Genomic DNA, 72,089 nt, shown 5'->3' with positions numbered 1-72,089 from the left:
TCCTACCTCTGACTGCTACTGGGTATTTGTGGTTTAGCAAATGTCTTTGTTCTTTCTTTTCACTGTATTTTTTGTAAAATCTAGAAAAGGAATATATTTTAGGAAAAAAAGACCTTATATCTTTCATAAAGCATGTGTATATATATTATTGTAAAGTAAAAGTAACAGTAAAAGGAGGAATTAAGAAGGAATACAGAGATATATATTCATGTTAACTTAACATTTTCTATCCCAGAAGGTAATATTTATTGTTTTGTTCTGATAAGTAAACTTTGTACATCATATGATTTAATTCTTTGCTATATTACATCATTTCAGACATAAACTGATAAAATCTAAGTAAGGTAACTTTTATTTAAATTATAGCTAAATTGTGACATGTCTGAGTATCATTTTCTTTAATTTATTTTAAGGTATAAAGAGGAGGCTGTGTTACTCTAATCTGTTTTATATTTTCACTTACATAACCACAAATTTCATTTTTTTCTGGGCCATTAAAGTTTCTTATGAATTATTTTTCCATCTTGACTCGTGTCCTCTTTTAGTCTATTTCCTGTATTACAGCAAAAGTGGCTTCATAAAATATAAACCATGCCACTCTTCTCTCTTAAAAATAGTTTTCCATTGCACTGAAAGAACTATTTACTTAAATCACATATATCTATTTGTGCTGTCTTTTAATCCAATTGTTGATTGAATGTTTTCCATTCTTTGTTTTCTTCTTTAAGACTCTCTAAAATGAAAGATTAACTTTGAATGACTTAATATGCTGGATCATTTACAAAGTTCTTCACCTATCCCGACATCCATTGTTACTCATTATAGTTCAACTCATATAAGTTTCATAAATTTATATATTCTCAGGTTTTATCAGTTTTAAAAATTCTTTTAAAATAGATTCATTTCCCCTGATACACATTATTATATTTCTTCAAAGCTTCATTAAAACCGAAATGACATGTTTACGTGTTACAATGTAATAATAACCTTAATTCCAGATACAAAAAAGAACATTTACAAATCAAGAACTGCCATTCCTTATTAATTGGCTCCACTCTTGTACTCTGTGAGCAGTTGTTTGTTAAACAAACAACTTGACTTTTTATTGTACATCATTTCCTATTGTAAATATTTTAAAATGATTAAAGCTCTGTAACTTAAATTTATTTATAATTGAGTTTTAGACATTTAATGGTCCCAGTACCAATCTCATCATCAGTGTTAATAATCTCTGTCAATATTCCCAGGTTCTTTCTCCTGATCATTCCTCCATTATGCCATTTTGACAGGCACCTAGTTTAAATTTGTTTGTTAAAGTTTGAGTCTCCAGGCCAGAGTGATGGTGCAGCGGTAGGGCGTTTGCCTTGTGTGACTGTCCCACGATGGACAGCGGCCAATCCCCCAGAGTCTCATATGGTCCCCCAATCTAAGAGTGAATTCTGAACATATAACCAGGAGTAACCCCTGAGCCCAAACTAAAAATAAATAAAGTTTGAGTCTTATGGTTTCAGTGTTGTTGACTCTATGGTTTGGGTATTAGGTTCTATTATTCCTTAAAATCATTAATGTACCTGAATTGCCTTGACTCTAATAATTTTATTTTAATAGGGGTATTTTTAAGAGTTGAATATATTGTTGGAAGTATAATTCCATTCACATGTATGTCTTGCATCATTCTGGAAATCATGTCCTTTCTTTTCTTAAATAAGGTTTTATGGCAGTACCTATTCTGTGATCTTTTATGTACTTAATAAGTCTTCATCTAGATGAATCCCAATGCAGGTCCATCAGTAAGTAGTACATCTAAAGGAATATAAAGCCTAGCTGAGAGGTGACAATTAATTAGATGCATCTTTGAACAGAGGTTATTTAACTTAAAACAAATAAGTAAACAAACAACAATAAAATATCATCACAACAGTAGCAATATTGGCAACAAAAAATGGCAATTAAAAGAATTGTGAGCATATATTTTCCAGAATATGGAGCAAACAGCAGAGAACAATGATAGGCAGAAAAATAAAACAATGGAACAGATGTTCAGAGAGGAACTGAGACAAACTTAGAAAAAGTCCCAGGTTCCTTATAACTTTCATCTCTCCTGATTCTGCTTCCTCTGTGAGGCTTGGCTGCCTGCCTGCCCTTGTGCTGGTTAGACCAGATAATTTTATTTCCATTATGAAGTTTTTCTCATTTCCACCTAAGTTGAGTTTTTTTTATGTACTCCTTGCAACAACAACAACAAATGCTAACAAAAAGAATATTTAAGATACTGAGAGACATAGAAGTCACTCTAAAAAGACAGCTGTTAATATAGTGCTATCTAAAGTACCACTGGCAAAATGGACTGTATTGGCTGACATTCATTGCATATTTCTCACTTGAGTGACATGTGAGCTTTTCAATGCAATATTTGAAATCTTTGTAAAATATGTATAAAGTGAATTGCTAAATGCTTTCATATTCTGTTAGATTATGTGTATTTTAGCATGAATAATCTGGTAAAGGAAGTCTCTGTCAGAGCCTTGAATAGCTCTTGATATATTAATATGCATGAAGTTCATGTTTGTTGAGTGAATAACTAAATGGCCTATGTAAGTTGTTAAATTCCACTGTCTTTTTTATTGTTAAATTATCTTTATTTAAACACCGTGATTATAAATATGATTGTAGTTGTATGATTACAGTCATGTAAAGAACACCCCCTTCACCAGTGCAGGATTCCCACCAACAATTTCCAAGATCTTTCTTCTCCCCAAAATTCCACTGTCTTAATTATTTTACTTTTAAGTTAATACTTACACCTGTCATATTGAATTGAAGTGAAAATCATATGAGAATAAGCAAGTTATCAAGAAATATAACAATGTGTTTCTCTTATCATTTGTAATACTTGAGTAATGCAGTGGAATTTTTCCTCATCTTACAGTGAAAACTTCAAAGGTAGAGAGGTCAAATATCAGGTCCAAAGTTAAAAATAATTAAATATTAAATAAGTCATTAAGAAATTCTATACTGTCTATAAATATATTTACTAAGGCTTTGACACAATAGAGCTAAAGAGGCAATTATTTTAGAAGAATAAAATTAGGGCCTGGAGAGATAGCACAGCGACGTTTGCCTTGCAAGCAGCCCATCTAGGACCAAAGGTGGTTGGTTCGAATCCCAGTGTCCTATATGGTCCCCCATGCCTGCCAGAAGCTATTTCTGAGTAGATAGCCAGGAGTAAACCTGAGCACCGCCTGTGTGGCCCAAAAACCAAAAAAAAAAAAAAAAAAGAAGAAGAAGAAGAAGAAGAAAATTAGAGGGTAACTTGATAAAATGAAATAGATCTGAAAAAGTGAGGTGATCTGAGTAAAGAGGAATTTAATCAGGAAAAGGCAAGCCAAATGAGACCCACACCCATATACTTTAATCATTTAACCTTGCAGAAAAATTAAGTCAGGAGCAGCTTCTAAGTTTGAGAAGAAGTCTTGAAAGAAATGGGGTGGAACTTTCACAAAGGAAAATAATAAGTCATGATTAAGAGAGAGTGAACTTGATTTGTTGAGTCTATAATATAAAAGTACCTGGCAATTTGACTTACTCAGTGACCCATCAGAGTATAAATAAGTAAGCATTGTTCTAGTAAAATCTTTGAGACACCTGTCTTTACCTCTCTAAAAGGTGAGATATCTTGTAGTATGTAAAAATTATATATTATTAATATGCACAAGAAATATCTATTTCTTATTTATTAATATTCCTCCAAAGAAAATAAAATTCCATTTTCATTGCTTTTCTCTCAGAATTGGCAACTAGCATTATAAAATCTTTAGTATTTGATGTAAATATCACCTCATTTTATTTCTCTCATTCCATAGTGAGTCCATTGGCAAATCTTATTGGCTTAATCTTTAAAATTTCACTTTTTAATAAATCATTGCTTGCTTCATGGCCTAACTTAACATCATCTCTGCTAAAAGCTCACTCAACCTACAGGCATCTTCCTTTGTCCCTTTTTAGTTTATTTAAAATATAGAAGTCATATGGATCTGAGAAAGTGTCTGGGACACTTATTTCCCAATATTAATGTTGGCAGGGATGTGGAGAGAAAGGAATTCTTATCTACTGCTGGTGGGAATGCCGTCTAGTTTAACCTTTATGGAAAGCAATATGGAAATTGCTCCCAAAACTGGAAATCGAGCTCCCATAAGACCCAGCTATACCACTCCTAGGAATATATCCTAAGAACATAAAAATACAATACAAAAGCCCCTTCCTTACACCTATATTCATTTCAGCACTATTTACCATAGCAAGACTCTGGAAACAGCCAAGATACACTTCAACAGATGAATGGCTAAAGAAACTGTGGTACATATACACAATGGAATATTATGCAGCTGTCAGGAGAGATGAAGTCATGAAATTTTCCTATACATGGATGTACACGGAATCTATTATGCTGAGTAAAATAAGTCTGAGAGAAAAAGACGCAGAATGGTCTCACACATCTATGGGTTTTAAGAAAAATGAAAGACATTCTTGCAATAATAACTTTCAGACACAAAAGAGAAAAGAGCTGAAAGTTCCAGCTCACCTCATGAAGCTCACCACAAACAGGGATGAGTTTAGTTAGAGAAATAACTACGTTTTGAACTATCCTAATAATGAGAATTTACGAGAAAAATAGAAAGACTGTCTAGCGTACAGGTGGGGGTTGGGTGGAGAGTACAGGCGGGGGTTAGGTGGGTAGGAGGGAGATTTGGGACATTGGTGATGGGAATGTTGCACTGGTGATGGGTGGTGTTCTTTACATGACTGAAACCCAAACACAATCATGTATGTAATAAAGTTGTTTAAATATAAAAAAGAAAGTCAAAATTTTTTATCAATGACTACTACAAAGTAAAGCCTGTTATTTTGGATAATTTTGTAAATTATATAAAAATATTAAACGTATTTGAATATTAAATTAATATAAATAATAGCTTCAATATTATTTTAATTTAAAAAATAAAATGAGAATAATAGTTTTATACATAAATAATGTGGGAAAAGTTTGTTTCACAATGTATTGTTTTTATTGTAAATGTATTGTAAAACCATTTGAAATGTTTCTTGGAATTGAATGGAAGAGAGAATGAAGCATCTCTTTTTTTGTTGAAGGGGTATTTTGGCCACACACAGTGGCACTCAGAAATTATTTCTGGCAGACTCAGGGGTCATATGGGATGCATTTCTTTTCTTTTTTATATAGTAGAGTTCATATAATTAGTATACTTTTCAAATGTACACTTTCATATGGAATGTTACTTCACCCACCACCATCATAATGCCTGTGATCCTACACCACTCTCCCTATGTCACCTTCTATCCCTTCCACATATATCTCCGGCACTACTTGTAATTATATTTGCAAATCAAAGTCAAGTTTTATTGTTATTGGTAGAAACTCTAAATAGTCTTGTTCTGACTCTATATGCTACAAATGAGTGAGATCATCTATTATTTGTTATTTCCCTGACTTTTTTTTTGGTTTTTCAGCCACACCCAGTGACACTCAGGGCTTACTCCTGACTATGTGCTCAGAACTTGCTCCTGGCTTTGGGGACCATGTGGGATGCTGGGGGGGATCGAACCACAGTCCATTCTAGGCTAGTGTGTGTAAGGCAGAGATGCCTTACCTCTTGTGCCACCTCTCCGTTCTGACTGACATTTTTTTCTTAAAAGCATATTATAATATAACTCTATACACATTGTTGGGGATTTAGGATTTCATCTTTCTTCAAGCTACATAGCAATTTATTTAATAATATAAATTACATACATAAATTCTTTCTAAAAATTGTAAGATGGAAAGGGAGATTAAGAAGGGTAATAGTACATTAAAGAAACAAATAAAAAATGCACTACTTAAACCAGGTAGTCAAATTTATCATCAACAGTGATAAGTTCAGTTTTTATTCTAAATATAAGGTTATATGGAATAACACTTTCCTTCTGTTATTATCCTCCACAAGAACTGTAATCCTAGGTCTCAAGCATCACTGGGAAGCACTGGTATGGTAGGGTCTGAGTAGCATCAGATCCATAAATTCTTGATCTGAACCAATTACTGATTTGACAGAGAATCAATGTGGCCTATGAATTTTAGAACATAGCTTAGTAAGTTTCTCCCCCCAATCCTCATCCTTTATTCTCTCCAATATTACTCTATGTGGAATAATATTATAATTCCCAATTAAAAAATACTGAACACTGGAGCCAGAGCATTAACAAAGTGGGTAGGGTTCTTGCCTTGCACACGGCTCCCCAGGTTTGACTCACAGCACTCCATATGGTCCCCTAAGGCTGACAAGAGTTATTTCTGACCACAGAGCCAGGAGTAACCCAGTGCTGCTGGGTGTGGCCCAAAATTAAAAAAAAAAACACAAAAAATCCCAACACTTCACAACATATACTATCATTATTCCTCCAAACTTCGTCAAGGTGTCTCAGAATTGAGAAATGCTATACTCAAGAGAGATTGAGAAATTCTATGCTCAAGAGAGATCTAATGAGAAAGGATTAGTAAATATAATGCATGTTGGACAGTCTGTATAAAACAGTCATTCATATAAGTCACACCAAATTTATCTGCATTTAATTTGAAGGTATGTAATAATTATATCTAAACTATTTAATGTGAAAATGCACCATTCTAAAATTACAATTTAATAAAAGAGAAAAATTTTAATTAAAATATCTTGAAATTATAGAATATAAAGAAAGTCATATTATCTTCAAAACTTACATGCTAATTTAAAACTACCCCAAACTAACAAAGTGTAAACTTAATGTGCAATGTAAAGTATTACTAATTATATAAGAGTATATGTATCTTTATATAAACAAGTATGTTTATATGAACTAATAAATTCCAAAATATGTTCCTGAAAATATTAACAATGTTTGAATTGTTAGCATTTTAGTGTGATTTAAAACAAATTTTCTTAAATTTTATTTACTGTCCTGTTTTTATTACACATGCATGTTTTCTATCTATCTATCTATCTATCTATCTATCTATCTATCTATCTATCTATCTATCTATCTATCTATCATCTATCTATCTATCTATCTATCTATCTATCTATCTACCTATCTATCTATCTATCTCTCTATCATCTATCTATCTATCTATCTATCATCTATCTATCTATCTATCTATCTATCTATCTATCTATCTATCTATCTATCTATCTATCTATCTATCTATCTCTCTCTCTCTCTCTCTATCTATCTATCTATCTATCTATCTATCTATCTATCTATCTATCTATCTATCTATCTATCTATCAATCATCTATTTATCTTCTTTTGAATGGACTGTCCCAAGCTATAAGCAGACCTAAGGATTTTTTCTTATTATTATTTGCCTACTGAACTATATATAAGGTATGAGATTTAATACCTAAGCTATATGCCTAGCTTCCTACTCAAAAGCATTTACTACTTTAATCCTAAAAGTATCTTTATTGTTATGTTATTGTTGTTGTTATTTTTGTTGAGGATTAAAATAATTATCCCCCACTTTGTCCAAAAATATTCTGGCATCTTTAGTGAACATTTGTTTTTTACTCATAAAATGTTCCAGTTTGAATTTTTTTTTTCTTTTGGTAGAGTTCCAAAGAGTATGAGGAAGTTAATCAATATAATTGTGAGTTTCGATCAGAAATTCACATGTCATTCATATTCTCCCAAACAGGATTATTTAGAGCTCAATGAAGCTTGGGATAAATATATAAAACCAAGTAATAAGTGGAGATTGGAGAATTTTCAGAAAATGTATTTCACTTGAAAGCATGAAATTACAAGTAGTACAGAAGAATAAAATCAAATCAATCAGCAGCTCTAAATTTCCCAAGCTCTACAATCAGCAGGAGCTCAGAAACCTTTAGTAGGGAAGATAACTGAGGTTTGATGGTAAAATACATGGCATCAGAATTCAGAGAGACCAAGTCCTTAGCCTCTAGGCTTTAGTGGTGATGAACCTTTACAATTGGAGAATATAGATTGATTAGAAGAAAGCTGGAGAGACTGACTGTCCTAATTCTCTACAGACTTTTCTATTCCTTTGTTCAGTATTAATCAATAATAACTCACCATTTTCTTTTGGATAACTTTTATACTACTTAAAAATGAATGTAGACTTACCTCTTTGCTATGCTTAGTTTTATTATTTCTTTTATTATACTTGAGTCAGCAATATCATCCATGTTCTTCAAGTAAATTGCTGAATGCCCAAATTATTTAGGCCTATATAGTCTTACCAGCTGGCTTAGAACACAGAATTAAACTACAATATCTTTGCTTTTTTTTTTTAGAACATTTACATTTTATTTATTTATTTATTTTTATTTAAACACCTTGATTACATACATGATTGTGTTTGGGTTTCAGTCATGTAAAGAACACCACCCATCACCAGTGCAACATTCCCATCACCAATGTCCCAAGTCTCCCTCCTCCCCACCTGACCCCCGCCTGTACTCTAAACAGGCTCTCCATTTCCCTCATACATTCTCATTATTAGGAAAGTTCAAAATGTAGTTATTTCTCTAACTAAACTCATCACTCTTTGTGGTGAGCTTCCTGTGGTGAGCTGGAACTTCCAGCTCTTTTCTCTTTTGTGTCTGAAAATTATTATTGCAAGAATGTCTTTCATTTTTCTTAAAACCCATAGATGAGTGAGACCATTCTGCGTCTTTTTCTCTCTGACTTATTTCACTCAGCATAATAGATTCCGTGTACATCCATGTATAGGAAAATTTCATGACTTCATCTCTCCTGACAGCTGCATAATATTCCATTGTGTATATGTACCACAGTTTCTTTAGCCATTCGTCTGTTGAAGGGCATCTTGGTTGTTTCCAGAGTCTTGCTATGGTAAATAGTGCTGCAATGAAATATCTTTGCTTTTCTAATACAATCTCAAAAAATGCCTTCATCCTAGGATGTTCCAGACCTATGATATTACATACCAATATCATTTTTCTTCTGGTTTTTCTTTCTGAAAGAATTTATAAATTTGGCCAATTACTTTTAGTAGAGTGTCCAGCACTTAATAGAAGCTAGCATTTGACAGTAGTTTCAGAGATATCTGTGAAATAAAAAATGGACAGATATCATGATCGTGAGAAAATGCTAAATTCTTAAATGTATTTAATATGAAAATAACTAAGTTAGAAGAGTTGAAAAACTTGGAAAATTTTGCTAAAGGCACCTGCAAAATTAAATAACACTGCTGAATGAAATTAATACAATTTTTAATCCAACAGGCAATATAAGAGATACTTCTAAAATAAAACTAATTACATAAAAATAACAGAAAATTTTTAGTTAAGAATTATTAAAAATTAACTGTCAGGCCGGAGAAATAGTACAGTGGTAAGGTGTTTGCCTTAGATGCAGAAGGACGGTTGTTCAAATCCCGGCATCCCATATGGTCCCCCAAGCCTACCAGGAGCAATTTCTGAGCATAGAGCAGGAGTAACCTCTTAGCACTGCCAGGTGTGACCAAAAAACCAAACCAAACCAAAACAAAACAAAACAAAAAACAAAAAACAAAAAAAGCAAAAAAAAAAAGTAACTGTTTCAAAATGAAATAAGAGAACATTCACAGACACTGTAAGTCAGCTCTACTCTTCTAGAACCAGATATCTGTCTCAGAAAATGTCTCTTGCAGTACATGAATAATTAGGGAGCTAATGGAAAATTACCAACCAACAAAATCTATGACCGTTCCGAGTACAATGGAATCACAGACTGAGTACCACAGGTTTATTAAGAACAAATCATGCCCTAACATTTTGATAGCTTTTTTGATAGTGGCTGCCCAATTTCAGCCACACTTGCTCCATTGGCTCTATATTGCCTTCTAAATCAATTTAAAATGCTTTCTTTTGAGTTAACCTTCAAGACTCTTCAATACTCAATTTTATTAGTTTATTACTTTTCATTTCACTCTCCTCATTTCTCTACTATGGTTCCCTTTTAGCTCTGTGTTAATTCTCAAGGTTTTATGGTCACCTGTTCTGACTTTGTAGATACTTTATGCTTAACTGTGACATTGTACATGTTTCTTGCTCTATTCTAAAATTCTGTCCCCTCTCCACACACCTATTGAAATTATATGCAACCAATTTCTTTCTTTTTTCATTTTCTGGAACAAATGCAGAGTGCTCAGGGTTTACTTCTAGCTTTGTGCTCAGGCACTCATTCCTGGCAGGGTTTAGGGGACCATATGGGACATCTGAACAGTACATACTAGAATACAAGTTTTGCTAGGCAATTGTCTGCTGTGCTCAATTATGTTGCTCATTAATATGTTTGCTGTAAAAACATTTTAATTTATTGGAGTGTCTTTAAATGGGCAAATATAAAATATTTCCTTTAAACTGCATAAAGCATTTTAGCCTAATGTAATTTCACTATTTTGCTTTTGCATTTATATCATGAATATTTTGCTATTTTACCAATAAATTTTATACATTGAATTACAGAATCAAAATATATAATCTATTTTAGTAACTTTTGAATTATTTTCTTTTTTAAGTAGCTTAACCTGAAGTTAATCCTTATTTCTTTTTTTAATTATTATTTTTTATACTTTAAGTAATTAGAATAGTGTTAGTTTGATGACATTGATATGCAAAATTCTATAGTCTTCCACTGACAAACTAGAATTTTCCACAATTATTCCTAAAATACTTTAATATTCTGATATTCTCCTCAACCCCGGAACCATTCTCCTGCCAACTGTTTGGTAATTGATTATTTAATCAAATGCCAATGGTCATTGCTAAGCACTGATTCTTCTATTTCTTTTAGTCTCTTTATTTGGACTCTGTACTTACCTCTCTAACTTATTTTGCTTAACATTATACCCTCCTGTTCTATACAAATCTCAACAGACTGCACAATTTCATCTACTCTTGCTGCAAATCTCACATATTCTTGATTTATTAAATTCATTCAGTGTTGGACATTTGGGTGGTTTCTCTGCCCTGACGAAGGTGCTAAGAGCTACAATAAACATGGTTTTGCTTATATCCAATTTTTTCTTTTATTTAAACACTATGATTAGAAAGGTATTCATGGCCACACCGCAAGCCCCTCCCCAGAAACCCCAAGCCCGAGTGGAGAACACATGGTGTGAGTGTGTTTCCCTGGCACTTTCCCACTCTCCACGTGGGTGCCTGAGACAGGAACCTCACTGCCAAACCTTACGCCCCTACCCAGGGACCGCAAGCCCAACCTGAGTGCAGACTGGATGAGGAGAACCCTGCACCTGACTCACTCTACGCCGCTGGGTTGACTAGGACCATTAGATTGGGTGAGCTTGGGCCTGCCACCTGGACATTTGGCTGACCTAGAGAAGCCTACACCCCTGAGCCCCGGAATGGACCTGAGGCTCCCCAAGGGCAGAGGGCAGCTACAGGGTGGCTTTGGCTGAGGGAATTTCTTCTGCTGAGGATCAGAGGGGCTGGAGCTCCATTGACTTCCAGATAGGGGAGGTAGGACAGAGAGCTAGGCTCAACAGCGCCCTCAACCATTGTGGCCAGTAGTGGAACTGCACTGGCTGGAAGGAATATGGAGAAGGGAATTGACCAGACTCACTGAAAGAAGTGGCAGGGCTGATTTCCAGGTTGGGGGGGCGGGGGTGGTGTCGCAAAGGAGCTAGGCTAAAGAGCGCCCTCCACCATTGTGGCCAGGAGAGGAACTACACTAGCGGCAACAAAAGGGAAAAGCAACGGATCAGGCCACATAGAGAGCACAGGAGGAACCAAACCTCAGCGAGCTCACCAACAGACCCCTCTAGAACCATGCTCAGGGAGGGGACCCATCCCCAAGCCACAGGGGATCAGAACAGGCTAAATTTGGAAGGCACTGCACCCCAGGCCACACCAATAAATGCAAAGAAATATGGGTAAATCAAAGAGAATTCTAACATCTGGAGATACGGAGACAAATCCTAGCAAGTTTCCAAGTCCACCAAAATGCACAGAGCCATGGGAAGGAGACCTAAAAGCAGACATGAGAAAGGAAATGCAAGAATTGATAAAGTAAATGAAAGAAACGATAGCCACCAAGTATAAGAAATCTATGGATGAACAAATTAGCCAAATTAAAGACGAAACGTTAAAGAACATAAGAGATTCCATACAAAAGGAGATGATGGAATTAAAAGACAACTTAACAAGCCTTATGAGCAGAAACACAGTTGGAGAAGAACATTGAAGAACTCTGGAAAGAAACTTCAGTGCAAATCCAGGAAGTGAAGAGAGTCTAATAAAATAGACCCTAATAAACCAACACCAAGATATATAGTAATCCAAATGGCAAAAAAAAAAAAAAAAGGAGAAAAAAAAAGAGAAAGATGAACTCCTTAAAGCAATTAGGGAGAAAAAAAACCTAACGTACAAAGGAAGGGGCATAAGAATCAAACCAGATCTCACATTTGAAATATTCAAGCAAGAAGACAGTGGAATGACATATTTAAACGACTGAATGAAAGAAATTTCCAACCTATGATCCAATACCCAACAAAACTATCATTCATATGGGAGGTCAGACTAAAAACATTCTCAAACAAAAACAAACTTGCATTATTTGTGCAAAAAAAAAAGACAAAAACAAAAAAAAACAATCTTAAACGACCTACTCAGAGACAAATTACACAATCCAAACCCCCAAGTGTAATTACAACCACCTTACACAATACAACTGCACAACGGTCATGTCTGTCAATAATCTCCCTAAATGTTAATGGACTAAACTCTTCCATTAAAAAGGCACAAAGTAGATAACTGGATTAGGAAAAATAAACTGGACTTCTGCTGTCTGCAAGAAACACACCTACAACTACAGGATAAGCACAGCCTTAGAATGAAAGGATGGAAAGTAATTATTAAGGCCAATAGAAAACAAAAAAGAGCATGGACAGCCATTTTTATATCAGACCATATTGCATTCAACCTTAAGAAAGTGATCAGAGACAAAGAGGGTCACTACTTACTGATCAGGGGAACATTAGATCAAGAAGTACTAACCTTGGTCAATATCTCTGTACCTAATGTAGAGCCAGCAAAATATGTGAGGCAACTGCTCACAAACCTGGAAAAACATATGAAGGGAAATGTGATAATAGTAGAAGACCTCAATACTTCACTATCACCACTGGACAGATCCACCAAACAGAAAAGTAGCAAAGAAATAAGAAAAATTAGAAGATCTGGGGCTAATAGACTTATATAGGACCCTCCATCCCCAGAATGCAGAATACACATTCTTCTCAAGCACACATGGAACCTTCTCCAGAATTGACCATGTCTTAGGATACAAAGCCTACCTATATAAGACCATAAATGTAAAGATCATTAGAAGCAACCTATCAGATCACTATGCAACAGAAGTCAAAATTGACTTCAAGAAGAAGCAATAGAGAAAAAAACTGGAGATTAAACAACATGCTGCTCAACAACAGCTGATCCAAAGAGCAATTCAAGGAAGAAATAAAAAGATTCCTTGAGAAATGATAATGAAGAGACAACTTGTCAAAATTTGTGGGACACAGCAAAAGCAGTAATTAGAGAGAAACTCATAGCAATACATGCCTATGTCAAGAAACAGGAAAATGAAAAAATCAACAGTTTAAAGGATCACCTCAAGGAATTGGAACAACAGCAGCAGAGAAATCCAAACACAACCAGAAGGCAAGAAATAATAAAAATCAGAGCAGAAATAAACAACATAGAAACTAAGAAAACTATACAAATAATCAATGAGACCAGGAGTTGGTTTTTTGAAAAAAAAAAAAAAAAAAAAAAAAAAACAAGATAGACAAACCATTGTCAAAACTCACCAAAAAAAAGGGAAAACACCAAAATCAGTAGGATCACAAATGAAAGGGGAGAGATTACTACAGAACCCCAAGAAATACAACATATCATGAGATCATATGATGAACAACTATACTCAAGCTAGAGAACCCAGTAGAAATCGACATATTCCTGGAAAAATACCATACTCAGAGACTAGAAAGCCTAAACAGACCAATAACCTCAGAGAAAATTGAAGATGTAATTAAGTAACTCCCTAAGAACAAAAGTCCAGGCCCAGATGGATTTACAGGTGAATTCTATCTAACATTTTGAGAAGACTTACTACCACTTTTCCATAGGCTCTTCCATACCATTGAAAAAACAGGAATCCTCCCAACTCCTTTTATGAGGCTAATATTACACTCATTCCCAAAGATGGCAAAGACGCCACCAAGAAAGAAAACTAAAGACCAATCTAACTAATGAACATAGATGCAAAGTTACTCAACAAAATCTTAGCAAACCGAATTCAGCACTTCATCAAAAAGATCATACATCATGACCAAGTGGGTTTTATCCCAGGAATGCAAGGTTGGCTCAACATATGCATAGCAATCAACATTGTACATCACATAAACAACGAGAAAGACAAAAACCACATGATCATATTAATCGATGCAGAGAAGGCGTTTGATAAAATCCAACACACTTTCAGGTTGAAGACACTCACAAAATAGGGTTAGAAGGAACCTTTCTCAAGATCGTTACAGCTATTTATGAAAATCCCATAGCCAACATTATACATAATGGCAAAAAACTAAAAGCTTTTCCACTAAGGTCAGGAACTAGGCAAGTCTGTCCATTCTCTCTACTCTTATTCAATATAACCTTTGAAGACCTACTAATAGCAATCCTACAAGGGAAGGGAATCAAAGGAATCCAAATGGGGAAAGAGGAACTCAAACTATCTCTATTTGCAGATTATATGATGATATACATCAAAAACCCTAGAGTCCACAGTAAAACTCCTAGAAAAAATTAAGCAATACAGCAAAGTGGCTGGATACAATGTCAATAAACACACACACACACACAAAAAACAAAAAACAGTAGCATTTTTCTATACAAATAACAAAGCTAAGTAGAGAGAGAGAGATTAAAAATACAATTCCATTTAAAATAGTATCAAAAAAATATCAGGTACCTAGGAATCAACCTTACAAGGGAAGTAAAGGAACTATACCAGAGAAACTTCAAAACACTTCAGAAAGAAATTGAAGAGGATCTAAAGAAATGGAAGGACATCCCATGCTCATGGGTAGGTAGAATTAACATAGTCAAAATGACTATCCTACCCAAGCTAATATATAGATTTAATGCAATCCCTATCCAAATGCAGACATCATTCTTTAAAGAATTAGAACAATCATCACAAAATTTATCTGGAACCACAAATGGCCCAGGATAACCAAACACATACTGAAAAACAAGAATCTGGGTGGCATTTACTTACCTAACCTGAAACTATACTATAAAGCCATAGTGATCAAAACAGCATGGAACTGGAACAATGACAGGACCTCAGACCAGTGGGTCAGAAAAGAATTCCCAGATATACACCCCCAGATATACAGCCAACTATTATTTGACAGAAGACACAAGAACTTGAAATGGACAAAGAAATTCTATTCAACAAATGGTGTTGGTAAATCTGAAAACAACATGTACAAAAGTGAAAATTGACCCATACCTCACTCTTTATACAAAAGTAAACTCAAAAATGGATCAAAGTCCTTGAAATAAGACCTGAATCTATAAAGTTTATTGAGAATAAAATAGGCAGAACACTCGAAGACCTATATATCAAAAAAGGTCTTCGAGGATGGAGCACCAATGGCAAGAACTTTAGCATCAAACATAAACAAATGGGACTACATCAAACTAAAAAGCTTCTGCGAAAGAAATTCTACTTAACACAAGAAAATAGTTAGCATAATGGGAAAAATCTTTACACTCCACACATCAAATAAAGGGCTGATATCTAGAACATACAAAGCACTCAGAAAGCTAAGCTCCCCATAACCAAATAAAGCCATAAAAAATGGGGAGATGAAATGAATAGACACTTCTCTGAGGAAGACAGAAGGACGGCCAACAAACACATGAAACATGCTCACTTTCACTCATAATCAGGGAGATCCAAATCAAGACACCAATGAGATACCACCTTACACCAGTGAGGATGGCTCATATAAAAAATAATGGGAACAATCTGTGCTGGTAGGGATGCGGTATGAAAGGTACTCTCATCCACTGCTGGTGGGAATGCCCCTAGTCCAACACCTATGGAGAACAATCTAGAGAGTGCTCAAAGAACTCAGAATTGAGCTTCCATTTGACTCAGAAATTGCTCTTCTAGGTATCTACCCCCAAGTTGGAAGGACATTCATTCCAAAGTACGTGTGCATCCCACTATTTATTGCAGCACTCAGTATAATAGCCAAGTCTTAGAACCAACCTTGATGTCCGACAAGAGATGAATGGATCATTAAGATATGGTATCTATGCACAATGGAATACTACATGGCATTCAAAAATGATACAATCACAGACTTTGCAGCAACGTGGATGGACCTAGAACATATTATGTTAAACGAAGTAAGCCAAAAGATGAAAGATAAACACAGAATGATAGCACTATTCTGAAGCACCTAGAACATACAGCTTATATACAACTAATACTCAACAATCAAATAACAGGGTTTAACAGGGTAGAAACTCCAAACACTGTAACAGTATATACTCGAAAGCAGTGTTTAAAACACATGAAATAGGAACAACATAAACTCTTGACAACACATTATACCACAAAGAAACCAGCAACAGCAAAAACAGCAGCATAAAGAGAACAGGTATGTAATCAGCCTTCTACTATAAAGGCCCATTATAATTCCTTAGTGATCTTTTACAGGATCACAGGTAAAGTATATCATGGGAAATCACTGACTCCAATGGAAACATCTTATAACAATATGTTTTAATGCCTTAATCTTACTATATTTTAAATAACCTCTCAGCTTTTCTGTCCACAGTCATTATTGGATACAAAGGGTGGACAAACTAAGATGGCATCTTGGGCTCAGTCACAGGAGATACCATACCCAGCTTGAACTACGAGAATGTCACGAGAAAACTCTTTAATGTACACTTTATCTCTAGGTTATACCTTCTTTTAGGATTTGAAGCCCGTAACCAGTCAGACCACCAAAGCAGCAATTGTGACCTACAGACTTATACTACAGGTCCTACTCATCAAACAAATTCAAGCAAACAAGCCATTCCCTTGCTTTTTTCTCCTCTCTTCTCACTACTTTCTCTTTTTTTCTTTTCTTTTTTCTTCTCCTTTGCTTTTTAATGTATTTTTTCTTCTTTCCTGCCCCTCCATATACTTTCCCCTTCCCACCCTTTGAAAATTCGACTATCCCTTCACCCTTCAATACCATCCAGAACTCCCACCTTATTAAAACTCTTTACCCTCAGTTCTTAATCCATTAGGCATCAGGACTGACTTCCTACCCCAACGAATCAGTACCCAGTACCTAAGCGAAGGAACATCCAGTCAAACCCACACCTCGTCCCCAGCAAGAAAAGGCAACCAACTCCACTGCTGACTCATGCTGCGTGGCCCTCCCTACCAACTCCCTTTAACGTGGACTGTAACTTGAAACGGGACTTAGCTATAAAAGTATCCCCAATGCAAAAACTCTTCCAAGACCTTCCTGCTGCAAATCTTTTGCCAATCTCAAGAAGGTCAGGGTATGTGATGAAAAGGTGCCCGAGAACCCACACACCACAATAAAATCTCAAAAGACAACGGGGAAACCTATACTTCCATCATAAGTATAAGACCTGTATTACTCCACCTCTTTACCTGCTTTTCCCCAAAGTAAGGTAGTCTCTTGCATCACTTTGTTCCTTTAATTACTTTGTTATTTCATTTTTTAAAAATGTTTGTTCTTCATATACATATGTGAGCACATATATTTTTATTTCTATTTTTATCTTTTTTGGGTGTGTGACCTATTTCTGTTTTCTTCTTTTTCCACCCCCAAATGCACCAGCAATATAATGTAGCACCATTTCTTCCTGCAAATCACACTAAAAAAAAGGGGGAATCTTACATATAAAAATGAGCTCTTATCTACTAGGGATAAGAACTCATACTTGTTTATAATACAGGGATGTCGCCCACTTTGAAAATATGTCACATGGACCCAACTTAGATCCCAGGAGATTAGACACCATCCATTCAGCCTTGAACCCTGGATCCCAAATATAGAAATGACACAGTTTTTCACAACAGCTACAGGAAACAAATCCCATCCGAGACATCCTTAATACTGCTGGGACACCAAGTGCCAGCTCTAATATGATATTCTAACAGTGAAGAAAATGGGAACAACTTGACCTAAGAACAGGTTATCCTACCTCACCAGTTAACAATAAGACAAAATCAGAAGACTTGTCACCCTTTGATCTTTCCAAAAGCCAAGATCGCGAGTTACAGATGACTGGCTGCTAGACTATGACCGGATTGTATGTATCCTGGGACCAATAAAAAAGTCTTAGTCGAGGGTTTGAGCTACAACCTGCACAACCACCATGATCTCCAGTTCCAAATGTCTGGTTGAGACAATTACAATGGAATGGGTCTCCTGGAAACACATCGAAAGATGCTATCCTAGGTTCCATCCTAGGATCAGTGCAAAGACTAAGACCACCAACCACAGAAGATGAATTAAAATGACACTGAGGCAACAGAACTTCTAGAACCACAAAGAAAGACTTCATCATAAGTCCCGCTCCTAGACCTGTGCAGATACTGAGATCTCTAGATACAGAGGTCTTATTTTATCACCCAGGATGGAGCAGAAGTCTTCCAAACACCACGAAAGCACCAAGGGAAAAGTAAATGAACCTGAATGGAGTCTATAGTTAATCCCATGACAATATACTCCAAGGGTGGAGAAACCCCGTATCTCTTAGGCCAAGAGAATTCCTTTTCGAATGACCCCAATATTTACTGTGCCTGTGCAGGAGGGGGAAAAAAAGGCAAAAAGCACAAAACATTTTTATTTTTATTTATTTATTTTTATTTACCTATCTACTTTTTGTTGATTTATTTGTTTTGGTGTGGTTATTGAAGTTGTTGTCTTCATTTATATTTATTTTTGTCTTATTTTCTTTTCTTTCTTTATGTGCTCTGCTATGTTTTTTTTATCTCAAGACCATGGCTTTTTTGTGGTGCTTATCTTTATTTTTGGAGTGCTAACTGGATATTTTATTTAACACTTCTTTTTTTTTTACTGTTGGGTTGTTTCACCTTCTTTTTCCCCTTCATCTCTCAAACCAATGCTGAGAGCCTCTAGAAGGATTTGCCCATTTTTGGTGCATTTTATTTTTACCCCAGTTTATTTCTTTTCTTTTCAAACAAAACCACATAACTTGAAGTATCTAGTCCTGCCTCCCAGTTAGAGGGGGAAATAAGGGAGATACCAAGACCAAACAAGTGCAAGACTACTAAGTAGTAAGCTAGGTACAGAGGAGACCACATATTCTAGCAGCCCCTGAGGGTGAGGGAGGAGGATATAGGAGGTAGGATTGAGAACGGAGGTGTATGGAGGACAAATTGGTGATGGGAATCCCCCTGATTTTATGTAAATATGTACCTAAAATATTACTGTCAATGATATGTAAGACACTATGATCAAAATAAAAATTATATTAAAAAAGAAAGGTATTCATGATTGGGTATAAGTTTTCATTGCACAAAATCTTTTACTTATTAACATTTTCCTCCAGCAATGCCTCCAGTTTCCCTCCCAATCTCCTCTCTGCCTACCTCTGGTGCAGGAATTTAACTCCTCTCTCTTTCTCTCTCATCCTTTTTGATGTTCATTTTAGACACCATAGATTGAACTATTGTTAATGAAGGGATTCTGTGCATATTACTTTATCTTCATTATATGCCCACTTATTGTTCAGAGTGATCAATTTGAAATGTCATCATCATAGTAGTCCCTTCTCTACCCTAACTGTCCTGGTCCTTACTATATACTGGTCAACACTCTCCTCACCTCTATTGTATTTAGATATTAACACAATACCATCTTTTAGATTTTATATAGCCCATTACTGATATTTTTCTGCCAATCCCACTCCCTATCACTGATTTTACTCAGCATAATAATCTCCATATCCATCCATGTACGGAAAAATTTCATGATTTCATTTTTCTAATAGCTTAATCAGATACACCACAATTTAAAATTAACCAGTCATCTCTTCTAAGGTAGTTGGGTTGTTTCTATATTATAGTTATTAGAAACATATAGTGCTGCAATAGAGTACTGCAACATAGGAGTACAGAGGGCTTTTCTATGTTGTGTTTTTGTGTTTGTAGGGTATATATTTAAAAGTTGTATTTATGGATTAAATGATAGTACAATTTCTCGTTTTTTGAGGAATATGCATAACGTTTTGTAAAAATTATGAACCAGTCTATATTGCCACCTACAGTAAATGAGAGTCCTTTCTCTCCACATCCGAATCAGCACTGGTTATTCTTGTACATTATGATATATACCAGTCTCTGTGATGTGAGGTGATACCTCATTCTTGTTTTGGTTTGCATCTCCCTGAAGACTAGTGATATAGAGAATTTGTTCATGTGCTTTTTAGCCAACTGTATTTTTTTCTTTGAGGAAATATCTATGCACTTTTCCCCATTTTTTTTGATGGGGTTAAATGTTTTTCTTGCCAAGTTCTACCAGTGCTTTGTATATGTTCGATATCAGTCTTTTATTAAATGGGTATTTGGTGAGGAATTTCTCCCATTCCTTGGGTAGTGTTTGTATCCTAGTCATCTTTTCTTTTGAGGTGCAGAAGGTTCTCAGTTTAAGTCATCTCATTTGTTTATCTTTGCTTTCACTTGCTTGTCCAATGGTGTTTCTTCCTTGAAGATAACATTAGTTTCAATGTCATGGATTGTTCTGCATACATTTGTCTCGATGTGTACCTTACAGTTACAAAACTGATATCAAGGTCTTTAATCCATTTAGATTTGATCTTTGTGCAAGGCCTTAAAGAAAGATCTGAGTTCTTATTTTTTTGCCTGTAGCTGACCAGTTTTTGCAATGCCACTTATTGAAGAGGATTTCCTTGCTACACTTTGTATTTCTTGCACCTTTATCAAATATTAATTAATCATATCTCTGCAGGTCAGTTTCAAAATTTCAAGTCTGTTCCACTGATCTAAGGTCAGGTTTTATTCCATTACCATGTTCTTTTAATGGTTGCTGCTTTATAGTAAAGTTTGAAGTTGGGAAAAGCAATGGCTTGCATCTTTTTTCCCCAAGGATTGCTTTAGCTATTTATGGACATTTATTGTTACATACAAATTTCAAAAGTATTTGATCCACTTTTTTGAAACATGTCATATGTCTTATAGAATTTCTTACAGAAATTTTCTTATAGAAAATGAATTCAGTATGTACAATGATTTGGGAAGTAATGCCATTTTAATGACATTAATCCTCTCAGTCCATTAGCAGGTTATAGTTTCCATTTCCTAGTGTCTTCTACTATTTTTGAAGCAGTGTTTTTTAGTTATCTTTGAATAGGTCCTTTACCTCTTTAGTTAAGTTAACTACAAGGTAATTGATTTTCTGGGCATTATTTTTAATATCTTTCTTTTCTCTTTCATTGTTTGTATATAAAAATACATGGATTATTGTGTATTAATTTTTGTAGCCTGCCACTTTACTATATAAATCAATAGTTTATAGAAGCTTTTTGTGAGGTCTTAAGTATTTTCTATACATATTTAGGGATTTTCATCCTCACAAAACTAAAGGTACATTATTCTCTAATGCATTTGGGACAATCTACAAGATAGACTATGTGATGAAAAATAAAACATATTTTAATTTAATCAAGAGGCTATAAATCATAACAATTATCTTCTGACCATTATGTATTAAAAATAAAAGTAAATTTCAAACAGAAATATAGAAATAAGTTTAATGCATAAAAATTAAATAGCTCATTACTGAACAACCTTTGGGTGAGGAATTAAGTCAAGAAGGACATCAAATTATTCCTGAAAAAAATGAGAATGAAGACACAAATTATCAGAATTTGTGAACACAGAAAAAGCAGTATTAAGGAAAATCTATAGATTTGCAAGCATTTGTAAGGAAGAATGAAAGGGCCTACAGAAATAACTTAATAGCACAACTGAAAAATTGGAAAATCAGCAGCAAAATGAGCCAAAAGAAGTAGGCAGAAATAAATAATAAATTGTAGAACAGAAATTAATAAATGGGATACTCAAAATAACACAAAAATGAATGAAAGCAAAATTTGGTTCTTAAAAAAATTAACAGGATTGATAAACTATTATCAATACTTACAAATAAAGGGAGAGAAAGAAACATAATAAACAGAATTAGAAATGAATATTAGAAAATTACTAGAGGTTTTATTAAATACAAAAAGATAATCAGAGATTACTTTGAAAATCTTGACAGAAAACAAGAAAACCTGGATGAAATGTATGTATAAATTCTTGGAATCTTCTAACCTCTCAAAGTTAATTCAAGATGGTTTAAAATAACTGAACAGGCATATTGAATTGAAGAAATTGAAGAGAATTCAAAGGATTTCTAAAAACAAAATCCCATCCACAGATGGACTCACTAGTGAATTCTTTCAAACTTTAAAGAAGAGCTACTGTCAATCCTCTAAGACTTTTTAGGATATTGAAGAAACAGAAACACTCCCAAAATATATACTATGAAGCTAATATCATGCTGATATAAAAAAAAGACAACACAGAAAAAGAGAGTTTTAGGTCAATTTTCTTGATGAACACTAATGCAAAGATAAAGATCTTCAACAAAATAGTAGCAAATAGAATCCAACAACTCATCAAAAAGTTTATATACATGACAAAGTAGAATTCATTCAAGGGATGCAAGGATTATTTATATACACAAGTAAATCAATATAACACACCATATCAATAAAAAACCAAAATTATATATCATATAGATGCAGAGAAAGCATTTGATAGCACTCATTTATTATAAAAACTCTCAAGACAGAAATTGAAGGAACTTTCCACTATATAGTCAAAACCATCTACCATAAACCTATCACAAACGTTATATTCAATGAGGAAAAACAAAAGACCATTTCTCTAATATCTGGCCCAATATGTTAAACAAGGCTGCCCCTATTGCCATTTATATTCAATATTGTATTGGAGGTACTCGCCATAGCAATTAGACAAGATAGTGTTATTAATGGTATCCAAATAGAAAAGAAAGAGATCAAGCTCTCACTGTTTGCACATAACATAATATTGTATTTAGAAAATCTTTATATTATTTTAAGTAAAATGTTTGTTTTGTTTTGAGGGTAGATACCAAAAGTATAATGGATGGGTCATATAGAATTTGTATTTTTACATTTTATTATTTTTGTTTGACTTGCGTCCATAGGTTTTTAAGTTTATTTCTAGGATATCAATTCTATTTCATTGGTCTTATTGTCATAATTGTTCAAGTTCTAAACTGTTTTTGTATATTATAATTTTTATATTATTGTTTAAAGTCAGTGAATGAGGGCCAGAGAGATAGAACAGTGGCATGGTAATGGTATTTGCCTACGTGCAGCCTATTCAAGACAGATGGTGGTTTGAGCCCCAGCATCCCATATAGGTGCCCAGGCCTCACAGAAGAAATTTCTTAGTGTAGAAACAGGAGTAACCCCTAAGTGCTGCTGGGTGTTACCCAAAAATCAAAAAAAAATATTAATAAAGTCAGTGAACATGATTTCCTTTATCTTCTTTCACAGTAAATAACTTTGTCTTTATTCTTAAGATATTTTATTGTGACAGGAGTTGTCATTCATTTCTTGTGTTTATAGTTTCAGTTTATTTCTGAAATCTATAAATTTATATGACAGAAAATTACAAGAAGTTTTAGCCATTTTATACCTGCCCCCAACCCCTTTTGTTAGTTTTTGGACCACACCGGGCTAGGGGTTACTCATGGCTATTGTCTCAGAAATCGCTCCTGGCTTGGGGGACCAAATGGAACTCTGAGAGATCAAACCTTGGTCTGTCCTAGGTTAGCACGTGCAAGGCATACATCCTACCTCTTGTGCCACTGCTCCAGAACAATATACCTGCTTTTTCTTTTTGCCAATCCTAAAATTATAACTAGTCTTATAGTCTCATAATTTCCAGATATATATTTTTCTTAGTCTCTTTGTCTTTTATTATGTTGTATACATTCTATATTTTGATAATAGATTTATTTTTACATTCTGTTGGTAATTTAATCAGATATTTTAAATTTTTATTTTAGCTGTTTTTTAAATTTTATATTTATATTTGCTTTCTTTACATATTTTCTCTTATTGTTCAGACTTTCTGTTTTCATTTGTTTTAGTGTACTTTAATTGCTCTTTGAGCATTTTTATTTTATCTTTAAAATGTCAGAAATTCTAATGCATTAGTTACCTGAGTGTTACAAAAACTTAACTTTTTTTCAACTTTGACCTTTTTTCCTAAATAATTTTGTAATTTAAACTCAATGGTTTATGTTAAGTGATGAGATCATAGGTATTTACTTTAAAGCCTTTACTTCATCTTATTTTTATTATATTGTCTTAGAGGGAATAGAAAATCAACTCTTTATTATTGCTAGATTCATGAACAATGAAGTTTTATACTTCATCTTTATTTCAATTGATGCATAGGTAGGATTTCTTCTTATCATGAATATCATTAAAGGTTTGTTGGTTTTATAACTATTGGATGAGAGTAAAAACTCTGGTTCTATGGGCCCTCTTTTCTCTCTCTCTTATTCTCTCTCTCTCCCCCTCTTCCCTCTCTCACACACACATGCATGCACATAAGCACACATATACTCATACTTACATACCCCTAGTATAAATTGCCTTTGCAGTACAGGTAACAGTAGAAATACATATTCAATCATGACTTCTACTCACAGACTGTAAATGTCCTAGATCTCTATTGAGCTCTTTAATTCAATACTAGCACGATTATTGATGTATCTCATAACAACTTCATAAGAATAGATATCTGGATAGTAGATTCTCTTTTATATATTTGCTCACATGGTAGTTATAGTAAAGGTAGCACTTCTTTACATTATGACATTTAATTGGTCTACAACAGAAATTGTGTGTGTTTTTTTCTAAACACCAGAAAATAATAAATTCTTGATAAACTGGTCAGAAAGGGACTTCTTTGTGCCATTTCACATCCCCCCACCATTTTTCTATTTATGCTGTCATTTAAGGGTTGCTGTATTTTTCAGTTCAAGTATTTATATAGAAGAGAAAAATATTTCACCACTATGTCCCAACTTTTCTAGATAGACATTATTTATTTTTATCTTTCATTCTTTTCATAGTAAAAGATTTTTGTATAGTTGATATGATTTTTAGTTTCACATAGAAATATTATCCATGCAATGCATATTGATATAATCTTTCCAGAAGCAGAAAAAACTTCATGAGATGATGTTATAATTATTTTTTGTTAATTATTTTACTTAGATTATAAAACAGTGGTATAAATGGAAAGGGATATTGGCAATTTGGTGGTGATTATGTCATTGTAAAACTTTAGTCCTAAAACATATAAACATTTACAGACTCCTAAGCCAATGCTATCATATGAATTAAAAAAAAAACATTTGATCTACCCAATGGCGAATTATTTAGTGACATAGTCAGTATATAATTTAATGAGATCTGGTGCAAAGCTGGATTAACAGAATTGAATCTTAGTTTAAGTATATATTCTAATAATCAGAAAATGGTGAACATTGATATGAATGAGCATAGTGCATTATTAGTACACGAGTAATTTTGTTTAGGAATTTACTACTAGTTGATATTTGATTATTTGTTGTTATATGTAAATTGTCCATGGATTATTCAAGTCACTTGTATTTTTGATTTTTTTTTGAAGGATATGCTCTGGATTTACTTCTAGCTCTTGTGCACTCAGGGATCGCTACTTATGGGATTTGGAGGATTATATATGGTGGCTAGGTATCAAAGAAAGGAAGGCACCACACTCACTGTCTATAACTCTGACACTCCCACTCTTTGTTCTAATGTTAGGTTGATCTAAAATGGGCCTCATACCATAGATGCTGATTTTCTAAATTCTTTTGTTAGAGTTGACCTATCATATGAATCTTTTGAATTTGGCCACCTTTAACAGTCTTTATGCCATGTGAATAAAATGTGATTAATGTGTGTCTTAGAATATTGTCCCTCAAGTTCCAGGTTAGATGAACTATGCTGAATTACCCATCATTTCTAAATGATATTGTAAAATAAGATGGGACTCCTTTTAACATGAATTTAATGGGAGTTTTGGCTTCACTCAAGTTTTTAATTAATAACCTCTGAATATAAGCATTTTTTCTGCTAATACTTCTATATTCTCTGATTGATTAGTTTAGGCAACTTAGGTCCTTCCTCAGTAGTACCCAAAGTTCATAAAACTATGTTACATTAAACTATAGAGATGAGATCATTGCATTATTTTTATATGATCCACTTTAAACTATTTTTTGGCTGTTCAATAGAAACATAGACTACCAGTGCTAAAAAAAAAAACCTTTTACATTATATAGATAAAACTAAAGCTGGCAGGTGTGATGTAAGTGATATGAACAAAGTGACATGTCTGAGATTGTGCAGTGAATTCTTTATAATCATAACCAAATCATATCATTTCTAATGTGACAGATATTTCTTTTTGTTTTATGGCCACAGTTGACAGTGCTTAGGGCTTTGTGCATAGGTATTACTATTCTCTGGACTCAAGGGCTCATATGGAGTGACATGAACTGAACTTAATTTGGCCACAAGCAAAGTAAGTACCTTACCTGTTATACTGTCTCTCCTGCCTATGCCTGACAGGTTTAATTCACAGAACTGTTTCATGAGCAATTTCACCATATTCTCATTTCCTTCTAAGTACTCAGCATAAAGAATTCTCACCACAAAGGACAATTATTTTAAAGTAATTTTTTGTGGTTTATTCATATAATTTCTTCTAAAGTTGTTTTGCTTTTTAATGTATTTATGATGTAATGACAAGAATATGGGAACATGCCTAATTCATTTTAAAACCTGATTTTCTCAGTGGCCTGTAGTAGTTAACCTCTAAATTATTGTTTTTCCATCTAATCTAGAACAGTGACAGCATCAAAAGTTATAATGGGTAGACTTAAGTGATATTCTAAAGTAGTTAGTACAATATCTCCTATTATTGATTACAAATAAGTTAACAGTGATTGGTGCAGGATCGAGATGGAAAATTGTTTTGTGGCAATATCCAGATGATTTTCATTTAGCAGCATATCAAAATGTTTTTCAGAATATACTCAGCATATAAGACGACGCCCGATTTTCGGTTGACATTTTTTGTTTCAAAAGTCGTTTTATACGCTGGAAAATATGGTATTTCCTCTTTTTTTAATTTTAATTTTTTTTTGATTTTTGGGACATAACCAATGACGCTCAGGGGTTAATTCTGGCTATGCACCCATAAATCACTCCTGGTTTAGGGAAGCATATGGGATGCTGAGGGATTGAATCACGGTCCATCCTAGGTAAATGTGTGCAAGCCAAATGCCCTACCATTGCGCCACTGCTCTGGCCCCTAATACCTCAATTTTTTTGTTTGTTTTTTTTTGGGCCACACCCGTTTGATGCTCAGGGGTTACCCCTGGCTAAGCACTCAGAAATTGCCCCTGGCTTGGGGGGACCATATGGGAGGCCGGGGGATTGAACCATGGTCCTTTCTTGGCTAGCGCTTGCAAGGCAGACACCTTTCTTCTAGCGCCACCTCTCTGGCCCCCCTAATACCTCATTTTGAATTGATTTGTTTTGCTTTTGAATCTATACCTGCTGATGCACCGAGTTTACTACTGTCTCTACACTCGGGAACTACTTCTTATGGAGCTTGTGGGACCATAAATGTGCAGGGGATTTAAACAATGCTCATGCAGGAGCTTGTACTATCTCTCCAGCCTCTATTCTTATTTAGAGATGTCAGTAATAGCTGAAGAAATAAGATCACTGACTGCTAAAATATAAACTCTATGTAAAGGATAGTTTAGTATTTTTGAATACTAATAAACTCTGAGCAGTGAAGTCTGTCATTGCCTGTCATCTGCCACCATTATTCTTGCCTTTTAGAGTTTTCTCCTAATGATGGTTTATATTAATGATGGTTTATTTTTTCATAAGAACTATCTATAATTTTGAATTTCCTTTAATATATTCTTGGCCTTTAACAGATGTTTGTCAACTGAATGATATACTATGTTGAAAATTACATTGATGTATAAGACAAATCCCAGCCATTTCCCAAAAAGCTCTTAGCTTTGTAATCTTTCACTAAAACTTACATTACAGCGCCACAAATGGACATTTTTACTAAGTATATGTGTATAAATCACTCAGAGAATTGCACTCTATTTCTAATTATTTTAGTTTGAGTATATAGTAATGATGATACACGTGAGGCCAGAGAGATATGACATTGGGTGCTTTGCATGCTTGCCTTGTTTTTCAGTACTGGGTTTGATTCCTGGTGTCCAATATAGTCTTGAACAAAATTCATACTAATTCCATACTACAGAGCCACGAGTAACCCCCCTTTTGGTTGTATTTTTGGTGGGGACACACCCAGCAGTGATCACTCAGGGCTTACTCCTGACTCTCCTCTCAGAAATTGCTTGTGGCAGGCTTGGGACCATATGGGATGCTGGGGATTGAACCTGAGTCAGCCACATACAAGGCAAATACCCTACCTGCTGTGCTATCATATTGGCCTTGACTTAACCCCTTAATATTCCTGGATGTGGCTACAAAAGCAAAAGTAAAACACAATACTTAACAGTCTTATAGCTGTAATTATGTGATAATAAATGATAAAACAATAATAAAAATACTAGATTTTGTCAGTTGGTTGGTGATGATTATCAAATCTAACTCAATAATACTATTCTTTTTTTCCATCTGCACCTGCCTCAGGGGCAATGACTCTCCCAATAATACTATTCTTAACAGAATTTTTATTGAAATATTATTTAACTTTAGAATTATAAGATTCAGCCTAAAATACTAGTTCAATAATTAAAGCAATGATGATAAAAATAAAAATGTCAAACCCACACTAATTACTATGATAGGTATTTTTCTAATCCATTTTGTAAAATCATTTTATATTAACAAATAACCCTCTTAAATAGATTTTATTTCTTTCTCTACTTATGATGTTTTTTTTTTGTCTCACAGGTAAACTTGAGTGTCTAAGTATATACAAAAATGTTAGTCATAAGTGAGGTACTGTTCATAGTTAGATAAAATAAATTTTTGTAACATTAAAGATATGAACTATGACATTTTTATGCAAAATAATACATAGTTTAAGTTAAGTCCCACCATATATTATTCTTTAACTTATACTTATCTTTTTCAAATCTCAGACTTGATGTCTTCTAGTAACTAACAATCTGAAAACTATTTAATAAATATATAGATCTAATGTACACTGCCAAGCATATTTAGTCAGGAATTATTTAGTTTAATAATAAGAGAAACAATATATATGTATATATATATAAATGTTTTAGAACTACACCCAACAGAGCTTATGACTTACTCTTAGCTCTGTGCTCAAGACCTCTCCTGTTAATGCTCAGGACACTATATGTGATTCCAGGAATTGCATCTGAGTTGGCTGCATGAAAGACAATCACCCTACCTACTGTTTTATTATCTCCAAATCCTTAATTCTTGAAATAGTGGAGCGAAATATTTGAAATGGTTATCATTTCTTAAATTACTTGCATTATAATGAGGATATAATTATTTGTATTTATAATCTCCTAAACCAAAATATTATTAATTGAACTGTATTCTACATTTCTCACTCAAAATTCAGTTATATTTGCTTAATTTTATTTTCTGATAGAATCCATAAACCCAGCAAGTTTAAGAGACTAAGTATTCTCATGTATATATACTTATATATGTTTCCCATTGAGCCAAGTAGAAAGATGAAGCATAATGTTATTCAAAGAGAAGGATTTTATAGTCAAAAAATGGCTAAACATTGTCATCAGCAAAAGAAAGTACAACTACTTTCCATATTAAAAGGCTGAAAATGTTTTTATACACATTACCTCACTAGTAATGACAAGGCAGTTCCTGATGGGATTTGTTAGAAATTTCAGAGTTATCAACACTGAAATCATGAGACCCAAACTTTAACTTCCAAACTTAAAAAGATACCTGTTATGATGATAGTCCAAGAAAGGCGGTAAGGGGAGATATGGGATGGACTTTGGAAACACTGTTGGAGGAAAATTAGTACTGGTAGTGGGATTGATGCTGAAATATTGTATATCTAAAACTATAAAAAAAAACTTCATGAATCACAATGCTTTAAATAGAAAAATTGAAAGTTCAAACATCTCATAGGCAAAATAATTCAATTATATTAATTGTTAACTTTTGTTTCCTGCATCATGGGCAACTCCATTTTAGGCTTGTTTCCTATTTTTATGTTTTAGTATTTCTCACCTGTGCAATTGCAGCCATATCCTAATTAAATACAATTTTCTCAAATCCTCCCCAATCTATAAATAAGAGATCTTTTCCAAGCAAAGGTAAAAATAAAAATAATTAAAGATATCTAATGCACCTGCAATGATGTTAAAAAGGCCCTGCTCTGCCAAAATATGTCTGCTGATCTCCCCCATACATAATCTTAACTTTGCCTATGCTCCTGCTTCATCTCTTCTCTGTGACACTCTGCAAAGATATCAATCTAGCCAACTCCAGATATGCTGATATTTTGGCTGATATCACCAAAACATTTTTAGAATGAGTAACCACCCCACATACACCTTCTCGTACTTCCTGAAGACCTGGCGGCTGAAACATGCCCACAAAAGCTGCTATATAAGTTACAATTAATAATTCTTTGAATTCCTGAATAATATAATCACATTTATCACCATATGACAACTTAATTTTTGTTTAATACTGTCATCTCTATAGGAATCAGCAATTTAGATGCCATGTTTTAAGTGGAGTCTCTTAATGTTTAGAAACAAATGAAATAACAGAATAGGTAGCAAACTTGCTTTTTCTTTAATTGGAGGTAAATTTTTATACTATTTAAAACTAATTAAATTCAATTAAAAGTTATTTATAGATGAATTTTAGGCATAAAATATTCCAATGTATACAATTTCACTAGTGCACATTTCTGCAGTTTCCTTCTGCCTCCCTCATCCCAAACCTGGCCCTACGGCAGACATTTTAATTTTCTTTTTATCTATCAACCTATATCTTTCTCTCTCTCCCTCTATTTCTGTTTTTCTTTTAGGAACTGTGGTTTAAAGTGCCTTTACTATACCTTCCTTCCTCTTTGTGACAATCTTACTACCATGCAGTAGTCCTTTTCTTCGTTAAGAACTAGTACAATATTGAATGTATGTCATATGGACCCAGCTTACACTCCAGATGATTAGACAGCAATTGTCCAACCCAGAGCCCTAGATCCCAGACATAGAACTGACACAATATTCCGCTACAGCTCCAAGAACCAACTCCCTCTGGATCATTATTAATACTGTTCTGACACTAAACATGCACTCGTTTTGACATAATATCCTGACAATGAGGAAATGGCTTCAACTTGATCTAAGAGCAGGTTGCCCTACATCACCAACTAGCAACAGGATGAAGGCAGAAGACTTATCATCCTTTGATCTGTTGAAAGTCAAGATCATTATCTATAGAAGACTGTGACAACCATGACAGGACAGAACTTATCCTGGGACCAATAAAAAAGCCTTAGTCTAGGCTTTGGCCTACGACCTTTACAACAACCAAGTTCTCTAATTCCAGAGATCTGACTGAGACAACTGTAAATGAACAGGTCTTCTGGAAACATAATGAAAGACTTTATCCTAGGCTTCATCCTTGGATCAGTGCAAAAACCAAAATTACCAACTACAGAAGACTGATAAAGAACAGAACTTTTACAACCATAAAGAAAGACTTCATCATAGTCTCCAATCTTTGACCTGTCCAGATACATTTTGAATTTTTTAAATTTTTCCTTTGTATTGTTGTTGTGTTTATCTTTCTTTTATCCTTTCTTCTCTCAAATTAATATTTATAGCCTCTAGAAGGACTCTGCCCATTTTTTGCTTGTTTGAGTTTTACCCCATTTTAATTTATTAGTTTTTCTTTTTTCTCTTCTTCAAACAGAACCACATAACTTGAACCATCTTGTTCTGTCTCTCAAATTGAAGGGAAAATAGTGGAGGGTACCAAGACCAAATAGTTGTATGATCACTAAGTGGAAATAAAAATATTTTAACTTAGGCACCAAACCCTAAGCCAGTGATGGCAGAATCGATGCCCATTCTACAAGCTAGTCAAGGAGGAGACCACTTACACTAGCAGCCTGAGGGATAAGGGAGGGAGCCTGGGAATGCATGCTGGAAACGGGGGTGGAGGCAGAACAACTCTGGTGATGGAAATTCCCCTGATTCAATGTCAACATGTACCGAAATTATTACTGTGAAATATTTGTAATCCACTTTGTTCAAAATAAAAATTATAATTTAAAAAAAGAACTAGTACATTATTTGTCCTTATTTCTCTTGATTATTATTACCCATGATATTATTATTATTTGTTTTTTTAGGCATTCCCAGTGATGCTCAGGAGTTACTCCTGGCTATGCACTCAGAAATCACACCTGGCAAGGGGGACCATATGGGACGCTGGGAATAGAACCCAGGTCCATCCTGAATCGGCTGCATGCAAGGCAAATGCCCTACTTCTGTGAAATCACTCTGGCCCCTACCCATATTATTTTTTAAAGTATTCCACAAATAAGTGAGATCAATCTATCTAGCCTAGCCTATCCCTTTGACTAATTTCAACTAGCATAATTTGTTTCTTTATCTATCCATGTATAAAACAATATTATGGCTTCATAATAGTCCATTATGTAAAAGTAGCATAGTTTCTTTATTCATCTCGTGGTCACTTGGGATATTTGCAGATTTTGGTTACTTTATGTAGTGTTATAACAAACATAGGGATGCAGATGCCTTTTCTGTATTATGTTTTGTAAATTTCTAATAGCTATATTGCTGGGTTATATGGAAGCTAAATTTCCAGGAATTTTTTAGGAATGTCTATATTGATTTTGAAAAAGTCAGGGCCAGTTATTATTTTCACCAGTAACAAATGAGAGTTCCCTTCTTCTTGCATCCACACAGCACTGGAGGTCATTGTTTTTATTTTTTTTAACTTTAACATTTGATTTTATTGTACTTATGATTTAGAGACTAACATATTTGTAAAATAAGCTTAGTTGTTGTAAAACTTATAACATTTTAAATATGGTGCAGCAAATATCACAGTTATTTCTCTAAACTCTATTTAACATCCTCTGAAACCTGCCCATCGAATGCTAGAAATTGGAAATACTATATTTTCCAAACACTATCACTTAAATTTTGCATAGGACTTAAAATTTTTTTTAAAAGTGAAATCACTGTGTGATGTTTGGAAGGCAAAATTGAATATACCGGTGTCCAGAGAAATAGGACAGTTGGTAAGGGGCCTGCCTTGTATGCAGTTGATTCCTGTTTAATCTCTAGCACCCCATGTGGTCCCCTGAGCCCACTAGGAGTGATTAGTGATTACAGAGTCATGAAGGATTAAGCACGGAGCACCACCACAATGTGTGGCTCCAAACACAAAAATAAGTGAATATATTAAAATGGAAACAATAGTTGCTTTTGTAATGTCCAGTTACACCTACAATCAAGGATGCATTTGACTTTCCCAGGGTAGTTCTAGCACAGGTCCAAGTGCTTAGCTCCATGGGCATCCAGAAGTTTCATGTCATATCTGTTTATTTATATATTTCAGGGTTGAAGCTTCTCAGTGGCAGAACGATGAACTGCATTGTCCATTTTTGATCCCACATCATTATTTCTTTCAAGGCACAGGCGCTTCTAAGTTTCATGTAGCTCCATTTGTTTACTAATGTTTCTACTTGTTTGGTCAGTGGTGTTTCATCTCTGAAGATGATTTTAGCTTCAGTGTCATGAAGAATTCTGTCTATGTTTTCCTCTTTGTACCTTTGAGATTCACTTCTGATAGGAATGTTTTTAATTCATCTTGATTTGTCTTTTGTGCATGACAATATAATGAGGCCTGATTTGAATATTTTTGCATGTACACTAATTTTTCTGACATCACTTGTTGAAGAGGCATTCTTTGCTCTAATATGTATATTTTTCTCCAAAAGTTTGCTTCATATTATATGCTATTTAATATAACTGAGTTTTATTCCAATATTATTCTGTTTTAATACTACCATTTTGTAGTACAGATTGAATTGCAGCAAGTGATGAGGTTCATTTTCTTTCTACAAGTATTACTTTAGCTATTTATTTGAAAAATATCATGAGTTTTCATAAATTTACTGTGGTAAATATGTACAAACTTGGGGGAATATTGCCATTTTAGTGATGCTAATCCTCTTAATGCATGAACAAAGGATACATTTCCATTTTCTTGTTTCATATTTTGTTTCTTCAAGTAGTGTTTTGTAGTTTTCTTTGTAAGCCTTTTACCTCTTTACTTATGTTAATTCCAAGGTACTTTATTTGCTGAGTTACATTTGTGAATGGGCTTGTAATTTTAATAACTTTTGCTTCTTTTTCATTATTTGAATAAAAAAGCCATGGAATTATGTGTATTATTAGTCTGTAACTTTAATATACACTCTTATTTCTTGAAGTTTTTGTTATAGTCTTTAGGATTTCTTACATATAGTTTTATGTTATTTACATATAGTGAGATCTTATATTCTTTCTTTCTTTCTATACAGATGCACTTGATGGATTTTTATTGCCCATTGATATGGCATGTTCTTCTAGTATTATATTGAGTAGAAGTGGCAAGAATGTAAAAATTTGTTTGGTGCCTGTGCTTTTATATTTTCCTCATTGAATATGTTTGCTGTAGGCTTGAGAAATTCCTTCATTTATCTTTCCATTGGCCATTTTAATCATAAATAGGTGCTGAATCTTGTCAAGTAATTTCTCAATTGATATTATAATATAGTTAAATAAATTGAAAAATAACCAACAAAAGGAGTCTCAGTCAGATTTTTGGAACAAAAACCAATAATTTGGAATCCAAGAAAACAATTCAAAAATTTAATTAAAACATGATAGGATGTGGGGGTTCACTGAGACAGTGGTGGAGGAAAGAGTTACTTTGTTGAAGAATGTGGTGTTGGAATATAGTGTTTAAAATCAAACCATTAACAATATTATTAATAACCATTCATGAAATTAAAAATAAAACAAATACTCAACAATCTAACCATAGACTAACTTTATTTGTTCCTATTATTTTCACCAAATTTTTATTGATTATAATATGTTTGGTTTTCCATATATATAATTTTAATATCAAACCATTAGCATTGTACCACTTCTTTAAAGTGCAAAAAGTCTTCACTATTTTGAATTTTTGTAGTTCCTAAAGCAGTTTTTTCATCATTTTCTATCCTTTAGGTAATATCTTTCCTCCTTAAAATGTCAAGCTGTCATTTTCCAGGAAGACTTTTTAAATATTTAGACAGATTATATGGTCACTCTCTTACTCTCTTTACTTTATAGTTCTCCTTATTTACCCCATCATAGCACTTTCATTACTAACTTGTAATTCTCTTTTATTTTATTTTCTATGTTATACACATTTTTAGATATTGGTTATTTGCCTGATCACTATGTTTCCACAGTGGCCCTCTGGCCATAAGACACAGGCTTGTTAAATGCGTACATATATAAATAGATTCAAAGTGGAATAGGTATAAAAATATAGTTGTGTGCAAGTTTGAACTTGGAAGTAATCATAGATGAATTTTTCAGGAAATTTCAATGGACTATCAAGGCATTTTGCAACTTCACTTCTCTTTTCTCTCCAAAATGTAGGACATTCTGTGATTAAGAAAACTGAAAAGACTGGCCTGATGTCTATAGTTTGGATGGTGTGATAACCACTTGCTGAGAGTAGCCAATAGATGTTCTCATTGCACTCAATTAGCTCTGATTGCACCAATACAGCACTTTAAGAACGTTTTTGTACTGAAAGGACTCCAGGCGTTTGACCTGACAGTACTGACCAGTGGAGAACAGTCATGCTTTTTCTTGACTTCTAATCATTTTCCTATTATTATTCTATTTAAAAAATATAACCCCATAAGACTCTCAGTTAGTTTCTCTATGTATAACCTACATCTTTGTATGTTCCTCAAATGTGATTGCCTACTTACTATTTTTCCTTATTAATATGTGTAAATTTTCTGGAAAAAAAAACTACTAGAATCTGCTTAAGTTGTTAATAAATCTTTCTGCTGTTGTTGAAGCTGTTCTTTACTTGTCATTTTTTCCAAATTAATTTTTTTAAATTTCAGTAAAGTCTCTATCTTCAGTTGTTTTAGTATTGTTATCATAGTGCACAACTGACCAAAAATATCTAAGAATTATAAAGAAGGCAGACAGACATTTGAGTCAGAACTTTGCACAGAGAAAGAACAAGTAGAGATTCTGAGCTTTGCTGTAAATAAGAGCAGGCTCCTAGATTTGAAAAGACTTGAACAAATCTAAGAGTGAGAGAAAAGAGAGTTATATCATGTATTGACTTGTAGGACAAGATATGAGTTTGTATCTTATTCTACGTGCATTATTAGAAATTGAAGTGCTTTAAATAAAAAATTCCTAGACAGGACTGAATATATATTTCTTGAATATGAAACATAAAAATTCACTAAAATATATTCTGTTCTCATGTAAGTGAACTCTTTTAAATGAAGATCACAGAAAGAAAAAATATAACTTCGCAGATGATTGTACTGTTAAAAAATTTGTTGCATTTTAGCTTTGTTTTCTCATCAAAAACATCAACAAAATTTGGCCAATTCCTTTTACTTCCTAACAAGTTCACTTTATATAAATAAATAGATGTATGTATTATGAAATATGCTTCTAAATAACTGCTTTTTTAAAATGTGAAAATGTCTTTCTCACATCGTAAAGATCTGTTTCTTTGCTTTGAAAGTTTCAAACTAGTGCAGGTGCCCAAACTTACTTGATTTGCTTTATCTTTTGAGGGAAAAGAATATTACCCAGAGCACCAATGAAATAGTACAGCTTATAAGGCACCTATCTTGCATGATTCTGCCCTAGATTCAATCCCCAGTACCCTGTACGGACCTCCAAGCACTGCCAGAAGTGATCCCTGAGCAGAGTCAGGAGTATGCCCTGAGTAATGCTTAGCATGGCCTAAAAAACATAAAAAAGTACAAATTACTGTAGAAACAGAAACAAATAGCTCAGAAATTTCCTGGAAAGATGCTTTCTTTAAGTGAACAAACAGAAAGCTTTCACTATCTGCCTAACTGCATTCAAAGTTATAGTTAGGCTCTTTGATCTTGGTTAGAACCTCTTTGTCTTATATAACATGTGCGAATATTTCCTTCCATTCAGTACAGTGTTTCCTTGTTTCACCCCCAAGTTTCTAAGTAAATTAAGGACCTCAAGTTAGGTCACAATCTTTGATGTATATTGAGAAAAATATAAGCAGAACTTTATAGAAAATGTACATCTGCTGTGTGTCTAATTGTTTAACTAATTGTCAAAAATAGCAAAACCAGAAAATAATATATAAGACTAAATCAAATTAAACACATTTTCCATGGCAAAGTAAACTCAGACTAACATAAACTCTGTATGACTTTATGGCTCTCTCCTAAGTAAATAAACTACCTTCCATGGGCAAATTTAATGTTCCATGATTTTAACTACTATCTTATTGCCACTGGAACCTACTCCCTTTCTGAGCATGTTTTTTTCTTGCAAATACACAAAAAATACCAAAATATTAGATTGGTCTAATATAAAAGTGAAGAATTTCACTAAGGCATTGCTTTAGAACAAAAATAACCACCTATATATTTTTATTTTTGTCTTAATTTAGTGAAAATTTTATTTAAAAGGCTCGAAATAAGGGGAAGGGTAGCCAACATGCAAGATATAGAAAATTATCTCTTAAACAGAGTCCCTAAGACTACATTTTTAAAATTCGCTAAAGTCAGTATTTTTCTTATAAAATAAAAATGCTGTTTCCAGACAAATAGTACTTCCGAAGAAAGCAAATTAAGCTTTTCATTTCAGCCAAGACATCCTGTATATAGTTCCAATTGATTTGAGCAGTTTATCTCCATCATCACTAATTTAGATTCTCAAACAGAAATGTATTCAGATACTTTTAAAGACAAACTTTTCTGACATTAACATGGGATCATATAAAAGTGTTGAATATATGTAGTTAACTGAAAAGAAAAATAATTTAAGCATATATTTATTAACTATATTTAGTTATTAACTATATATTTATTAACTATACACTCATTACCATCTTGATCACTTTTATATACTGAAAGCTAGAAAACTGAGAGATAGTACAGACCTTAAGGTATTTGACTTCATGCAACTTCTTTCAATATTTGAATTGAAAATCTCTGATACCATATGGTGTTCTGTCTATCACCAGGAATAGTACCTGAGGGGCCAGAGTGATAGCACAACTGGTGTGCTGACCTTGTATGTATCTGACCAAGGTTTAATCTCTAGCATCCATGTAGTCTCCAGAGCTTGCCAGGAGTTAATCCAGGGTGCAAAGCCAAGAGTAACCCCTGAGCACTGGAGGTGTAGCCCAAAAACCAACCCCCCAAAATAAATAAATAAATAAATAAATAAATAAATAAATAAATAAATAAATAAATGTACCTGAGCATAATTAGGTACAAAAATAAAGTAAATATAAATACTCCAAAAAGACTAGGAGATATGCATTGCTAGTTTGCAAAGGAATGAACTGAAGAATTAAGCAAAGGGATAAGAATTACCCAGTTGGAGATGAAACATGACAACTACCTCAGAACCGAAGTGCCAACTTTAGAATCCTAACAGAGTAAATCATAGACTTCAAACAAATTCAACATAATGGATTACTCATGATCCCACTGAGTTTCCCAACTAAGCAAGTCTCACATGACTGCCAAAATTTGGATGTGCTGATTAGAATCTGAACCTTACAGTTGCCAGAATACCAGGCTATTGATCAAATTTTGTGGCTTATCAAAAAGAAATGAATCATAATTCAAGCAGGGAAACAGCCTAAACTTTGAGATTATGCAAGTTCCTAGTCACCAGCAATTCTATTCAAGAGGATGGAGCATTAATGCCCACTATGTGACAATTATATTAGATAAATTTTAGCAAATGTAATGGGTTTGTCTGAACCCTTTTCTATTGCAGCATCGATGCAAAGCCTTCATAGTTTCCAGAGCCTTAAGGCTACAAAATCTTTACTGTGGCATGACTTGGAAAAAGGGCAATTGTTAAAATACCATCTTATTTTGACATTAAAATTTAAGTAAAAGTTTACACAATAAACATGGAAATCAGCAATTCAACTCAATACATAACACAGAAAATATAAAGAAAGAAATGCAATGCAGGATCAGATTAACTATTGAAATTATTAAATAATTCCCCCAAAGCATGTATGTAAAAAAAAAAGATGAATTATAAACCTAATAAAAATTCTTAAATAAAAGTACAATCTTCCTGAAGCAATTGAAGAAAAATCTCCAATAATAATATTGAAATAAAAATTTGAAAAAACTAGGACTTAGAATAAATAATACTATGAGAGCCATTATGTTTCATTAGAGGATAATAAACACTAGGTATATCGGGTGAAGACAAAGAATTGAACAAGCTACTTATTGCAATAAATCTGACATAATTTTCTAAATCAGAGGAAAAACTAAAATAAATTCAGAAAACTGATCAAAATTTTCAAACTCAAAGATAAACAACAACAACATTGTCAAATTATAAAATACTAATGACCTTCCTCACCCAGACCCTCATCTTTCCTTTTGGGGACCGCTAAAATTTTCAGTTATTTTTGTTGCATTTTCCCATTTTATTTGCTATCATTATTTATATTTTATATCTGAATGAAACTGTTCTTTCACTTTTTGAATATTTTTGTTTAACATAATTATCTCAATTTTCCACACTATTGCTTAACACGTATAATTTTATCTCTTTTAGAAATGGAGTAGAACATATAACACGTACTACAATATCCTCTATTACAGAGTATACTCTATTATTGGCTTTAAATCCATTACTTCAGTCATTTATGATAAACGTGTTTGTCTTAATATCTTATTTTTAGGGGGTATGTATATATATGTATATGTATATGTAATGCATTGTGTGCTTGCACACAGCCAGTGTAGGTTTGATCCCAAGATGCCATAAGTTTCCCAAAACTGTATAAAGTGATCTCTAAGCACAAAATACAGGTAAGCCTTGAGCACAGGCTACTGAACCCATACACTTCCACAACTATGATAAATGTATTATATAAAACCTATATTATTTAAATTATAATTTATCATGAAGGTATAAAATATTATTTACAATATTTTTTGGCTTCTTATTATTAAATATTGCCATATATAGAGAGCTTTGTGTAAAATTTTGGAACTGAATTCAGATTTATATAACACCAGTTATGTTTCCAATGGTTTCTGTTCCATATTGAATTGACATGGCAGAGCATCTAGGTAAATTACATTTGACAAAGTGTTGGTTGAACAGTTTACTACATGAAAATCTAATGGAGAATCATGTGATATGGAGTGAAAATAAAATATGACAATATTTTTAAATGAATATATTTAAAGTTAATTGTTCTAGAATCTACAAATAACATAAGTATAGGCTATTTTGCCCTAATTTGTTCCAGATATGAAATTTATTTAATAATTATAGAATATCTATATGAATGTTCCATCTATAAACCTAACTAAGGATTAGGTAGATGTTAACTGCTAATACATAGCCATTACCATAAATATGTAGATAAATTTTGTTATAATTTATATCTACTAATTTGACTTCTGACTTTTTTTAAAATGTTCAATATTTAATACTATTTTATTTTATATGAGTTTTTGAAATATTGAACAAATTCTCTTTTAGGCTTTTTGAATATGGTATAAACTAGTTTATAAAAAGACAGATTGTAGATATAGTAGAAGCTTTCAGTAGTAAATTTGAGTGTCCTATATTTGTGATCAGATGCTCATTTAAGATATGAGAGTTCCAAATAAAATATCCATTAAGCACTTCAAAAAAAAAAAGATAAGCACCACATAAAAGCCATGGTATTGAGATAAAAAAATGTGGCTGAGCACAAAAAGGAAGAAAAGAAAAGAAGAAAATAAATAAATAAATAACTATAAATGGAGACAACTTCAATAGCCAAATCAAAATAAAGAAATAGACAAAAACTAGATAAACAAATAAAAACAATTCTTTTGTGTTTTTTGCCTTTTCTTGTCTTTTTTTTTCCCTCCTGCACATGCACAGTAAATATTGGGGTCATTCGAAAAGTAATTCTTTTGGCCTAAGAGATACAGGGATTCTTCACACTTAAAGTAAATTGTCATGGGATTAACTATAGACTCCTTTTAGGCTCAATTACTCTCCCCTTGGTGCTTTTGTGGTGTATGGAAGACTTCTGCTCTGTCTTGGGTGATAATATCAGCCCTCTGTATCTAGATTTCTCGGTATCTGCACAGGTCAAGGAGTGGAACTTATGATGAAGTCTTTCTTTGTGGTTCTAGAGGTTCTGTTCCCTCAGTGTCGTTTTAATCCGTCTTCTGTGGTTGGTGGTCCTGGTCTTTGCGCTGATCCTTTTCACCTTCTGTTTCATCTTCTTTTTCTTCTTCGTCTCTCAGACCTAGGATGAGATCCTGACTCCACCCATTTTCGGAGTATTTGATTCCCCCCCCCCCCAGTATACTACTTTTCTCTTCTTCAAACCAAACCACATAACTTGAACTATCTAGTCCCGCCTCCCAGTTAGAGGGGGAAATAAGAGAGGTACCAAGACCAAACAGGTTTAAGACCACTAAGTAGTAAACTAGGCACAGAGGGGACCACTTATTCTAGCAGCCCCGGGTGTGAGGGAAGAGGATATGGGAGTTAGGACGGGAACGGAGGTGAGGGAGGACAATTCGGTGATGGTATAAAATTCCCTGATTTTATGGTAATATGTACCTAAAATATTATTGTCAATGTTATGTAAGTCACTATGATTAAAATAAAAATTAAAATAAAAAAGATGAGAGTTCCAAAATTACTATGAGAAATGTCAAATATTTGAAGACTACTTTATCTTTATATGAATTTATTTTGGTCCTTAAACTATAGGAATAACCTACATACCTAACCTGCAGAAATAAAATAAAGTAAAAATGTTGATGTTTTGTGAGTGAAATAAAGTAAAATAAAGTAAAATATTAAAAATAAACTAAGAAATAAAGTAAGCAGTTTATTACTGAATATTTTATTAATACATATTTATATATAAGTGTATACTATGATAAATTCTGGTTACATATCACATTTCACTATTACATGGTTTTGAGGAAATATGATATATTAGGCAGTTTAGACATAATTTCACCTTTCCCCATCGACTCTAAATTCTAATTCCTCATTAAAACTGTTTCCTGAAGCTTAGTTCTCTAAAAATAAAACTATCACAATATCATGTGGTGATACATCCACACAAACATCAGGAAGCAGCCCAAGGTTCAGAAATAGGTCATTTATCTTCAGTCACTAAGCACACTGGGTGTTCACTCAGCCTCCATTCGAAATTATTTCTGCTGGGAATTAAAAAAAATAAAGCCCCAAGCCATTTATGTTTTGACTTCTTATATGTATTCTCTTATTGTAAACTATTTTACAATTAAACTATTTGTCTAATATCTGTAATGAATAAAAATGAAGAAAGAAGGTATTTCTTCTTTTTTCCCTTTTCTTATTTTCTGGTTGTCCCTAAATAGTTATGTTGTGAGGCATAAAATTTCTCTGTAGTAGCATCTCATACCCACCTTCCTAATTGGAAAAAACATAAAAGTCATAATGGTGGGTGTTTCTTGACCTAATTTCTCATTACCTAGTACATAGATACATTTAGATTTTTTACCTTACTGTGTATATCTGCAATGGGGTCTGAAGTAATGCCGAATTTGAAAGATAGCACAGCTGTAGAGGTGTCAATACTTCTATGACTTAGGTGTATTTTTTGTGGTTTCCTCCTGAAGACTCAGTTTTTATTTCTTCAAATTCAATCCTTTTACTGTGCACTTAAGTTCATTTTTGATTAAAATATCTATAGTTATATCTGGACTTAACCTTGGCTTATCCATTAACTCAGATACCCACAGTTAAAGTGACTTTTTCTGAGAATATATCTTGCAATTCTTTTGCTACAAGTAAAAGAACTGTCATTAAGCTCTTATCACATTGTTTCACAAGTAAAAGGCAAACCTTGGGAGAAATAAAGGACAGGACTAAATTATACATTCCTCTGCTCTTGCACTTGATAACCAATGAGAAAAGTAATGAATTCAACCATATCGCTGACAATATATTAATCTTAAGGCTATCTATGTGTTTCAGAAATTAACTTACTGTACTTGAACATAGAGAAAACTTCTCTTTTGAGTATAATTTCTTTTGGATGGTGAGGTCTTTTGTACCAGATCTAGTGGTACTCAGGGGTTATTACTTTCTCTTTGCTCCTAAGGCAATACTAATGTTTCTCAAAGAAATATGTGGTTCTGGGATTCAAATGGTTTTGGCTACATGTAAGAATAGTGCCTTAACCCTATATTGTTTTTCTGACCAAAAATAATAGAATTTGAATACTTTTATAATATCACAAATAGGGACAGTAAGGTTCATCAATTACTATCAATACTCATAAAGATTTTGAGAGCTTTTCATGTCTTATTTATATACATAGAAATGCAGGTTCAGAGTAATAACTCTGGTTGACACCATATAGGTCTATTTCTCTCATGTGCTATCTTGTCATAGATCTTCTCCTTTACCTTTCACTGGAGAAAGTTTTGAAAGTTCTACCAGCAATGCTTAATAAAATATATGCTTGAAATAATAAGGAGAGAATATTCAGTGTAAATAATCCTTAGCAGTAAATTCAGGAAAGATTCTTAACTCAGAAATCCTTAAACATGATTCTTTTATTAGTAAATGCCCACAACATTACATACATTAATTTTAAGATAGGGTCTTTACCCCACTGCATAACATTTTCTAACTTTTTTAATTGTTTTGAAAGCATACACAAAATGTCTAAGAAAAAATATCTTGGCATGCATATACTCACCCAATCTACTAGAGTATATACTTGGGCAATCCATTTACTTTCTAATTTGTTATAGAAAATGGGCATGAAGAAGAGACATAGATACCTCAAGCATTAAGGCACATGCTTCAATGTATGAGTTCCTGAATCTGGTCCTATAATCCTTTCCAAAACTGCTATACAGTCCCCAAGTTCTACCAGGCACACCATCTACCAGTCTGTACCATCACACATCTTTGGCCAGGCTGAACATTTCTGAGAGTATCCTTAGGCCTTACATCTAAAAACATTGTGTAAAAAACTTAGATGAAATAGAAATACCGTTATTTGTTTTTGAATACTTATTTTGGGATACACTCAAAAAACAGTCAATGTCAATAATATGTGGTGAAAGATTGCCAAAAACATGTAAATTTTCATGACATCAATAAGGATCTTAGTAAGAGGTAAAGTTGTACACTGTGAAGAAAAATCAATCTTACATTTCGTGAAAGAAAGGTTGTTCCAAAACTAGAATAGTGCCTACAAAAAATAGATTAATGACTCAATAGTTACTAAATGAATATGAGATAACAATAATTTGCTAATTAAACAATATAAGAGCTTGTTAACAAAACAAACATGCCAACAATGAATAAATCCTGATTTCTAATCAAAAATAGCATTTTGAGCTTGATTTATAAATGACCAAGTTCCTTTAAGATGGACTGGAATATGTATGTATATAATTTATTATTAATTTAATAGAAATGTCTTGTTTGCTTAATACATGTCTCCACAATGACTAAGGTACTAGATATAACCATTTTATAAAATAAATGGGAATCAATACCAAACCAAATAAAAATGGTGAATGTTATAAATTGATCACTACTATGAGGTTTAAATAGGATGCCATGCTCAGCAAAAATTCCTGTAGAATACATGCCTAATTATTCCAACATTTAATAATTGTATTATAGATCACATAATGGCACACACATCTGGAAAAACATTTTCCTAGCAGCTTATTTTCAATACTACATAAAAGTTCGAGAACTGTATAGAAAGAGGAGGTACAGTAGATGCACCCCATATACACCTCAACCCAGGGGCTTTGCCTGGTCTGTATTGTGAATGGGGGAACAAAAAAAAGTTTGAGAGTATTTTTATGCATTTAACTTTAGCAGTGTCCTAAGAATAGTTCAACTGCCAGTTATAGCTTGTATTCTGAGATGGAAAAGCAAAACCTTCTGCCAGTTGGATCAATTCTCTGTTCGGAAGGTGGCTATCTCACTGCACTCTTGGCTAGTGAGGAAGATGAGTGGATTTCCCATCTTTTGGCCATTGCCAATAGCATGGGCCAGATGAACAGATGTGAAGAACAGCTCCCCCAAAAAGGCATCTGATCAGATGAGAACCTTTTTCCAGGGACATTCATTTTCATGTTTGGTCTGCCTGGCAAGCAAAGGAATGGATGAGAGACAACAGCAATGTGCCAGAACCCATGGCAGATACCGAAAAATTACAAATGTACCACAAGGTTACTTTGTATTTGTTTATCTCTTTTAATACAAAAAGGGTTCCAAAGCTTGTACAAAATCATAGTCACATTCATTTCTAACTGAGTAGGTATTTGGGGAGAATGATTGACTAACCTTGAAACTAATTTGAGAGTTATTTATGTATTCATAGTGAGAAAGGCTTTTTTAGATGGTACAATGTAAATAAAACTATTTTCTGATGCCAACATCCCTTCTATAAACCAAATCAATGAAAGGATAATGCAATCTAGGAAAATACATATCTATTTGATAAGCACATAGAAAAGAAGGAAACTACTAATTCTCAAACAAAAAATGTAAGTCATTATAGCAACTAACACTTATAGAAATAAAATCTTCAAGAATTGAGTATTTCAATTCTGAAGTCTTAACATCTATAAATAAATTGATAGTATTGTACTTACATTATAACCATCAATAAATACATACATACATAATGTAGTTAAATATTTTACCTCATCTAATCCCCCAAACAGCCAAAGCTATTCATATTCATTCCCACTTGTCATAGAAAACAAATGGCATATAAAATGCAGAGAAACTTATGCTAGAAAAACCCTTGGTAGTGAGACAGAATAAGAATTGGAGTCTACCTCAATATATAACAACTTTCCTACAATACCCTCCAGGATGTATGTCCCATTCAATCCTATTTTGCTACTTTACCCATTTTCTTCAATTAGTGACTAATTCCTGACATATTTAACTGTCTCAGGGTCTCTTCCACACACCTCTCTCAGTATATTTAATATATGTTGATCTCTCCATTCAAACTAGTTGCATATTCTTAAACCAACTGTGTCATCTTTTATTGATTCTTTCCCATTATTCCTCCTTTTCATTTTTTATATATAAATCTTTATTTAAGAACCATGATTACAAGCATGTTTGTAGTTGGGTTTCAGTCATTAACCGAATACCCCCCTTCACCAGTGCAATATGCCCACCACCAGTGCTCCCCCACTCCCTCACCTGCATGTATTCCCGACAGGCATTCTACTTCTCTCATTCATTAACATTGCCATGCTAATTGTTAGTGTACTTATTTTCCTAACAGCATTCACCACTCTTTATGGTGAGCTTCAAATTGTGTGGTACTGAAACACTAGCCTTCCTAAAGTTTATTTGTTTGTGTTAACAAATAATTTAACAGATGCACTACTTATATTGAAGGACATTAACTGGATGCAGTGTCTTACTCGTTCTATACAACAATCAAATCATTGTCTTGTATACTTGAAAATAATTTAATTCTATATTTATCCACATTCAAATTAAGATAATTTGACTCAAAAAGTTGTAGCTCAAGACATAGTGCCAAATGGTGAAATCAGCATATCAGAAGAGAAACACAGAAGTAAATAGGTCAAAGTTATATCTCAGATATATTAATTAGGTTTATGTAGATTTAACACATTTTTATACTAGGAAACAAAGAAATCTCACTTTCTGCTTCCTTTTTACATAAATATATGCTGTACCCACCCCTTATTGCATTATAATCTGCTACAACCTTTGAACTCCTATATATTTGGAGGTGCAGAGAACTCCTAAACAGTGTTAGGTCATAGCCTCTGGGCTATTGCCTGAAAATTTCTATCTATCTATTTGAGCCTGACAGGCTATTGCTCACAATGTGAATCAGGTAGTGCCAGAACTTCAGCTTGGGATTCACACACATTCATGTGCTCCCTTTCAGCTATTTTTCTACCATGAAAATTTGACAGGACATATTGTCCTCTATCCCCAGCATGTTGATACTTTTCCTTCATTCACTGGCCCATCTTTCCCTGGTAAAATGTTCCTTTTATTTCCCTGTTCAAACTCCTAAAGCTATCAGTCTCCTCTTGGTTTGCAATGCTAGCCTTGTTATTACTGCTACGTTCTATTCTGACTGTTGCTGCTGTGGTTGCTGCTGCTGCTGCTGCTACTGCTGTACTACTACTACTACTACTACTACTACTACTACTACTACTACTACTACTACTACTACTACTACTACTACTTGAAATTTCTATTGATAGTCAGGGGCTAACTACAGTTCATTGCTCTAAAGTTTCTTTACCCAATAATGCTCAGAGAACTTTTTGGTGCTAGAGATCAAACCTGGACTTCCTACATACAAAGCATTTACAAATCATTTACAAAAACATTTTTAGACATCTCCTTTATCCTACTCTTACAATTTTGTCTTTAAATCCATGACTTAGACATAATAGAAGGGTTATATGTTTTGGTGTGATTGTGTTACATAAATAAATATAAAACTAATTATTATGCCATAGTGATTATCTTTCATTTTATCATTATTCTCCATATAAATATAAAGTTTCTAATATAGAAATAAATTACAGTATGTACTTGATATCTAATCTTTCATAAAATTTTACATTAAACTATATATTTCAAAGTTTATTTGTATACTACCTAAATAACCTTAGTGATTAGCTTACTTTTAATTTATTTTATTCAGACTCTTTTTTTATTTTATATTGATTACTTTTTCCTAAATTTATGCATTCAAATAAAACTATACTTTTAAGACCTCAAATAGTTTCTTCTCTGGGAGCCATTCTTAGCTTACCTAGTTAAATAATTCTTTTTTGTTTTGTTTTGCTTTGTTTTTTGTTTTTTGTTTTGGCCATACTCAGTGATGCACAGGGGTTACTCCTGGCTATGTGCTCAGAAATCGCTCCTGGCATGGGGGACCACATGGGATGCCGGGTGATCGAACTGCAGTCCATCCTAGGCTAGCACAGGCAAGGCAGACACCTTACTGCATGCGCCACAGCTCTTGCCCCAAATAATTCTTTGCTTTAGTAGATTAAATTTCCTTTGACTTAGGTATAAAAAAAGAAAATAAATATATTATCAACCTTGAAGTGACCCTGTATTAAAATTTTTTATGTTCGTCTAATTTAATATTTTTATATTTAATGGTTTTAGTAAAACTGCATTCTACAGATGAAGAAAATTGGCTCTCGGGCTGAATTTGCACAATATTTTTTTGCTGATAGTATGTGAATTTAATACAGGCCAAATCAAAGATTAAGTTTGCAATTTTTTCTCTACTACATGTTTATTTAAAAAGTGGACAAGTAGCATAATTAGTTTTGTAAGTATAATTAATTTTATTTAGAGCTTAATATAAGTTAAAGAGAAAGATGTCTGATAGATTCCCCAGTGAATAAAAATAAATATGTAAGTGTTAAATATGAATTTCTTTTGCAATAAGATTTACTTTATCTACATATTTATATTTTTGTTTTATTCATGTACATGTTGTCCAATTTGCAATTTTCTTTCTATCTCCCCTCCTACCTACACATCACTCTGTCCTGGTGCCTGCTTGAGTTTTCCATAAAGCTTGTTTGCTTGGAGTCAAGAGGAAAACATTTTGTTCAATTTTAATTTCTTATGAGTACTTGATATAATGTATCCTCTGAAAACTATGAAGAACTAGAAAATAAGGCAATATTTTAACAACAAATTTGAGGTTTCAAAGGCATTTTAGTTTCAATTTTTTTTAAATGTTGGAAAATGTCTTAAATTTTTGTTTTACTTTCCTCTGTAAATTAAGAAAGCAAATGCTGTTTAACACACAGAATTAAATTAATTTCCTTTGTATGAATTAGATAATACCTAAAAACTTTTCTAGTAATTTTTTAGCATTATAACTAGAATTTAGTTTGGTTCAATAACTGTTGACTATCATTATAATGGTCTTATTTTGGAAGCTTAAACCAGTTGAAGTTCTTTTTTATCATCTTTAATAGAACTAGCAAAATGAGAAAAAGATAACTATTGAAGGGCTACCATTTTAGTCAATGGCTCACATAAAGAAATCCTTTCTCTCCTTTTCCTCATTTTTCACAAGAGAAAAAGAAAACATCAGAATCTGCTAAAACAGAGAAAAGTAAATCATTTTGGCACCTGAACAACAACGCGATGTTAGTTTATTTTCTTTGTAAAAAGTCATCTGTTCACAAACCTCTTTTATGAAATACCTGTCATAGTCCATTTTATTGAACGTTATTCACTCCGCATTTTTTGGCCTCAAGGTCATTCCATTATCAGTTCCTACATCACCTTCAGTATTGGAAATGGACTGGAGGAAGATAGAAAGGAAAACACATACACAAATTCACAACACACTCACCAGATGGACAGCTCAGATAATAAAGGTGATTTCAGATCTGACAGGTGGAACTCAGATCTGTCCCTACTTGCGATGAAACCAGCTCCAATGACTCTCAGTAACAGATCGATCCAGAAAGACAGCTCATTATGGAAAGAGAAGAACCAGGAGCTACATTCAATTTTACCATTAGCTCTTTCTGCAGATTACTTAAATATGTTTTCTGTGATGTTAAACCACATTTGTTTTATAAAACAAATAACAACACCAGACAAATCATTCTTTATCTTTTTCTTATCCTGAATAATATTCCAAGATTGCCATTATGTCTTGATTCTCTTTGTTAAGGGTCTTACTGTAAGAGTGGTCTGATGAATAATTTTGTATGTGATATTTTTATCATCATGTGGGCTGTCTAAAATCAATGTATAAATTAATAGATTTTGAACCTATTTCTGTCCACCTCACTTTCCTCTTTGTCAAACAGAGACAGGCAGTATTTACTGGAAAAAATCTTGCATTCTGACTTTCACAATAAAAAAAGGAAATATCTAGCCTTCTACAAGATGTAACCATGCTTCTATCACAGTTTTAAAATTTCAATTATGTTTTTATTTTCATTCTAAGTGGTGTTAAAGAACCTTGGAAGTCTCTCCCAGTAATTCTCAAACAGCAGGGCCAATGTTTCTATGCAAGAACATAAGGACAAACTGATATTCAGAGCAGAGATGCTGTGAATTATCTGACTCCTATGATGTTGCTCAGAAACCTCCAGGTCTATATCACTCAATGCTAGAAGAACATTTGTTGACAGGTTTCATATTAGAGTGAATAGCATGTAAAGCACATATCTTGACATTTATATGATCTCAAAAAAAAAAAAAAAACAACAAAACCATGGATTTGAAAAAAAATTACACCAATGTTAATAAAGACAAATACTACACCAATGGCAGATCTAAAGCTAGAGATGATAGAAATTTTATAAATTAGAAAATTCAGGGGCTGGAGCAATGACAGTGGTAGGGCATTTGCATTGCACGCAGCTGACCCAGGACAGATTGGGTTCGATTCCCGGCATCCATTATGATCCCCAAGCCAGGAGCAATTTTTGAGCGCATAGCCAGGAGTAACCCTAGAGTGTCATCATGTGTGGCCCAAAAATAAAAAATTAAAAGAAAGAAAATTTATTATCCACAGAAACTGGTGCAGAATGCATTTGGAAGACATGTTCTCCCACTACAGTGATCGCTATAAGAAGTATTAATGTCTTAATTTTACTGTCTGTAATAACTCCTTGATCTTTCTGTCTACAGTGATACTTGAAGATATAAATTGGTCTCCCTAGTTCCACATTGCAATCCTATACTATATTAGACTCATAAGACAGTGCTCATAATTCTCAGAGACAAAAGAGAGGTGGGCTGGAAGGTCCAGCTCATGACATGAAGCTCACCACAGAGTAATGAGTGCAGTTAGAGAAATAACTACATTAAGAACTATCATAACAAAGTGAATGAATGAGGGAAGTAGAAAGCCTGTCTAGAGTACAGGCAGGGGTGGTTTGGGGAGGAGGGAGATTTGGGACATTGGTGATGGGTATGTTGCACTGGTAAGGGAGATGTTCTTTACATGACTAAAATCCAACTACAATTATATTTGTAATCAAGGTGTTTAAATATATTTAAAAAAGACAGTGCCCATTAAAATAATGTCATGACAAAAATTCTATTCTTTTTTTACTTGATTATGCCTGATAATATAATCTAATGTTTATATCTACAAATAGCAATGGAATATGCAACTGCATGCCACAAACTCCTGCTACAGAGCTCATTCATTGAAAATGTAGCAGTAATCTCTTTTCAATTGTAGTTAGTTTACCATTATACCATAATGCTCATGATTTTAGTTTGCTTTTAGAAAAGGAACCTGGATGTTCAAGACTCTTCAGATGATTCTTTATGGTGAAGATTGCTCTTATAGTTATCATAACCTTAATAACGTAAAGTTTACCTCACCAATGATAATTGGCCTAGAAAATGGAAAACCTTGCTGGCTTTACATTTTTAAGCATTCTGATCCATTTTACCTGGGTCAGCTTTTCAACTGTAACCAATGGATTGATCCTTAGTGTCTGTCTATGTGTGCACATGAGTGTATGTCTGGGCCACCACAATGTCTGCCTTATGTCCACTTTTACTATCCATATGTCTGTCTATGTTGTATATTGCCCTTCCTCCTGTTATATATAACCCCATCCTGTCCTTCTCCACTTACCATCTTGAAAATCCTTTTCTAGACCTTCACTCTCTCAACCCAGATCTATTATTTTTCTTCATTTAACTATTTTTACCCTCAGTTCTTAACTCCATTGGAACTGGAATGTTCCCCCCACCACACCCAGCTGCCAACTAGCTCCAAAGTAAAAAGACATATTCTCAGCTCGCCTTGCCTTAGCCCAATAGGAAGCTGACACCGATGTTGCTGCTGTTTTGCTGTTTGCAGCGCCTTTCTGCTCACATCTTTTTACTATGGACTGTTGCTTGCTATCAGATGGGGTTGTGAGAAGCACCCAGTTCAAAGACATTTCCTAATATGTGACTGCTGGGAGGAATTTTTTCCTGACAAGACCATGTCATAGGCTGAAGCTGTGCTCCAGATTTTATTCCCCACCTTAGACTATTTTATAAGACATTTTAATATCTTTATTTATACAATTTGATTACAAACATTATTGTAGTTGAATTTTAGTCATATAAAGAACACCTTCACCAGTGCAACATTCCCATCACCAATTCCCCAAATCTCCCACTTCCCTATCCCTTCCTGCTTATAATTGAGACAGGCTTTCTACTTCATTCATTCACATTGTTACGTTAGTTGTCAGTGTAGTTTTTTCTCTAACTGCACTCACCACTCTATGTGGTGAACAACCTACTGTGAGCTGAATCTTTGACCCCTTATCTCTATTGTCTCTGAGAATTATTACAAAAATGTCTTATTTTTCTTAAAATCCATAGACAAGTGATATTTTTCTGTGTCTTTCTCCTTCTGACTTATTTCACTCAGCATAATAGATTCCATGTACATTTATGTATAGGAAAATTTTATGACTTCATCTCTCCCGACGGCTGCATAGTATTCTATTGTGTATGTATACCACAGTTTCTTTAGCCATTCATCTGTTGAAGGGTATCTTGATTGTTTCCAAAGTCTGGCTATTGTAAATAGTGCTGCAATGTATATTTCAAAAGACTTAAAGGAATATGTATATCTCCTTCAAATATGTCTTTAGATGTTTTTTAATAGACATAATTCCTACTATCTATCTTCTTACCTAGTGGTATTTTTCCCCATTACTTTTTTGGATCTAGTTAGTAGGAAATTATAGTAGTAGTTAAGTCCCTCCTTGTGCTATGAGTATGTGATAGATTCAAAAGTTTGGGATTGTTTGGTTTATGATTTTTAGCCCCATATGCACTAGTAGTAGCATGTGACAATGTTCCTTTTTGCATAGGCACATGTAAATGGAGAAATCTTAAGTGTGGAAACAAGTTCTTATCTAATAGGGATAAGAATACATACATTTTATATTGCAGTGGGGCTTTACACCCTGAACACTTGTCATTGTGACTAGGTTTAGGTTCCAGAATATTGGACATGGGTCATTCACCCCTGAACTTTTGATTCCACATATGGAACCAGCACCAGGAATTGGTGTTCTACCAGGGATGGCCCTAATGCTGTCCTGGCATCTACTTGCTCCAGATTGGGTTTTTATGGCACCCTGATATCTTGGTAACAGCAACAACTTGCTTTCAGGGAAAGGATCTCTGCATTGCCACCTAATGGTAAAATGATACCAGAAGACACTTCATGTCACCCTGATTTTGATGTGGGATTTGATTTTCACCAGGATCTCTAATTGCAGAAATATGAATGTGACAATTGTGATTGTGAATAACTTTTACTGGGACCACAAAAATAAATGAAGACTATGGGGATAGACAACTTAATATGCAAAATTTGGGTCCAAGTATTCTTGGTATCTCCTGCATAGACTGTCTAGAAGTTGGTGCATGATTTCTAATTCATAGTCTAGCAATCCAGGTTGTTACTACAATCCTGTTTAAACTCTGTACAAAGCAAATAATATGCACCTGTGGATGTAGAAATGTGATCATTATTCAGGCCTGCTCTAAGTTGATGAAATACTGTCAAGTGAACTTTCAGACACAAGTGAATCAGAGCACTGGCAACTAGGACTTCCAGTCACATCATCAATTTGTTTAAATCTGATGAACATGAACTCTGGAGCAATTACTAACTCAGATCACTGCTAACTGAATCTAACAAAATTTTGTCCACAGGATTCCTAGGTATACCTATATTTCAGACCACCTAGACTAAATCTTGGTGTCAGTAATGTCATAAAGCATTTACAACTTTACAGTACAGAATATAAAAGGGTCTGTTTTGCTGTTACTATCCTTCCTGTTAGATGCTAACACATGAAAATCCTCCATTAGTTAAAAAGATTTGTATGCTACTATTGATACTAGGTGGCAGTTGAAAACTTGATCCTCAGACACCACACAGGTCTACTTGACTTCAGTATTATAGTTGCTGTAGGATTCTCATCAGCAAAATATTCAGGTCATATTTTAGGCCCACAATAAGAATCACTGATTACAATCTATGAACAAGAACTTAGTATTGTTGCCTACACCTGGTCAAACAAAGATCTCATATATATCCCAGACATGAGAAAGAAATTGAGAAATTAACTACCATTAATGATTGAAGGAAAAGGTTGTAAACAGCTCCAAAGACATAGAACGTTTTCAGATTTTTAATAAGATATAAAAGTAATAATCCTAGTAAAACTAATGAAATTGGGAATTGTAAGAACTCTATTACAAAAAGAAAAATATCCAAATCCAAACAGATTAACAAGATAAAGAATTAAAGAGAAAACAGTGGATATTAACAGCAGAATAACAGATACTAAAAAATTAAACCTTGCAGAGAGTAGACTAGATAATAAAAAAGAAACCAAAATAAAAATAGCATGTATTAAAATTTAAGATATGTTTCATATGATATAATATCAACAATGGTAATATGTAAATTTTTGGAGTTAAGTAGTAGAGGAGAGAATTCACAGTTGAAGAAATAAGAGTAGGATATTCAGGAAGAAGATGGATACCAATATTAATAATATAAAGAGTTCCAAATAAAATAATTCTAAACAAAACAAGCCAAGATATATTACCATTTTAATTATAAGTAAAATATAATGAAATATATAAATATTTAAAAATAAGTACAAAAATTTATAATTAATTTAAACTATAAATTTAAGAAAAGACAGATAAAAAAGGAAAACATAAAAATAATACAAGAAAAATCAAACCCCCCAAAACAAAACAAACAAATGTAAAAACCTGAAAAGCTCCACAACAAAGACAACAGCCAAACACTAACCACAATCCTGAAATAAAGACAAATCAAAGCACAGGGAAAGAAAAATCACAAAGAATGAGAACAATCAGTGCTGGAGGGAATGTGGAGAGAAAGGAACTCTTATCCACTGCTGGTTGGAATGCCGTCTAGTCCAACCTCTATAAAGTGATATGGAGATTCCTCCAAAAACTGGAAATTGAGCTCCCATTCGACCCAGCTATTCCACTCCTAGGGATATACCCTAGGAACACAAGAATACAATACAAAAACCCCTTCCTCACACCTATATTTATTGCAGCACTATTCACAATAGCCAGGCTCTGGAAACAACCAAGATGCCCTTCAACAGATGAATGGCTATAGAAACTGTGGTACATATACACAATGGAATATTATGGAGCCATCAGGAGAGATGAAGTCATGAAATTTTCCTATACATTGATGAACATGGAATCTATCATGCTGAGTGAAATAAGTCAGAGGGATAGAGAGAGAGATGCAGAATAGTCTCACTCATCTATGGGTTTTAAGAAAAATAAAAGTCATTTTTGCAACAATCCTCAGAGACAAAGAGAGGAGGGCTGGAACTTCCAGCTCACTTCATGAAGCTCACCACAAAGAGTGCTGAGTGCAGTTATAGAAATAACTACACTGAAAACTACCATAACTGATTATCAATTATTATCTGGGAAATTCAAGTTAAAACTTTTCTAAAATATAACCTCATACCTGTCCCAAAGAACCTATACACTCCCCAAAAAAATTTAGAAAGAAAAAGAAAAGGATGTAAAAAGAGAAACAAATTAAATACACCACAGTTACTGTGGAAATGTAAATTTGTTTAATCTTCATGGGAATTAGTATGGATATTTTTTAAAATGTTTAAAACAGACCTAATATGTGACCAGAAATTTCCTTTTAACTATCTAGCCAAAGAACACAGAAAAGATGAATATATAAAACTTAATATGTAGTCCACAGAGAACATTTCTCATAAGAAAAAAAAAACTTCACATTCATGACAATATGGAAGAGGAAGACAGGTATAAGATGATTTCAATTATGTGTAATGTATAGAGGAGCAACGTGGAGGAACAGATAAATTCAAACCAAAACAAGCTTAAATTTTAAAAAAAAAATATTTTGTGTTAAGAAGGATTGTACAGCATTTGCATTGCATGTTGCCAATGTGGGTTAAATTTCTGGTACCCTATAATGTCCCCTTAATTTTACCAGGAATGATCCTTGAGTGCAGAGTCAGGAATAACTTCTAAGGATCATCAGATGTGGTCTCCTCAGCAAAATATAACAAATTAATTTTCTGAGTGTTTTTAGGTTTTATTATCAATTCCACTTAAAGTAGAATAGTTGAGTCATCTAGTATGTTTATGTTTATATCTAAAAGATATTAAAATATGTTTTTAAAATACCCAAATTTTAATTACATACCCAAGTTATAAAAATATGTGCACACTTCCAGCCACAATGTCCCTTTTCACAATTGTTTTCAAAACTGCATATATGATATATATATATATATCAGTTTGTAATATTATTACTGAAGGTTCCACTAAAAAGGGCACATAAAAATGCTCCACATCATAATCCACATCACTAATCACTGAGAGATGCAAATCTAAACAAAACTACGCATTATATCACATCACAGAGACTGAAAATGTCCAAAGAACAAGAGCAAGTAGTGCTGAGATGGTTGAAGGTAGAAAGGTACTCTGTTTTTGTTTGTTTGTTTGTTTGTTTTTTGGTTTTTCGAGCCACACCCGTTTGATGCTCAGAGGTTACTCCTGGCTAAGCGCTCAGAAATTGCCCCTGGCTTGGGGGAACCATATGGGACGCCGGGGGATCGAACCACGGTCCTTCCTTGGCTAGCAATTGTAAGGCAGACACCTTACCTCTAGCGCCACTTTGCCGGCCCCAAAAAGGTACTCTTTTTAACCATTGGTATTAGTCCAGCCTCTTTGGAAAACAATATGAAATTTTCTCAGAAAACTAGAAATTGAGGTTTTATGTGACCAAGCAATATGGTTCTTAGAAATATACCCTAGGAATAAAAACCACAATTCATAAAAGGCCTCTACACCCCTATGTTCACAGCAGCACTATTCACAATAGGCAGAAATCAGGAACAACCCAAGTGACCAAGAAGAGTTGAATGGATTAAGAAACTGTGTCACATTTTTTTTTTTTTTTGGTTTTTGGGCCACACCCAGCGGAGCTCAGGGGTTACTCCTGGCTGTCTGCTCAGAAATAGCTCCTGGCAGGCACGGGGGACCATATGGGACACCGGGATTCGAACCAACCACCTTTGGTTCTGGATCGGCTGCTTGCAAGGCAAACACCGCTGTGCTATCTCTCCGGGCCCAACTGTGTCACATTTGCACGATTTAATACTATATAGCTGTTAAGAAAATGACGCAATGAAATTTGCTTACACATGGATGGATATGAAGAGTATTATGTTGAGCAAAATGAATTGGATATAGAGGGATAGGCATACAGTGATGATACTCATTTGTGAGATATAAAAATAAAAAACAAATATTATGGTAATAATATCCAAAGACAATACATATGAGGGCCCGGAGGACTTGTCCATAGTAGCAAGTTTGTCACAATAAAAAAGGCAGAGAAGATACTATTATAACAATGCTGATTGGATATCTTAATTTTGGACAAGAAATGGGTACCAAAAAGGGATAAGGTGTGACCTGACGTGATTGCGTATTCACTTTATATGCATTTGCCTTGCATATAACCAACCCAGATTTGAGGCCCCATCATCATCATCTCATATGGTCCTCTGAGCATGCCAGAGTAATTTCTGAACACAAAGCCAGGATTAACCCCATGTGCCACTGAATGTGGCCAAAGAAACAACAACAAAAAGAAGATTATAAGATTGAAACTTTATTTTGAATAACTTTGTAATCATGGTATTTAAATAAAAAAGGAGAAAAAAGGTAGATGAAGTGATATGCATGAATATAATGATTTTTAAATGCATGAGATCTCTGGCTTTGTTTATTGTTATACTGTGCCCATACATAATACATTAGATTCTACATTTTTTAGCTTTAGTCTGTTTTTTTTTTTCCATACACCATTTTTGTTTTCTCAAAATTATGTGGGATACTCTTTGATCTATATAAAATACAAGTAGGTCATATTAAAATTATAAAACATATATTTTCCTTTGTATTTTGGGTAGACATTTAATTTCTCTTAAGGGCCTATACATAAAGCACAGCTTGTGTATTTGTGTGCTTTAAACTGCTCATTGACCAGATCAAAATTTATTTTGTACCTTGTTCCTCTTCAGCCTCTGCACTCTTGATCTCTGAAATCTTCTAATTTCAGTGCTTCATATTCTATAATGCTTTTCCATACAATTCTCTTGCCATAGTTTCTTTTCAGGCCTCTTTAACCTTTCCTATTGATTATTCAGCTGTCAATCTAGTTAATCTTTCTTCAAGAAACCTTTTTTAGTGCCGCTAGAGTGACTTACATACTGCCATTATATCTCCATTAATGGATAAATTTTGCCTTGTCTTACCAGTTATGAGTTTTTGGTATAGGTGATTATTTGCCAAATGCAATTATTCACCCCTAGATTGTCAGTCTCTCATCCTCCTCAAGATGTCAACCCTTGCATGGTAGACTCATTTTTGTTGAGCAGTTCTCAAGGTCTGTTGCCAATGGTTACTTGAATTTATCTTAATATTCCTTTCTATTCCACATATGTAAAAATTCATTTTTGGTTTCACTCCTCATTGGACCCTCAGTTACATCCACATGGTGGTGAATTGCAAATTTTCATATAGGTTTATGATCATGGTGAATTATTTTTTAAATTAGTATTGTTGGATTCAGTTCACTAACATTGATGATATTTGAACAATGGTTGTGAGGAATATTGATTGTATTTTTCTTTTTTTAGTAGTGTCTGTTTTTTGTACTAGGATAATATTATTATTATTTCTTTGTTTTTCTGGGAAAACCTAAGAAAGATTGAGAAGTCTTCTTTGAATATTTAGAGTAGTAAATTATTTAAATAAGCACCATGACTACAAACATGTTTGTAGTTGTGTTTCAATCATAATAAAGATATTGATGAAAAAAAAAAAGAAATACAAAACCAAAAAAATTCTCAACAAAATTTAAGCAAATCGAATTCAAAAATATATTAAAGGTATATCATACAAAAAAAAAAGAAGAATAAACTAGCAAATACATCTGAGCTCAAGGTTTTGCTTCTGTGGCGATTTTTATTCCCTTCTCCATTACAATTCTGCCTGATTCAGTCTTGAAAGATTATAAGATTTAAAAAATTTGTCGATTTATTCTGACTTCTCCAATTTACAGCTTAAAATTTTCATGATTTAAAAAATGTCTTTAGTATCGGTTTTATTGTGTTCCTTTGCAGTATTGAAGAGTTTATTAGAATTTTCTTTTCTTTGCACCTTGAGTATCCTGTAAATGGTTTGCTGTTATTGTCCTTTTATTTTTTTTTCAAAAAACTGTTGATTTTATTAATCTTTTTTCTACATAATTTTATTTCCACCTCACTCATTTTTGTTTTGTTTTGTTTTTGTTTGTTTATTTGGGTTTTTTTTTTTGGTCACACCCAGCAGCACTCAGGGATTATTGAGCATAGGCTCAGAAATCACTCCTGACAGGTTCGGGAGGACCATATGGGATGCCGGGATTCAAACCACTGGCAAACGCCTTACTTCTCCATGCTGTCTCTCTGGCACCACCTCACTCATTTTCACTTTATATTTTATTATTCCGTTACTAGTTATGTGGATTTCCTCTGTTTTTTTTTATTTTATTAATTATGATGTCATTCGATTATTTATTAGATCTTTTCTTTTTTCTTGATTAACACATACATTATTATAAACTTCTTTTTTAACATGGCGTTTTTAGAACCACATATACTCTAGAAATTTTTGTCAAATTCTTATTCACTTCCTGTAATCTTTTAAATTCCTTTTAGGTTCAATGCTTTTTATGTATGAAATTGCTTAGTTTCCACATTTTACTGTTTTCCTTTACTTTCTGTTTGTGATTAATATCCACTTTTAAAACATTGTGGTCTGAGAATATAGATGGTGCAATTTCTATCATCTTGATTTTATTGAACACTATTTTGTGTCCATTCATGTAATCTATCTTTGAGAGTGTCTTATATGAATTGGAAAAAAAAGGTATGTATTTGCCCTTATTTTTGGTGGGGTGGCAGAGAAAAGAGATATACAAATATCTGTTAGATCCAACTCTTCGATTACTTCCTTCAAGGCATAATATTTCCTTACTGAGTTTTTAAATATTTAATTGTTTAAGCAGGAAGAGAGATGCATAAAAATCACCCAGGACAGAGAGATACTACAGAGGTTAGTTTGCTTTAAACATGCCAACCTGAATTTGATCCTCCGTGTTTCATATGGTATTCTGAGCCTGCTAAGAATGCTTCCTGAGTGGAGAGCCAAAAAAAAAAAAAACCTGAGCACCACCTTATGTAACCCCTTCCCTCCAAAACAAACAATAATAAATAAAAATTAAATAAATGTAGTACAATTATGGTATTTCTGTCATGTTCTTTCATTATATTTTTAGCATATGACTAAATGTTTGGATGATCCATAATTAAATGTTTTATAAATATCTTTATTAAAACATCTTGATTACAAACATGATTGTGTTTAGGTTTCAGTGGTGTAAAGAACACCCCCCTTCACCAGTGCAACATTCCCACCAGCAATGTCCCAAATCTCCCTCCACCCCACCCCACCCCGACCTGTACTCTAAACAGGCTTTCCACTTCCCTCATTCATTCCCATGGTTATGTTAGTTCTCGGTGTAGTTATCTCTCTAACTGCACTCAGCACTCTTTGTGGTGAGCTTCATGAAGTGAGCTGGAAGTTCCAGTCCTCCTCTCTTTGAGGTTTTCTAGAGAAGTATATCCTTTATTTTAAATGATTGTCTATCTTCCTTATCACTTTCCTTAACTGGAAATCTATGTTGTATGGTATAAACATCCCCGTTCCGGTCATTTTGCGGCATTTGTTTACTTGTAAGAAAGCTTTCCTGTTTTGTACTTGGAAACCTTTGTTTACATGATTGCTCATATTTTTAAGCAGCACAAAGTTGTGTTTGGTTTTCTGATTTGTCCTACTACTCTGCTTCATGATTAAGTTAATGTTATAGATATTTAATGATATTGTTGAAAAAGGAACTTATAGCCATTATTTGGTAGAAATTATAAATTGCTTGTCCAGAAAGCTTTCTATGATCCCTTCAACTTGCAAAATAACCTAGGTGGAAAGAGTATTTTAGTTGATATTATATTATCCAACTTGTTTGCTCTAATATACTATTCTCTTTTGGCTTTCACATTCAGGATCATTTGAATGTAAGTTACTTCTTGATCTTGCTGCTTTCAAGATACTATTTCTGCCTATCAGACTCACATAATTACATAATAAGTAATACAATATTACTAATTGTTAGGGATTGAGTTTGTAGTCATAGTTTTACAGTGATTTTTTGAAAGGGGGGGCACACCTTGTGGCACTCAGGGGTATCTCCTAGCTCTCTGTTCAGAAATTGCTCCTGGCAGGCACAGGGAACTATATGGGATGCCGGAATTCGAAACACTGTTGGTCCTGGGTTGGCCGCTTGCAAGGCAAATGCCCTATCACTATACTATCTCTCCGCCCTATCACTATACTATCTCTCCGGCCCCGACAGTGATTTTTTGATACAAAACTCCACACTAACTCATATGATGTTAAATGCTTGCTACATATGATATATAGCATATATACTGTTTATAACATATAAATATATATACATGTTATGTATAAATATATATAATGATACATGCTGATTTGATGTATTTCCCTTACTAACAAAATATATATTTACTATATAATATATATTATTTATATTATATAATATATTATATATTACTTATATATTTAATAAGGAAATACATATTTAATAATATACATTATTTATTAATTTAAAGATCTTCTATTTTATGGTTTAAAGTATCTATGTGACAATATGATTTAAATTTATTAAAAAAAAGTAAAACGCAGCCATCACGCATAATTGTGAGTAGTGACATTCTTGTCTTTGCCTGTGAACATACAAATTCTCTATGTTCATATTACTGTTGGCTGAGTTAACATTGATTGTTAACATTACACTGAGTTAAATTTTGACTTAAATTCAGATACCTAATTGTCATTTAAAATGTCTCTTAAAGATTATACAGTACTCCAAAGTTCCATTGAAATAAAAAGTTATTGTGTATGTCAAAGATTGTCTATCATACAGCAGGAATTGCAATTAGAGTTAGTAGAAACTGTCAAATTTCTGGGAATAGATAATGGTGTTTTCAGCCTTAAGAGAGGTTACTGTGACCAATTTGTGCATCAACTAAGGACTACCACTCAGGAACATAACATCTATCTGTCAAAAGCTTCTGTCTAACATGCAAGAGAAGCTTTTTTAACATCCCATAATAAGTAATACTGTTAGAAAAATTTCAAAATGCCAAGTTAATCCAAATTTGAAAAGAAACAGCTATTTTTCATTTGACTCAAAATTATCATAGCAGTCTAAAATCTGACAAAATGGACTGCATGGCAAAAAGAGATTTTGGAAAGAATGTGTTTCTATGTTATATCTGCTGCCTTTTTGGCTATAAGTAAATTATGCATAATTTTATAATAAGTAAGTTCAAACATTAACTTGAATGCTTAACTTGAATGCTTATTTTGAAGAACTTGGTCATTATCTAGATACATATATAGTTACTTGATTTTAAGAATTATAAATAGTTTATCATTAATGTTTTTCCATACCTGTCTCTCCACTAAGCTGTGGCTATATTAATGAAAGATTTATGATTATTCACATCTTAAATTAAGTAGAGTTTTCCATGTACATATTAGAAGACATACATGTGAGATGGATAAGCAATGTGATAAATAGATAGAAGAGAGGAAGTGGTAGAAAAAGTACAATGTCTTTTATTTATTACCATGATTTAGATCATGACCTCATTTGTTTGTTTGTTCTTCTTTTTGTTTTGGGGTCACAATTGGCTGTGCTTAGGGTTTGCTTCTGACACTTCATTTAGGAATTTCTCCTAGAAGTTATCAGAGGAACATATGGAATACCAGGGGTCAAATGTAAATTTGAATCAGCCTCAAGACAATGCAATCATTTTATATTATTTCTCCAGCTTCAGATAATGACCTTTTAACTAATTGTGGCTCCAATGAAATAATTCATTTTACTGATCATTTCAATAATTATATACATTCTTATTATATACCTGTAAGTCATGTATTTAATCAATGTTAATCAAATAATAATTAATAATGAAATTGACAACTATATTTTATTGTATATATCAATGTTATTTAAGTATATTATTTATAAATAATACATTTAATTGATGTATGTAATTAATATGATTAAGGACTACATGTTTTTCTGTTTTAAAATTTGTATGTTAAATTAATCAACAGGGGCTGAAGAGGCAGGGCATTTTTACTGCATGCAGCTGACCTGGGTTTCCTCCTTGGCACCCCTTAGGGTCTCTGGTGTCCACCAGGAATGATTCCTGCATGCAGAGCCAGGATTAAACTCTAAGCACCACTGTGTATGCTCCCCACAAAAAAAAAAACATGCAAAGTGGACAATGAATAATAAGTTTGGATTAACTAATCTAAAAAGAGATGGTGTTTGAAGGTTTTGCCTTTAGGAGTTGATGTAGTTATGAGTGAGAAACCTCTTGAGTGGGATTAGTACCTTTATAAAAGAGACTTCAAATTGTTCTCTAGTGCCTTCCACCAAGTGGGAAGCAGATTCCATTTTGAACTAGATACAGAATCTCACAGATAGTTTCACTGTCTGTGTTCTGATATCGCACTTTGTTTTTCAAACGAAATATTAAATGTATGTTTCCTAAACTACTCAGCGCATGCCATATTTATTACCAAACCTGTATGGATTAATATAAAGTAGAAATAAATTTGTTAGAATTAATTAATATATCATATTAGATAGACAAAAAAGAACACGAACATGCCACATTAATCCATAAGATCAGATTGCATTAACAGGCAGAAATACAATCAGTGCAAGTTAATTTTCACAAGAAAGATGTTATTCCTTGGCAATACAAAATGAAAATAAAATGATAAATCATGTTTCTTTAATTAGAGTTACCTATATTTACGTTAAATACCTGTGGGATGTTTACTCAATATATTAGTGATATAATAGACTTCTGCCTACATCCCATTTGACCCTTAGATTCTTTTTAAGATTTTGGTTTTTGTATACTACTTTAGGCAGCACGTCACTCTATTTTCAGTCTATTTGTTCTCTTATTTACTTTCTATAAGATATCAAAGTCATCTGTTAAATATTAAATGCTAGTATTATTTTAATTAATATTTAAATATTAAATAATATTTATTTACTTAAAATAATTACTGCTCTTTTATATACTTAGGTGAGTATTCAAATACCTGAAACTTCTCTACTTCTTTTGATTGTCTTTTTTCCCTTGGTTCTAATTATTAAAATTCTTGATATGTTTAATTGCTGAATATTGTGTACAATTGAACCTCCAGAAGGGGCTTCTTCATTTTAGTTGATTCTACTCTACATCTAGTAGAAAAAGTCTGAGCAGAAATAACTAACCAACCAGAAATTCAACTAACCAGTTGAGTAGGAAGAATATTTTATTAGCTACTCAGATTCGTGATGCAGTGCCAAAATGTGACCACTGGAAATTTAATTCATAGGATGGCATCTGAAAGAATGTTAGTAAACATTTTTTTGTTGTTTAACATGTATTGGTCTGTTTTTCACTTCAATGGTCCTTTGTTCCCTGCTTTATTTTATTTCTTGCATTAGGCATTAAGGAAAATATTGATTCACTGAAATATGTATTCCAAATATTAACCTAATTAGTGAAAATTACAGTTGTTAATATAACCACTGATCTAAATAGTAATAACTTTTATTATTAGGATGCTTTTAAAGTTGTAGTGGATACAAGTTTCTCATAATTTGGATTTTAGTTAGAAGCATAATTTTTCATTTCAATAAATTAAAATAACATTAATTTATTTCATGTTCAAATAATAAAATATCATAATTATTGTCATTTAAAAATTTTTCTTTCAAGTTAAGTTTTTGGAAAGAGTGGTTAATTTAGCTAATAACACTATTAACAGTACTTTCATGACTGAGCAAACTGCTATATTTCAAAAGGTAACAATCATTATTTTATGTAAGTATCCATTTTATTCTTTTTCTTTTTTATATATAATAAATTTAAAGTTGCATTTTAATCAGAGTTTAATAAAATCAACAAGTTCTTACTTATTCTTAATGTTCTTGAATGGAATTGTCTTAAATGTCTTAAATTGTCTAAAATGGAGTTGGTGGTAAAGGATGTAGTATCATAATATTTTGTCATTGCCTTATTTAATGTTAAAATAAAAATCAGCAAATTTAGCCACCATAGTTTTTTTTTTTTGGCCATGAATATAAATGTTAATACACTTTAAAGGAAAGATTATTTCCTATGATACTATGTTTTTTTATTTGTTTGTTTTTGTTTTTGTTTTTGTTTTCGGGCTCAGGGGTTACTCCTGGCTAAGTGCTCAGAAATTACCCCTGGCTTAGGGGGACCATATGGGACGCCAGGGGATCGGACCTCAGTCCTCCCTTGGCTAGCGCTTGCAAGGCAGACACCTTATCTCTAGCGCCACCTCACTGGCCCCTATGTTTTAGCACTCAGTAAATTGACATTATGAGTTCCCTGTAAAGAATATAGGAGTCTCCACAAAGGAAACACTTTGAAATTGTTTAGCTTAGCACAAAGTATAACAATTCTACATATCTATATTTATATACAATGTTTTATTTATTTTGGCTTTTAGGCTACATTCAGCTCAGGTTTTACTCCCGGTTCTATACTCAGTGATAACTCCTAGAGAGTTCAGGGATCATATATGATGCCAGAGATGGAATCTGTCATCTTCTGCATTACCTGCTGGACTCTCTCCAGCACCTAAAATATTTGCTTTAAAATATTTTACATGTTTTGAAGTAAATGATACACTAAGTGAATTATTATGGCATTTTTAAATAGCAGAAGTATCAAATAAGAGCCTCTAATACGTATTGGTTTTCTTTTTTTGTTTGTAAACCACTCCATGCAATGTTCGTGGCTTACTCTTTGCTCTATGCTCAGGAGTCACTCCTGGGAGTGCTTGGGGCTATATGAATTCTGGATATCGAATCTATTTTGGCCATGTGCAAGGAAAATGCTCTGTACTATTTATCTTACACTATGCATGGAATCTTTAATCTTTAAAATGGTCATTTAAAGTAACATTAATTGAAAATAATGAGAAAAACTATGACGATTTAATGCAGAAATCTTGCATTGCAGAATATTTATAATTTAACTTGATTTCAAATTATTTATTAAATATGTCAATATAAAATGTATCTTGTACATGTATTTTATACATGATTATACATCATTTTATACATGATTAAATATATGATTTAAAATACTTCAGTAAACATTGAAATAATACTTTACTGTGAACAAGAATAATTAGACTCTGTGAAATATAAATAATACATAACATTGAGAATGTTAATAGATATTGTTTATTATTTTATTTAGAGTATGCTATTGTACCCTGTGATTTAATCGCAAATAAAAAATTTAGTATGATTGTCTATACTCTTTCCAGATAAGAGACAAATTTATTGGTCTCCCCGATGCAAAACCTAATCCTAAATAAAACCTTTAAATTATACTTATTATTTTTAGTTTATTTTTAAGATATATAAAATAGGGGCCAAAGAGATAGCACAGCAGTAAGGCGTTTGCCTTAGACACAGAAGGATGGTGATTCAAATCCCGGCTTTCATATGGTCCCCGAGCCTGCCAGGAGCGATTTCTGAGCATGGAGCCAGGAGTAACCCCTGAGAGCTGCCGGGTGTGACCCCAAACCAAATATATATATGTAACATAAATACATAATGCTATAATAATATCTTCACAGGAAAATGGTTGAAAATATTTATGGAAAAATTCTTTCTCTTGGAATAGAAGGATAAAACAAAATATTACATATATAATTAACAAGCTTAAGAAAGTGAATTAAGCACCTTTCTTTTGAGGCATTTATGGCCAAGCATATTTAGGGTATTCTACAGAGGTATGGGAGCATGTTACAGAGAGGTTAGTTATAGTAAATTGTTGGTATACTTCGTAAAATCATCATATAAGACATCATGTTGAGAAATTAACATTTATTCATAAAAGAAAACTCAAGAAACCAGAAGCAGATAAAACAACAAATGTAGTTAGCCTTCCTTCAAACTTCTAAAATACTTTATTTTTAGTCATTGCCATAAATTTATTTTTCAATTTCTCTAATTGAAGAGCATCCAGGAAGACATTCATTATATAGTTGATTTCTGTTCAACAAAATAGAAATTCATTGAAGTTTATATAGGAAAATTTATACCCCATAATTGAGTTCTATATTTACTAAACCTTGTTCTAGTAATTTATTACAGTTTATGATTGGCAATACTCAAAAAACCATTGTGAAATTAGTAAAGTTATTTGCTTAAGCAGTATTTTATACTTTCAATGCCTCTTAGAGCTTTTCATCAGGATTCATCTGTGTTTGTAGAAATAAGAAACATCTGTCCCTGAAAGATTTTTAAGTTCTCTCCTCACATCAGAGATAATATATTTTTAACTGTTGTGTTACTTAAGATACTCATATTTATATATTAAAATAAATTTTATAGAAATGTATATACATATAATTATATTTTGTATACATGTCAAGTTTACATGCTTATGTATGCATGTTAATGTATTTACATGTATAAATAATTTAAATATAAAAGTGTGGTTTTTAATTTCTATAACATTATAACATATATACCTGTACAATTATTTATAGATTTTAAAAGTTTTACATTTCTAAAACTAGGGCCAAGTTTGTAAAACCAAGTTTTACATTTGTAAAACAATGACCAGGGCAATTGCCTTGCAGATGACCAATCCAGGTTTAGTCCCTCGCACCACATATGGTTTCCACATGAGTCCAGGAGGTTTCCCTACATACTGTACTAGGAATAAGTCCGGAGCATGACATAGTGTGGCCCAATAACTACCTCCAAAAATATTAATAAACTATACTCATAATTTATACTTCAAATACCTCTGATTATTATGCTTTTCATACTCAAAAGTTACTGCCTTTTACTTGAAAGTACCAACTTAACTGTAACATGGCAAAAGCAAGGGAATGACTTTTTGTTTTGTTTTGTTTTTTGTTTTTTGGGCCACCCCCATGATGCTCATGGGTTACTCCTGGCTCTGCACTCAGAAATAGCTCCTGGCTTGGGGGCCCATATGGGTTTCCGAGACATCAAACTAAGGTCTGTCCTAGGTCAGCCACGTGTAAGGCAAAACGCCTTACTGCTGCCACACCTCCAACCCCAGGGGAATGACTGTTCAGTATAATTTCTGCCCCGGAAATTCAATTTTTTTTTATCAATTGTAAAATCAGGGCATTATTTCCCAAGCTTTATCTAAACATTCTTAAATTATCTAGTTCAAGAGGTTTATTTTTAACCTTTAGAGATATTTCATAAAATAACATTTTATCTATAACACAGATAAATGTTATCTATAACATTTTATCTAAACCATAAATAAATGATGATGGTGTTTGCTGTGAAAATAGCCTCCAGTATTTATCTTAGGTTTCATACTTGAGGCATATGAGAAGTCTTCTTTGTGTCCTGTTCTATGACCCCTGCTTTTCCCACAATCCCAGACTTCAGGATCAACAGTTTGGCTGACTAGTATACTGAAAGTTCTTATTTGTAATTAATTTTTTCCAAAATCTGGAAAAACTATATATATATATATATATATATCAACCTAGCTGTCTTTGGAGACATATTAAGAATTCTAACTCCATTTCTAAACACTTTTTTTAATCTCCATTGATCATATTAACATTACTTAAAGACTTTGAAGTTCAGATTTTCCAATATATCTTATGAAGATTTTTGCTTTCAGTTCTATTTTTCTTTCCACATAAAATCTAAATGTAGGGCATATTTTGCTATAAACAACTTGGAAAATTAAAATTCTGATAATTAAGACAATGATAAGAGAATATACAGAATTATAAAGAATATTTAATGTGCAATTCAAGTAGAAAATCTGATGTTATTAACTATGTGAGATACTAATAAACACTTAGTGAAACTGAGATCCTCTAGATTTTAGTTTTAGGTCAACATTCAAAGTCAGATCTTCTTCATTAGAAAGTTTGGTAAATTTGCATTGCTTTCATCCAAGCACTATAAATCTTGTTTTCTTAATTACCCAGTTTTCAAGTAATACTTTTAAAATGTTCTTTAACAGTTTTACTTTTTCTCCTCACAAATATAGTGGTGGTAGAAATAGAGCAAAGGAATGGTTTACAGTGACCCACATTATTGAGAAGGATGCCATGGTGACATTTTTCTATGGGCACTCTGTCCTCTTCTATGCAACTGTTTTAGAGTGATGATGACAGAATAGGAGGGAGATGAGAGGAAGAGAGACATAGAGAGCAATGATATATATATATATGTATATATATACATATATATGTATATATATTAGATAGTGTTGTGACATTTCCCTGTATTGTATCACTTCATCACTCATATCAATCTTATCCTCATTTTTGGTGATATTTGGTATGACAGAGGGCTGTAGCAGATCCAAATTCAAGTGTTGAGTATTTCTGGGAATGAAAATGTTATAATATATTTTATAGACTGACAAAAAATGAAAAGATTAACCTTGACTTGTTGATAAACCTTATTATATGAAACATTAACAAAGTCAAGCAAATGCAGGAGGACAAATATAGAGGAGAGTGCTTCCTGAGAAGTGTTCACAGGACCCAGCAATTCTCAAACAACTGATGCTTAAGATTCCCTGAATCATCCTAACAATGTCTCAGGGCCTGATAATATTTAAGAGTCATAAGGTACTCAGTATCAAACAAGGGTCAGCCTAATGCAGGGCTAACATATCTCTATATCAAATGTGTTATTATTATTTAATTGAGAACTAGAAACATGTATATCAGCTCAAATCCTTAGCATAAGAGCCCATTTGGAATTTTCTCTTGCCAAGGAACAGAAAATGGAGAAGGACCATTTAAGATTTTTTAATTCTAGAAATACGTTGGCTCTAGAAGTTAAGAGGTAGTGAATGCCTTTCTTTATTTAATATCTCAGTTTAAAAAAATGAGAATCACTATGTATTTAGTCCTTAAGTTATTAAGCTGATATTTAGAGCAGAGTAATTAAGTTTTAAACCTCTTTACATATCTTGTTAGAATGAACCCCATCACTCCTTTCACAGAGCAGCAAGAGTCAATGCCATCAGTATGCTATCATAAATAAAGTTTTTCTATCTTAAAATTTTAGTTTCAATTTAAATGACTCATATTCGTATTGATATGACTCATATCCCTCAACATTCACTCAGCTTTAAATAAATGTTGAGTACAGCAGGTATTTACCTTACACTGGCTAGCTTGTATTTGATCCCCAATATCCCATATGGTCCCCTGAGCCCAATGGAAGTGATCCATGAAAACAGATCTAGGATTAAGCCCTGAACACCATGGCCCCCAAACAATAATAATAACAAAGGAACTTGTATCTGAATATATATATATCATATACATAAAATATTATCATGTAAAAGTCCTTATGTAATAAGTAATTGTATATAGTTTTCTTTGGAAAAATGAGATGAGGGGTTTGATAAAATTGGCAATATGATATTTTAAATGAAGTATCATTTTTTATTTAATAAAAAGCTATTAATAGTCTGGAGTGATATGATACCATGTAGGGTGTTTTCCTTAAATGTGGTTGACCCAAGTTGCATCCAAATATAGGCCTCCACAAGCACTTTCAGAAGTGACCCTGAGTACAGAGCCTGCAGTAATTCCTGAGCACCCCCCCCTACAATGAAGGTAAACACAACCTATTCAAAAGAAAGCAAAGAATAATTTATGAAGCATATTATATGTGCAATTCTATGTACACATTCACTGCTTTAAACACTTTTATCCTCTATGTTCACTATATACCCCTAAGTAGAATATTATGCCATCTATGTAAGAAGAAAATGTAATAAAGTTGGAAAGATAATAAAGAGATGAAATTGTTGGTCTTGCATGCAAATAGTACACCACCAGGATCCTCTATGGTCCCTGAACACCACCAGGAGTAATCTCTGGGCACAGAACAAGGAATGAGTCTTGAAACACAGTAGGTATCCATCCACTCCTCAAACAAAACAATAACAAAATAAACTTGAATTGAATGATTAAGCAATATTTATTTGTTTTGTTTGGATTAAGACCTAGCCATAGT

At 33.2% G+C, this 72,089-nt stretch overlaps 1 non-coding gene across 1 annotated transcript; it reads left to right on the top strand.

The window, feature by feature from the left end:
• Positions 1 to 45,365: 45,365 nt before the first annotated feature.
• LOC126019441 (small nucleolar RNA SNORA51) lies at positions 45,366 to 45,502 on the top strand. Its single transcript, XR_007499147.1, has one exon. It is a non-coding gene; the product is annotated as a small nucleolar RNA SNORA51 (small nucleolar RNA).
• The last annotated feature ends 26,587 nt before the right edge of the window (positions 45,503 to 72,089 follow it).

This window comes from Suncus etruscus, chromosome 9 (assembly GCF_024139225.1).
Source record: "Suncus etruscus isolate mSunEtr1 chromosome 9, mSunEtr1.pri.cur, whole genome shotgun sequence".
In the NCBI taxonomy this organism is placed as follows: Eukaryota; Metazoa; Chordata; class Mammalia; order Eulipotyphla; family Soricidae; genus Suncus; species Suncus etruscus.
This window is presented reverse-complemented; position numbering and strand designations above follow the sequence as displayed.